The 72,089-nt window shown below is 37.8% G+C and overlaps 1 protein-coding gene and 1 long non-coding RNA gene across 2 annotated transcripts in view; both read right to left on the reverse strand.

The window, feature by feature from the left end:
- The window catches only part of LOC127559249 (uncharacterized), a 10,777-nt gene extending 6,225 nt beyond the window's left edge, over positions 1-4,552 (reverse strand). The window contains exon 1 of the long non-coding RNA XR_007953092.1: positions 4,357-4,552. This is a non-coding gene — a long non-coding RNA (uncharacterized LOC127559249). The remainder of the gene's footprint in view (positions 1-4,356) is intronic.
- An 8,672-nt stretch (positions 4,553-13,224) lies between these two features.
- Positions 13,225-45,417, reverse strand: ATP1A1 (ATPase Na+/K+ transporting subunit alpha 1). The gene is made up of 23 exons (XM_051992927.1): positions 45,276-45,417; positions 33,142-33,246; positions 32,284-32,343; positions 30,469-30,672; positions 29,233-29,346; positions 28,582-28,716; positions 27,938-28,055; positions 26,836-27,104; positions 26,363-26,561; positions 25,434-25,543; positions 23,831-23,965; positions 23,102-23,294; positions 21,688-21,863; positions 21,016-21,152; positions 19,194-19,344; positions 18,469-18,637; positions 18,164-18,318; positions 17,556-17,679; positions 15,987-16,132; positions 15,743-15,873; positions 15,138-15,239; positions 14,160-14,251; positions 13,225-13,560 (listed from the first exon to the last, which is right to left on the reverse strand). The coding sequence occupies exons 1-23, from the start codon at positions 45,285-45,287 to the stop codon at positions 13,532-13,534; spliced, it is 3,066 nt and encodes a 1,021-aa protein (XP_051848887.1). The 5' UTR covers positions 45,288-45,417; the 3' UTR covers positions 13,225-13,531.
- Positions 45,418-72,089: the final 26,672 nt, after the last annotated feature.

Here is a 72,089-nt window from a genome sequence, read left to right on the forward strand (position 1 = left end):
TTAAAAATATATTACATTTAAAATATTTTCCCCTATTACATGTTAAAATAATTTTTAGCCTTTTTCAAAATGTTTTGAGTCCCAATTTTTATCCTTCTCTCCTCCCTGAGGTGATAAGCAATCTTGTATAGTTTATATATGTACAACAAATGATATTCTTGTAAAGTTTTTGGCACATATTGTTGCTGAATCATTTCAGTCATGTCCAATCTTTCATGACCACATCTGGGGAGATTTTCTTGGCAAAGTTACTGGAATAATTACTATTTCCTTCATTTGACAGAAGAAGAACTGAGACAGGGAATGGGAACAGCAGATGGAGGAAGTCCTTGAGTAAGGAGAACCTGAGTTTAAATCCCACCTCAGAAATTTATTAGTTGTGGGCAAATTCTGTTCTATCAACTGTAACTCCTAGCTTCCTCTACTTGGCACGTGCTTAATAAATACTTGTTTCTTTCCATCATTCCCCATGTTTGTAATAAGCTCCTGCCCTACCTCAGTCTACTGACATTTCCCTCCCTTCCTAAAATACCAATTTTTTCCCCTTACCAAATTTTTCATAGCTCCATTTCCCCACTTTCCATTTTAAGAGAAGAAAAGGTGGATATTTCAAAATTGGATGAGTTTATCCTGCTGGTACCCTTTCTTCCCTTCCCACGAGGAGCCAAGGAGGATGTGTTTTTGTTCAATTACCAAGAGAATGGTCTATAAAGTTAACCTGCCTCCATCTGCTGTTCCCATTTCCTGTCTTCCTTTGGTTCTCCTGTCTATCTCCTCTTGGTGAAGCCTTCCACTGCTACTTCAGCCCACACCCATTACTCCCTTCTCCAGTCTCACAACCCTTTTTCGTGATGACATAATTTCCAATTGTAGAGCATCTTGTCTTATCTTTTCTTGTTCACAAAAGCTTTCTTAAGTGCTATTCTTCCTTTCCCAATGAGACTACAAACTTCTTTCTGTGTCTGATTCTTTAGAATTCAATAAGCAATATTTAGCACTTTTTTTGTATAATGAGGCATCATGGCATAGGAGTAGAAAGCTGATCTCATTGCCAGAAAGATTGAGTGTAACTCAAGGCTTGCTTACTACCTCTGATATATGGGTTGTATGACTTTGGGTAAGTCATTAATTTCTTACTGATCTAGGCAACTCCCTAAGGCTAAGTTGGGAGATAGTCGTTTGCATTAGTAGACTTTATTTTCTTCCACAGATTTCACTTACTTGTGAAATTATGGTTCCAGTCTCTATCTCTATCCTATTATACACAAGGCATTTTGCTAGGTTCTAGAGATACAGATGAAATAAAAAACAGTTCCTGTCCTCAAGGAACTTGCAATTTATTGGAGGAAGGACTGACTAAGGAATATATACAATCAATTTAAATATAAAGCAATACCTAAGAAATGGTAAAAGAAATATAGGAAACCCTATAAGAAATTTGAGAAGGAGGAAATCCTCTTCAATTGATGTGGGAAAAGGGGTTATTTTTATTGTTGTTCATTCTTCATTCATGAAGACCAATGACATAATGAGAGTGATGTTTTAACTTGCACATGAATGGGATTTAAGTGAGACAGAGCTGTGCCAAGTTTTCAGCCTCACTCTCTTCCAGAGACATCAGAATCCAGTGGCAAAGCAAAAGTCAAGATGTCTTAGAAGTTCAGCTAAATGTCAAAGTGAGCACCAGACCTCAAGTCGAGGGGAACTGAGTTCAAATCTAGTCTCAGATACTTATTAGCTATATAGCTTGGGGTAAGCCACTTAAATCTGATTGTGTCCAAAAATGAAAAAACCCCAAAAGAAAAAGATGACTTGAAGAAATACATAATAGAGGGCAGAGAAGTGGATGTATCAAAGATGGTTTCACCAAGGTGGTAGAATCTGACATGGGATTTTAAAGAAGAAGTAATTAAATATTCATCCTTCTTCCTAGCATCCTGGAACCTCTTCATCTACTCACTGATTTCATTTCTCACCTCACTTTTTACCTCTTTCAACCCTCAGAGCAAATTCTCTCTTCCCTAACTGCTCATGATATGATGGAGCACACAATCGTTTGAGGAGGCTGAGAGATTTCAACAAAGTGGGATTTACCAGGTAGGTGATTATTACTAACCATTACATTTCTTGGATACTTAGTTTTCTCATACATGAAATGGGTGTATTGATAACATTTGTACTATCTACCTCACAGTTTGGGTGCAGAGAAAATATGTTTAAAACCATAAAGTGCAACATAAATGTAACTTCTTATTATTGCATAGGTAAATGCCTGTGATATCGCTATGTAACACTATATCTGGATATCGCTATGTAACATTATATCTCTGTGTGTACCTATATATACACATTATATAATGTGTTTTTACACACAGACACATACATGAATGGGTATATGTATAAGACTAAAAAATAATCCAGTATTAAATAAGTGTGCTTGTTTACAAATTTGTAGAAGCTTTCTGTGGATTTAAAAGCAAAACAAAACAAAACTAGCTTGATTTAAGATGTAAAAACAAAAAAAAAAAAATACAAAACTGAGTCTAAAAAAAATCAGTGAAATTAATTAAATTTTATCCTTTAAGATTTATAATTTATATAGAATGGTCTATAAATCTATTTCTTTTTTATTTTCTTTTGAAGAAAGTGGAATTTCCTAACATTAAAGACATGTACACTTATAAAAAAAAAGAAAAAGTTTTAAAATGGCCATCATTATGTTCTCTGCATGTCACACTACATATGATTGCCTACCCCCTAGTCCAGGCTGTTAAATAAAATAAATATATATCCATATAGATAGACTGTTATTTGTGTGTATGTGTATGTAGGTATGTATTTGTGTCTTTGTACATAGCTATTGAGATGAATCTCTATGTGGATATGTTGTTATCTGTGTAGTGGATAGGGAGTTCTTCCTCCATCCAAGCCCAACACTCTGGCTGTTCCTTCTCAGACAAGTTATTCTCTGAACAAAGTTTCTTCGTCAACCTACTTTACTATTTGTTTTGAGATATTCTGTAACTAAGAAAGTGCCTGTATAATGGTTTGTTCAGTTATTTTCAGTGCTATGTGACTGACTCATTGTGGGGTTTCTGACAAAGATTTTAAAGTGATTTGCCATTTCCTTTTCCAGCTCATTTTACAGTTAAGGAAACTGAGACAAATAGGGTTAAGTGATTTGCCCAGGGTCACACAGCTAGTGAGTATCTAAGGCCAGATTTAAACTCATTTCTTCCTGACTTTAGGCTCACCACTCTATTCACTGTCTCATCCAGCTGTATAATGTAAACTATTGTTGATTGCATTGATATTTGGATATTAAATATCAAGAAACTTCCTAATTTTATATATTATTCACTATTATTTTATTATTTATCATTATTATGTGTTTGAACTATAATAAAACTACCCAGTCCACTCTCCCATGCCTTCTCTATTTTGACTATCAAAGTATCTCTTCAGATGATCCAAATGACCCTCTCTCTCTCTCTCTCTCTCTCTCTCTCTCTCTCTCTCATACAGTGAGGTTTTTTGTGTCATCCTCTCCCATGGTTGGCTCCCCAGACCTACAGAAGGTGGAGATTGCTGTGTTTCATCATTTGCAAAATGTCACAATCACAGAATGCCTGAGCTAGAAGGGCCTGGGAGCAGGGAATATAGAATGTCAGTGCTGGAAGGGACTTAGCAGATCGTGCTGTCCATCTGACAGGTGAGTCACCCTTGGAGTCAGCTCTGATAAGTGAGCTTTTATTTTATCTGTCTGACAAATGAAATATGCCTTTGCATACTCCTTTCCCCTTTAAGTATGGTCTTAACCCATTAGGGCAAGGACTGTCTCCCTCACTTTTATCTGAATCCCCAGTTCTTGACATGATGTCTGACACGTAGTAAGCTTTCTCTGTGTTTGTGTCTCTCTTTCCTCTCTCCTCCTCTCCCCTATCCTCCCTTCTCTTCTCTTCCCCTCCTTTGTCTTCCCTTATCCTCCCCTCCCCCCTCTCATTCTCTGGCTCTCTCTTTTTTCTCATTCTCCCCTCCTCTTCCCTTCCCCTCCCTTGTCTTCTCTTATCCTCCCCTCCCCTCTCTCGTTCTCTGGCTCTCTCTTTTTTCTCATTCTCCCCTCCCTTAACTTCTCTTATCTTCCCCTCCCCTCTCTCATTCTCTGGCTCTCTCTTTTTTCTCATTCTCCCCTCCTCTTCCCTTCCCCTCCCTTGTCTTCTCTTATCCTCCCCTCCCCTCTCTCATTCTCTGGCTCTCTCTTTTTCTCTTTCTCTGTCTCTCTATATTTCTATCTCTCTGTCTCTGTCTCTGTTTCTGCCTCTGTCTCTCTCTCCCACTATACATTTTTGTACTTACAGTTCATTTCAGGTCAAGGTAGTCCGCTGCCATTGATAGTCTACCGGGAGACATATTTTCAACTCTGTTTTCCAGACCTATTCAAGGAGGGGGAGATCTTCTCTGAAAACAGTGAAGACCTTTAATGAGCCAGTCAGGGCATCCTTATTAGGAATACACTGACCTTGACCATGACTGTCCCCAAGTTGCCCCATTTTGGGGAGAGAGAATCCCTGCTCTCCCCAGATATGCACCAGACTCAGGGTTTCTGGTATGAATTTCCACCCTAGGGAGATTAACAGGAGGAATGCAGTAACAGCAGCTTCATGAAACCAGATCTCCCCCTTGGACGGAGCAGCTGTGTTGAAGTCAGTGGCATCTGAAGTATGGGTTGTTGGTATGAGAAGTATCTCCTAGATTAATTCCCCGTCACCGAGCTCACCTGTCAGATGGACAGCAAGATCTGCAAAGTCCCTTCCAGCTCTGACATTCTATATTCCCTGCTCCCAGGCCCTTCTAGCTCAGGCATTCTGTGATTGTGACACTATGCAAAGGATGAAACACAGCAATTGCCACCTTCTCTAGGTCCTTGGAGCCAACCATGGGAGAGAATGACACAGAAAAAAAACCTCATGGTATGAGAGAGAGAAAGAGAGGGTCATTTGGATATGGGCCCTGGAAAAAAATATTTTGCAGGCTATCCATCCAGAAGCAAAGGAGCATGGGTATTTCAGAAACCTTGTTATATGAAAGTATAAATTAAGAGAAGATTTGAATATTCACATAACAAAATGCAAGCTAGCCTGATGCAGTAGAAAGCCAAATGGTTTATTGCAAGAGATAGCTTCCTGGATAGGGAAAAGAGAGGGATATACTTGGAAATAAATGTCAATAAAAACAAAATAGAGAGAGGAGAGGAGAAATGAAGGTATCTGGGACATGGAGTCTCACAATTTTTTTTTAGGCAATTAGGGTTAAGTGACTTGCTCAGGGTCACACAGCTAAAAAGTATTAAGTATCTGAGGTCAGATCTGGTCCTCCTGACTTTAGGGCTGGTGCTCTATCCACTGTACCATCTAGTTGCCCTTTCCTCAAAAGTCTTAGTACAATTTTAACCATGAAAGTCACTTCTGTACACAATCTGTACTAAGACTTTTAAGGAAAGGGGCAGCTAGATGGTATTATATATATCTATGTTTGTCTACATATATACATATAGGTATGTGTGCATATACATATATACAAATACATACACACATATATACTGTTTAAATGTTCACATGACAGTGTGTTAGCCAAAAAAAAAAAAAAAAATGGAGTAAGTGTATTATGGGCAATTAATTATTTTTTCTTATCTTTAAAAAATTCTTAACAGCGATCAAAAATGGATTTTTAAAATCTACTTAACAATATTAGTAAAGCAAGACTTCCTACTTTTGAAAAAAGATCTTTTATTTATTTTGTGGGAATTGAGTCAAAGCAGATGCAAAAAAATTCAGATGAAGAAAGATTAAATGGACCCACACAAAGTCAATTGGACTAGGAGTCCTGTTGGCTTGTGTTCAGTTGTCTTGACAGCTAATTTCTGTGATCTTGGACAAGTCATCCATCAGGAACAATGCTAGGTCACATTCAGGTAGCACGTTAGGGTTTACAAACCTGACGGTGGGTAGTGCAAAGAGCTGTTCCCATTTTATAGATGAGAACACCGAGGATCACATAACTAGAGTTCTCACCCAAGACTACGTAGCTAGTGAGCTGGTAGAGTAACATTAGCTCACATTTTGAGCTGCTTTCATTTTTCTTGAACTCTAAAATAAGCAGGCCAGACTAATTGATCTCTAAGCACTGACCTTCAAAGATTCTATGGGAAATAATTTCATTTATTCAGAAAAACAATTATTGTTTAAATCAAATTGCACCTTCCTTCAAACTGGCCTGTAGAAAGCCATTTAGGGCATGTATTAGCATGAACCCAATTACATAAACTAAGGATTAAAGTACCTAAGCTTTCTTGCTTCCTAATTATTGAGCTGGGGCGGGAACAAGCTGCAGCACCTGGGGGCAAAGCCATTTGCCTAACCTTTCAGCAAGCATGTGCTTCATTTCCAAGAAACTTTCCATGATCTTGTGTCTAACATTCCTGGGGATACTTTGTCCTTTTTAAGGCAGAGCGCCCGGGGGGGCAGATTATTGTTTTTATTTCTTGGCCCATAAAACCAGTTTTCTGCTGTGGCTGCACAGGTACACAAAACATTCCCCTTGGAGCAGAGAGCCTCTTGGGATCTTTGCATCCGGATTGAATGTGTGATAGTAGGGCTGGGACTCGGTGTGTGATAGTGAAAAGTGGCCTCTGCACCTGGAACTAGCAGATCTAGTTTCAAAATCTTTTTTAGAAACTGGCCCCGGGTCACTCTATCTGCCAAAGCCTCTGTTTCCCCAAATGCTCCCAACAGGATAATAAAGCCTCACAGGCTTGTTGTAAGGAAGGAGTTTTGTAAACTTTAAAATGCATTGGAATATAAATCGTCTTCCTTTGTAAGTGATGAAGCCAGAGAAAGCAAAGTTACTCCGTTGGAGTTGGGGGGAAAAGGAGAATAATAAGAATGATCATAATAATTGGTTATTTAAGCATTTATGTATTGAGCACTGGGCTAAGTCCTGGGGACACAAAAAAGGGAGGGTGGTGGAAACAGTTCCTCCCTTCAAGGAATTTCATAGTCTCATGAGAGAAGCGACCTAAAAGCCTAAAAACCACTTGCAATACTCAGTGATGATTTTTATTACTTTTACTCAACCCCACTAAAGTTCATGTCTATGTGAACTTTAGGTTTGCTTTACAAAGTGCTAGGAAAGGCCTAACCTTTGGGCTCAGACATTTATTAGTTGTGTGATCCTGGACAAGTCACTTAAACTCGGACTACCTCAGTTTCCTTTTTTTTTGTAAAATGAGGATAAATGATGTTGTGATGAAGAGAGCCATCTACCCCCAGAGAGAGGACAGTGGGAAACTGAGTGTGGATCTCAACATAGCATTTTCACTCTTTCTGTTGTTGTTTGCTTGCATTTTATTTTTTCTCTTTTGATTTGATTTTTCTTGTGCAGCATAATTATTGTATAAATATCTATGCATATATTGGATTTAACATATATTTTTACCATGCTTAAAATATATTGGATTACTTGCTATCTAGGGGAGAGAGTTGGGAGAAGGAGAAAATTGGAACACAAGGTTTTGCAAGGGTTAATGTTGAAAAATTATCCATGCATATCTTTTGAAAAATTAAAAAGCTTTAATAAAAAAATAAAATAAAATGAGGATAGTACCTACCTCCTAAGGTTGTTGTGAGGATCAAATGATACAATAGGTGTAAATAATAGTTATTATTATCATTTTCTTGGGTGAACTTTGTAATAGCCCTATGAGGTAGGTGGTACATCATACAAAGAATTTCAAAGTGGAAAGCAACCTCAGAAACCATTTAGCACAATCAGATAAGAATGACCTCTACAATCATTTATTATAGTACCTAATGTAAAGCAGACATTATGCTAAACACTTTACAGATATTATTCATTTCTTCCTCATAATTCTGAGGGATAGGTGCTGTTATAATCCTCATTTTATGAGTAACTGAGGTAAACTTACCCAAAGTCACACAGCTAGTATTTGAAGTCATATTTGAACTCTCTGATTCTAGAATTGGTGTTTTATTCACTGTGCCGACCAGCTGTCTTTATAAGAAATGGTCCTTGAAGACTTGCAGTGATGGATACAGCAAGTAACCCCCTCTACTTCGGGATGATTCTATTCATCAAGAAGCATCACCAAGCATCAGGCCTGAGTCTCTGTGCCTATAACTTTTATCTATTTTTTTTAAAATAGTGTTTTGGTTTTTTTCCAATTATATATAAAGACACCTTTCAACATTTATTTTTTAAATAAAATTTAAATTTTTTTTTCTTCCTTCCCCATCCTTCCTCCCCAAGACGGCAAGCAATCTGAAATAGGTTTATACATGTGCAATCAAGCAGAACATATTTCTACATTAGTCATGTTGTGAAAGAACAAACCAAAAGGGGAAAAAAAACCATGAAAAAAGATAAAGTTAAATTAGTATGCTTCCATCTGCATTCAGACTCTATCAGTTCTTTCTCTGAATGTGTTATTCATTGTTTTTAGTTCTGACTTTTGGAAGCAAGTTAAACAAAGCTAATCCTTTTTGCACATTTCAGTCCTCTAATGAATCATGATGATGATGATAATGGTGATGATGGAAATGATGATGACGATTATTATTTATATAATACTTTGAAGATTGCACTTTATACATTAACTCATCTCATTATTTAAATTACTTTAAAATGACTATAATGAAAGGATGAATGAAAAAGTCTTTATTAAGGGCCAGCTATGTTCAATGCAAAACAAGTCAGCCTCACTGAATCAGTAAGATCAAAAAGGAAAAGAAAATGAGAAAGAAAACACAACTTATTTCTACTTTGTAGTTGTCTTCTTTTGCCTTTACTTGTATAGGTCTCTCTAGTTGGACTATAAACTTCTTGGAGGTAGGGATACTTTGGCTTTTGTCTTTGCATCCCCAACATTTAATACAGTATTTAGCACATAATAAGTACTTAATAGGTAGATGGTATAGTGGGTAAAGTGTTAGACCTGAGGTCAGAAAGAATTCACATTGTGCCTCAAGAAACCTATTAGTTATATGGTCTTGGACAAATTACAGCTTCAGTGTCTTAATTTGTAAATGTGGATAATAAGAGCCCCTATATCACAGAAGTGTTGTGAAGAAGCAGTGAATATATTTAAGTTATTTTCCAAATCCTAAAGTTTTATGTTAGCTGTTCTCATTGCTTCATTTTATTCCTCTTCAAAGCCTGGGGATGGGATATGGAGGGAGAGAGCAGAGTCCCTGAAGAGGAGGAGAAAAAGGCACCCCCCGTACTTTCTCCTTTCTTACCCTTTGCCACACAGGTGGAAATCCCTGTCATTCAGATCAACCCACCTTCAGTGGCTAAAACACTGTCTTAAGCAGTGGAGACCCAGTCCTTGCCCTCATGAAGTCCAGGAAGGGCTGATACATGCCCACAAAGAACTATAATTCTTTGGAGAAAAAAATACATACCTATATGTATCTACATTCACAATACATGTACATATAAATATAATACACGTGTGTTTATGTGCACACAGAAAGGTTTTATATTTGTGTGTAACATCTACCCATGGGAATACATATGCTTATATACATTCAGAGACACGTTTTATGTGTGTGTATATATGAAATCTTGTGTCATGAAATCTGGGGGAACAGAAATGTAAAGGTGAATATACTTTGAGGAAAGTGTTGAGGGAAATCCAAGCTTTCTGGAAGACTTAACATTTGAGTAGGATTTTGAACAGGCTCTGGGTCAAGCAACCACTGTGTTTTTATGGGGTGTCCAGTGAGTATTGTGCCATGGAGCTGGAGTGTGGAATACATAAAGAGCAGCACTAGAGAGTGCTACGAACCATCAGGCTTGAGTTTCCCTCAGGAGGCTATAGGAAAGCAAAGAGATTTTACCCCCAAAGTCACATGAATCAGCTCTGAGTGAAAGGTTATTCTGATAAGGCTGTGGTGGGTGGATTGGAGTTAGAAGGTAATGAAGGACAGAAAACATCCTAGCTGGTCCAGGTTGGTATGTCAAGGTAAAGTCCATAAAGGTGATGTGAGTGGAGGCAGCAAACTGAAGATTGGATCCATCATAAGGCATCTTAGAGGTCTCAGACTGAGAATGTCCTGGCAAATGATTGTTTCAGAATAAGATCTTTCTTGCTTATGACTATTTTTGAAGCCATCATGGACAAAGGCTGCATTAATCCAGTCACTGACAGAAGAAAAAAAGCTAGACATCAGTCCCATTCTGGGGAAACAGTGCAAATGGATACAATGGGGAGTAGATATTCAAATTCTACCTCCAACATACTAGCTGTGACTTTGGACAAGTCACTTCTGGTTTTTTCTTCTTCATTTTTTTTTTTAATCTGTAAAATAAGAATTCTTTTGCACATGTTCAAATATACTGGATCACTTATCAACTGGGGGAGGGGATGGAGGGAGGGAAAAAATTGCAGGAGTCAATGATGAAAATGAATTCATGTCTACTTTGAAAGTTAAAAGCTTTAATTTAAAAAAAAAAAGAAGAAACTACAGTTATGAAGATTAAATGAGGTGATATTTGTAAAGCACATAGCTCAGTGACTAGTCCACAGTAGGTACTTTAAAAATGTTTAATCCCGCCCTTAATTCCTCATAGAGCCTTAAAACAGGGTGGTTTGTTTTTTAAACCAGGCTTATGATTTCATTGCTACAGGGCACGCCTAAGACTTTAAGGCTCAAATCAAAATAAATCAACATATTTGTTAAAACAACTACTATCTGTCAAATGTCGATGTGCTTAAAGTGCTTTGCAAACTTTAAAATTCTCTTTATCGTTATCTAGGTGTAATGATACAAAGCATTGGACAGTGTTGAGATATAGGATGAGAAAACTATTCTAGATCAGTGGTTCTCAAAATGTAATCTGGGGTCGCCAGGAAGTCTACGAAGCCAAAGCTATTTCAGCTTTATAAGAATACTTTTATTTCTAATATGGTAAATACCTACATAAACAAATCTCTTTGGCAAGGGTTGGGGGACGAGTTCTCGATTTTGAAGGGTAAATGTCAGAGTCTAGAGTGAACCATGTGGTCCTGGGACACAGGCCATGTCATTCACTTCTTTTTCAACGTCTGTTCAATAGGGGCTAGAGTACATATTACTATGGTCCTTTTCATGAATCCAAGAATTCTAACGTTTCCACCACCTTAAGAGAAATTAATCTGTCTTTACAAAACTCATTTCTTCTATAAAATCTCCGTGACAAGAAGCAAATGATTTTCTAAATCCAAGTTTCCAAGTGTCTCCAAAAAAGACAGCTTCAAAATTAAGGATTGGGCCAGCTTTATTATCTTACTTTATTGGGTCATTGATTTAGTCCTTGCCCCAGACCTAATTATGATCACTTTCTGGACATCAAGTCATCCTTAAGATTTTTTCAAAGTCCAAACCAAAATGACTTCTTCCCCACATCCCCACCACAATCCTTTTTCCCCTTTTGTCCGATAATGGCCCTCCCACAAAACCCACAAAATCTTGGAGTCGTCTCATTTCTCCCTCCTTTACCCTTTCATCAATCACTATAAATCAATATCCTGGTCAGTTCAAAATTTCCTCATATCCATCTCCAATGCAATATAACGAGGATGAGAACTGTTTTAGCCAAGAGAGCTAAATTTGTTTTCTCCATTTCAGTGATACAAGGAAATCCCCTCCCTAGGGATACCAGCTTTGTAACTTGACTTGTCCAAGATGACATAGCTAGTATCTGCCAGAAGCAGGACTTTGGATCCAAGACTAGCCCTTTGGTCAAATGCTTTCATAATCTACATGTAGGCAAAACATACACAATACACAGCTCTACTCCCAATTATCTCGGTACTTGAGCTCAAGCAGTTCCCTCCACCCGTAATCAGTCCTCCCATCTTTTCCATAATGGAATCTCCTATTTTCTCAGTAGACACTTGCCCTGGTACATTATTTTTCCCCAACCCCAGTCTTCCCACTTTGTTTTAGGTGGTGCAGTAGATAGGAACGCTGGGTCTTGAATCAGGAAAACCAGATTTCAAATCCAGCCACCGATCCTATGACTTTGGGCAAGTTTAACCAAGTTTTTTCAAATGTAAAATAGGACTTTGCTCCCAGGGTTTTTGTGAAGATCAGTTGAGACAGTGCTTTAGTTACTATGTGCCAGGTACTGTGCTTTTTATGGTATTAACTACCTAGACATCTACCCATGGGTATACATATGCTTATATGTATATTTATCTTTAACGAATATATATATAATTACATACATATACATATTTGTTAGCTCCTTGAAGGTAAAGATTTATCTTGCTTTAATTTTCATCCACATAATCCTAAATAAATGCTCTCTGTTCAACTGGAAGTGATCTCTTTTTGCTTTGTAAAGACATTTTACATTCCGTGTACTTCTCATGCCCTTAACCTATTTTGTGTTATTTCTGCCCATGCCTTAAGCTCTTGGGCCGGATGGTCACAGCACCTGTCCTAGGAATGGGTTTCTTTTTCTAGGTAGTTAAAGCTTAGTTTCATCCGATTTCTTATATAAAGCCTGGTTATTTTTCAGGAGAAATTCTTACCAATTCCTAGGGAATGACTCAGAATGGGTCCCACCTACCTGCTAGGAGTCGGAAATCATAATGTTGACTCTATTTTACTGGAAAAATGGATGACCATTTTCTTAACAGGCTTTTACTGAGAGGCCCTTAGTCCAAAGGGATTGGGTGTTGAGCAAACAGAGGTTTCTTAATGATTTCAGCATGTTTCTATCAGAAGTTACTTATATAACCTGGTCAAATGTATTTATTGCTAAACAAATAAAATCAGTACCTGGCTTAACAAAGTTTTAAGTTTATTAGTTTGATTGATCTGCTTAAAAACAATCCAATTATTAGAGACTGGAAACCATGCAACTCTTTGTCTTTAATATCAAGTCTATAGGAACTGACAAGAAATGAAATCAATAATGTGGTCAATATGGCAGATTTGGAGACTTCTGCAAATTTCCTTTTGGAATGTATGAGCTGCATTGCTCATTGCTACAGGACTAAATTGGATTTAAAGGAAGAAAAGAACTCTTAGAAATGACATCTGAAAATGGGGTTAAGTAAAACCATCTATCCAAGACAAAGTAAGCCAGCTCCAAATCTGAAGTATATTTGTTTCTCCCCATGCCCCATTTCCCTAAATAAAGACACAGTGATAATTCAGTTATAATCCATCTTTATTGTAAAAATCCAGATATAAAATGTATTCTTTCAGTCTCTCCGGTTTTTCCTTTTTTACAAAAACAAAAAGGCACATAAAAACCTTCCCATAGACGGATGTATACAGGCAGCCCTCCCCCCTCCCCCCCATATCTACATGCTTCATTCCGGGACGTGTTGCTTTCCCCACATGCTTCGGTTCTTTCCTACCAGGGTAAAATTCTGAATTCCAAGACTGAATTACACAAAGAGGTGGTGATGGATGCAGAATATGTGGAATGGCCCACGACGTGCAGTAAAGGGAGACTAGTAGTAGGTTTCTTTCTCCACCCAGCCTAGAAAAGGAGGTGGGGACAAAAGGGAAAATAATGGTTATTTGTGAATCTTTTAAGTGAAAACAAACCAAAAAGAGAACTGATGAGGATTATCAGCATGACTGAATGAGTACAATCAATCTTAATCTCATTATTCTATTTGAAAGTAATGAAGTCCGGGCGGGGCAGCTGGGTGGTATAGTGGATAGAAACCAGCCCTAAAGTCAAGAGGGATCTAGTTCAAATCTGGTCTCAGACCCCCTAGCTGTTTGATTTTGGGCAAGTCCCTTAACCCCAACTGCATCCAAAAACAAAAAATCCACAGAAAACTCTGAAATTAGGATATGGGCCGAGTAGTTAATTATGAATTTTGACAACTAACAAATTCTGCCTTAGAGTTACTGGCACTTCAAAGCCAGTAAATGGGATTGGGATTCTTAACATTTCTATGGATGAAAAAAGCGCTTAAAAAGTCAGTTGTGTTCAGACACCCCTATGAACACTGGTTGGGACGATTCCCACTAATTACTCCCAAAGGTTCTCAGTTCAGAGCTTTAAAGGCAAACCCAAGAGGGGACCACCTGTCTCCCACTTCCCAATCATAACAGAAAGGTCCTTACCACCAGGGCTCCTTCTGATGATGAGCTTTCTGACTTCGTCATATACGAAGATAAGGAGAGAGTAAGGGAAGGCACAGAACCACCACGTTGGTCTAGAAATAGAAGTAAATCAAATAAGTCAAGCATGCTGGTGGGGGAGAGAGGAAGTGAGGAGAAAAGTCATGTGTCTGGGTAAAGCAATGATGAAATCCTTCCTCCCAAGGACATCCTAACCACACTCTTGGATACACATAACAACAAAAAACAAAGAGTCATTTTGAGAAACGGTCAACTAGAAAAGCTAACGGAAATAAACTCAAGCCACATGCCTCGGGCCTAAAAGGATTTCATTAAAGAAAATCAGGTCATGGGGTTTATTTAGTTAGCCCTTTTTTGGGATTTCATTCTTTTTGGGGCGTTTATCCTTTATGGTGGGAGGAGATTTGGGCATATTCTCTTATTATTTTGTGATTTCATTGAAAAAAATTTTCCTGGAAACTGAACAATTATTTGCCTTATCTGCTGAACTTCTGAACCTTGGACCTATGGCCGGCCCGGTCATCCCCAGTCACAGCAGCCCTGAAGGACAGAGTGCTGAATGACAGTATTTTCTTTTATTTGAATGACTAGTGTATAGCCCAATGCTTGGCACACAGAAGGCACTTAAATGTTTAATGAATGAATGATAATGGGCTCTAAGGTAAAACCTGGAAATGCTAAAATCTTCAAGAGACATTTGATATGAGAAGTGAGGGGAGGGCGAATCCTCCTGCTCATTAGTTGGGAGACTGCTCCTGAAGCTTTAACTGGCCCCAGCAGCAACCCCTGCTCTGCATCTATTTTGAAAAATAAATGCTGGGGTTTAGGTGATTCCACTCTAGCCACTGGGTTGGTAAACCTCCCCCGCCCTGATAGAACTAAATTCTGAAAGCAATAGTCAAAAGGGTTCCATCTCAAAAAGGACATTTTGGTAGGTATCAACTGAGTCTAGTAGCTTACTTGAGGGGATACATCCTTAGGGCAACTCCCATTCCAGGACAGTATGAAAGGAAGGCAGCAAGGGCAGTTTCTTCAAAGAGGCCAAATATTAAGATCTTGTTCCTAGAGAAAGGGAAAAAAAAAATTGGGGGTGTTGAGGCAATGAAAATACCTCTAACTCGAAATATACAGCTTTCTCTCAACTATTCCAGATCCCTTCCCTGACTTGTTTCTGCAGTCCAGGACCTTAAAAAGTGACTTTAAAATCCCCCTCCCCCCAATACCTCATTTTAAAGATAAGGAGGTACGATGGAAGGGAGAATAATTAATTATTAGACAGCCAGTGACTGTCAGGAGAATGCTCAGGGGCAGTGGCCCAGATCACTTCCGATCTTGTGTCAAGGTGACTAAAATTGGATTGTGCTCCAGAACAAAGGGCAGATACTGGATACTTGATACTCCCTTAAACCTTTAAACTATTCTGTTTGAGGTGGGATATATTTCAAAGACAGCCCAGTTGTCACGAAAGAATGAATGTCCCCCAGGGGATGACTCAGTCCCACCAAAAGGCTGTGTTCTGAGGAGATCCTTAGTACCAGAGCTCCCCTTTTGCATGTATCACTTACTTCATTCCCTGCTGGAAGACTGAATTCCTTCTGGTTTTACAAATGATCAAATCGGCCCACTGCACTACCACAATACTGACAAAGAAGGCTGTATGGCAAGTGAACTCCACTATTTTCCTCTGTTCATAGGTCTAAAGGAGAGGGAGATAAAAACACATTGAAATTTGTTTTCTTCACTCCTTTCCTAAGCCACTTTCCCCTTCATCTTCCTCTAGTCTTCCAGGAGTCATGGAAAAGGTCTTACCCACTGCTGACCATAGCTGTCTTCAACATCATTCACCCATCGGTCATCCCATTGCACTCGGATACCTAACAGGCCTGAGGGTAAGAAGCCATTCTCGGCCAGAATCACAAAATATGTGAAGAAGCCTCCAAGAGCTTGGATCATACCTGAGAAAAGAGAAAACATGCTCTTTATTCTTCCCCAAATAGTCAGCACTTTTATACATAGGACATTAACTTGTATTATCTCTACAGTAGCTCTGAGGTTTGATGGGTAGGAGTTTATTATTTCAAGAGATAAGGAAATAAGGGTTCTTTTCTTAATCCCATTAACTAACAGGCTACAATTTGTGACCCACTGTTCTTTTTACTCTTACCAAATTGCCATTCTCCAAATAAATCTATTTTCAGATGATGACACAATGAGCACCTGACTTGCCCACTAATATGCAACTCTTCAGGACTTATCCAAAGAGCATGTTAAGTTATGATGAGAACTCCTCATCCCCCAAGGAAGGTGGAAATAGTTCATTCCTGGGCGATTTCTCAGGAACAAAGTTGTTCTCTGTAGGCAGCATGGTATGTGACTCACTTTGCCCTTAAGCTGATCTTTCCAGAGCTCAAGCACCTCTTCAACACTCCATACCTCCCTTAATTCCAGGTTTTTTAATTGGCTATCCTCCATAGTGGGGGTGGGGAATGCTTGCCCTCTTCACGTGGGTGTCTGGGGTTTTCTAGCTTTCTTCAAAGCCTTTTTAATATTAATGTCATCCCTCCGTTTCCAAATGTGTATTACTGTATATTACTCATTTGTACAGTTATTTGCATGTCATTTCTTAAGAATAGACTGCCTTTTGCCTTCCTTTTTTCTCCCTACTGCTTAATACATTTTAATTTAACATTCTATTAAGAGTCCATGAGTTGTCACCAGACATACTATTTTCCCATCTTTTTCCTTGGGAGAAGGCTGTACACTACCTGTGCATTCTTCTACTGAACCAAATATTCTAATGATACAAATCTCAGATACCCTAATCTTCAGTGTTACAAAAGAGAGAGAAACAGAGATAAGGGGAAGAGAGCCAGGGGAAAGACAGAAGTGGATAAGAGGGACAGAAACAGAAAGACAGTCAGATACTGAAATCTCTGCCCTTCAGTTCTTACTAGTTCAGGAAAAGAGATGATCATTTCTCACAGCCTGACCATCCGAATTCTCCAGGTTTACAAACTAATCTCTAGCATTTAGTACTAAGATTTCAATTCAGACTAAGGATTATTTGTTTCTTTGAATTCTTTCATGTACCTCCATAAGATTAGATTGTCCTCAATTGCCAGCAAAGCAGGATTTTACTCAAGGAAATACTAATTGGAGTATAAAACCAAAAATTCCTCCAAAAGTGACAATGAACAGAATAATCTCAATCCTTTCTGAGATAAGGAAGAGATGCTATAAGGCTTTATTAATAATTAGATTTTAAAAGCTTTTTTAGCCTATGTAGGACTAAATACTAGGTTCTCCAAACTAGTCTATCTCCTTCCCTCTAAAAACCAGGTGCTTTCCATTCGGTACCACAGTGTGATTACTGCTTACCAATTTGTCCATAGGCCATGCTAATCAGCCGCTCATTCACCAGTTTGTCTGTTTTGGGATTTCTGGGTTGTCTCTTCATGATGTCACTCTCAGCTTGCTCGTATGCCAGGGAAATAGCCGGCACCTTGGTAGAAGGGCAGAAGATGTTCATGATTAGGGCTGTGACCAGCATGGGGCAAGGCAAAGGGTGTTTCTTGAGCTTTAAGTTTTGTTTTAAAAATGAGATGACATTGTGGGCCTGGTTATCAGATATATAGTTTGCAAGGGGGGGCAGACATCCTGCTAGCTGATGGTGTCAAAAGATAAGACAGCAAGGAAAAGCCTTCACAATACAAAGTGTTCATTCTTGGGGACGGAGATATTCAAAAGATGTACTCAACTAAAATTAGAAATGAAGAGATGACCCTGAAGGTCCTTTCCAACAAGGATTCTATGAAAAATCAGGAGCAAGCCAGCTTATGTAACTTAAGCACATTCTTTTCCCTATGGAGGAACTAGGATTAATTTGGACATTTCTAAGGACAAGAGCAGAGCATCCCATGATGTAATATCTACCAGGGAACAAAATGTTTGCTGTGTACTCTCTGGAAGGTGTCTCCCGAACTTACCATGTCAGTGCCCAAGTCGATGCAGAGAATGGTGACAGTGCCCAAAGGCAGAGGGATATTTGCAATGATGAAGATGAGGAAGGGGGTGATTTCTGGAATGTTACTGGTCAGAGTGTATGCAATGGATTTTTTCAGGTTATCAAAGATTAGACGACCTAGGGAAAGCAAGATCATTCATTATAAAGCTGTATTAATGGGTCCTCCCCACCAAAAGGGTTGGAGATGGGTATAAAACAAGCATCAAAATTAAGCATCTTTGTGAACAGGGAAGATTTCCAGCAGATCTGGAAAAGAGTGTCTTGTACCTTCTTCGACTCCAGTGACAATAGAAGCAAAGTTATCATCTAGGAGGATCATGTCAGCAGCCTGCTTGGACACATCAGAGCCAGAAATACCCATAGCGACGCCAATGTCTGCTTTCTTAAGGGCAGGAGAATCGTTCACACCATCCCCAGTTACAGCTACGATAGCACCCTGCTCAGAGAAAAGGAGGTGGAGAAGGAAAACAACAATCAAGGAGATGCTTCGAGCCTCTGGGGGCTACCAAAGCTGATCAATGATTCCCCCAGCATTCTCGATGAGCCAATGTGAGGCTTTATTTCTGCTTTACAAACATGGCATGGGGTTCACTTTCATATTAAATTTCCAAGGGGAGATATTCTGCTGAGCAAAAGGAATTCCAGTCCAGGGATCCTTCCTGAGCTTAGGACTGGAAAGACTGCTTTCTTTCTCTACTTCTCCCTTCTCAGTGATTTTGAAATCAATAAAAGCCAGGGTCAGATCCTGGTGCTAGAAGGGATCTCGGGGCATCTTCTGGACTTTTATTTTACCCCTAGGCTAAGAAAAGACATAGTCAGCCCCTGCTTACTGCTAGCAGAGACTCATGGTCCCTTAAGAAACCTGCTACAGATTCCACAGAGGAACCAGGCTGCTGCTGTGGGCAGACTTCCACAGGTGGCAAAGCCCCATGGTGAACTACTAGCAAACCACAGGGAGTTGCCCGCTTCCTCCCTCCCTCCTGCTCTCTGACCTGTCTCTGGCAACCTTCCACAATAATGAGCTTCTGCTGAGGAGACGTTCTGGCAAAGACAATCTCCGTGTGGTGCTTCAGGATGTCATCCAGCTGCTCAGAAGTCATGTCCTTCAGATCACTGCCATGTACCACACAGGCTTTGGCGTCTCTAGAATTTCAAATTCGATTCGAAGAGAATTATTCAATTCAAGAAAAATAGAAATAGAAATTCAAAGAAACAAGGCACCTGCTCCCTGCCTTACTCTCTCCATTTGTGAAATGGGGGTATCTATACACATACAAATATATTCACAAAACACATATGCTTATAAAGTATTATATAAATAACAAACATATAATATATATTCATAATAAATAAGTACAAATGCATATATATAAAACACTATATAAAATATTTGCTATATGTATACACACACTATCATATTTATGTACATAACAAAATGAATGCATATGTGTGTTGGAAATATGCACAAATTTGGGATATAACACATATATGGATAAGTGTTTTGCACGCTTCAAAGTAGTATAGAAAAATAACTTGTTATTACTAATTATTAGTTCATCTGGGTAGCATTCATTCCCTAGCCTCTCCCTCCTGATTTGTAAAGGCAAAAGCAATTTCATCATCTCATTTTCCACAGCTATTATACAGAGGGGATCATCACAGCTGACCTTTAGCTCTGGGGGAGTTTCCTGGTTGGGAACAAACTTATCACAGGATGCTAGCTACCAAAGAAGGAAGAAGGCCATCTCTTCTCCTTCCAGGGTTTTTACTCCAACGCTTAGGAAGTTTCTTAGCCAAGTCACTTATTTTTAAAGGCTTGGAGGTAGTTCCATGGGGAATAAATGTTTTGGGAGTTTTAAATTTAGGTTTTCAATAATATTGATTTGGGGCAAGTCACTTATACCTCCCTAATATCCCCGACTTCATGCTCTTTTCTCACAAACTAAAATTTTCCTGTAGTGATTGAATTCAGGAACTAAGAATTCTAATCAGATCCCATTTTCTATTTGCCTAACAAAAAGGGGTTTAGACAAGTGATTCTCTTGCTGGATATCTCAAAGAAGTTTCCTTGTTTAGCTACTGGAGTATTTTTGTCCTTCCAACTGAAGTAATTCCTTCTATCAATGCAGGCCAGAAACTGCTCGTTAGTCAGTGGCAGGGGCTGCTATCCTGACAACCAAAAGATAAGAACCTTGTCCAGTTATCAGGAAAAGGAGTAGATAGTGTAATATGGTTTCTTGTTCTGAAGCCAGCTTTAATCATCTGGCTAACCACCACACTGGCTAACAGGCTACCTGAATATTTCAGGGGAAAAAACAAACTTTAAGGGCTTAAGTAAGTGCAGAAAGTTTAATTAATATAACAGATATTTATAATATTATTATAAATAAAAGTTATACTTTACAAGGGAGTTTTCCTGGGTTCTAACAAACTCATGAATTGACTTAGTTTTCATTCACCTACAAATGCCCTTTGCCTACCCCAAAGAATTAGGGAACACCACCCATGAGGACATCCTGCCAGCTGGGGTAATGTTTAATCTTTTGGGAGAATGGTGGGTTTGTTCTCTTGGAATGCTGGGGAAGAGTATGTGGCCATCATTCTGAGCTGCAAACTATTAGTTTCTAGCTTGTTCACACCTGACTTTCTAAACTGCTAATAGTTTATTAATGCTGCACATTCAGAAAAGAACTAATTCCTGACATTGTTCAATTATCCTGCACAAAGGCTTGGAACCAAGGAAAAGAAAGCAGAGATTTCTGGGTCTGATTTCACAAAATAGTCACCCCACCAAAAAAAGGCTTCTGGTGTTACCTGGCATTCACTTGGCTCACAGGAATGTTGAGACGAGCTGCAATGTCTTCCACGGTCTCATTGCCTTCTGAGATGATACCCACACCTTTTGCAATAGCTTTAGCTGTGATTGGATGGTCCCCAGTGACCATGATTACCTGGTAAGGGGAAAAAAACATTTCTTGTACTTTCCATGCAAACAAATGAGAGAAAAAAATGGCCCAAAAGACCAATGATAGTTATGCATCTGGAGGATTCATTCTCCACTCTCTCCTATCAACCATGCAAAGATATTTATAGTGGATGATTTCTTAGACTGGCTGATGGGAGAGAGGTCTATCACCAAAATGTGCAATGAAGTAATGGCCATGTTGTAGCACATGACAGAAAAGAATGGAAATATTAATATAAAGTAAATGGGAAGGAGATACAGAATGCTGAAATTGGACACTTACACTGACTATATCATTATGTAAAAGTGTATATCTGCCTGCATTAAACAGAAGAAAATTCTGAAAATTTTGTTTTTGTTCCTTTCTCTATTCTTCCAAGAATGAGGAAAAAATGCTGCAAAAATGATGTACCTGCTACTGTTTACTGCAAAATAGCCAAAGTTTTGTAAATAAATTAACAATAGTACACAAAGATAGCGATTTTTCTCCCCACTGGATAATGAGAGGTGTGGGAAAATACCTTAATGCCAGCACTTCTGCACTTGCCCACAGCATCAGGGACAGCAGCCCGGGGAGGATCAATCATGGAGATGAGCCCAACAAAGCAGAGGTTATCCACAGGGAAGTTCACTTCATCCGTATCAAACTGGAACCCTTCAGGGAACTGTTCATCAGGGAGGAGGAGATGACAAAAGCCTATATGGGAAAACAAGGCTATCTTAGAATCACCCAGGAATACAAAATCATGCAATCAGGCAAGGGATCTTAAGTAACAATCTACAACAGGCAACTTTCTTCAAACACCAGCTTTTTTAGCCAGGAAGAATGTTCAACTGAGTCAGAGGTTCAGGGCTCAAATCCAGACGGACATTTTTATTTGGAGCTTCAATTTTCTTCCATGAAAAGGACTAGTTAAGCTCCAAAATCCACTCCTAGCTCTAAATTTATGGATGCTATGATAAGACTAGATGTCAAAAGGATGACAATCTCCAAAAATAGTTAAGAATCCCCAGGGTGGCGATTTTTACACTTTTTTGAATCATGGGTTTCTATGTTATGACAGTTCGGTGAAATGTGTGCCCCAACTCCTTTTTCTTTTTTTCTTCAAAATCATGCTTTTTAAGTAAATACTGCAAAAGACATAGGATTAAAAAAGGGAGAGCTAGCCAGGTGGGACAATGGACATTATGTCCATTCTCAGAGCTCTCTAACACTGGGCAAACCATTCCAATTGCCACTATTCCATTCCCCCCTCAAAAAAAAAAAAAAAGAGAAACGAAATAAGTAACAATGATTCCTTATGACTTCTCATCTAAATTCATAAGCCCTAGGGCTATCTATTAAACTATAGGTTAAGAACCTTCAACTCTACTGCTCCTGATCAAGATATCTGGAATCCTGAGCTTTGTGCCCAAGCCATTTTTCTAGTCGATATACCCAAGATTCTTGGCTACAGAAATGGGGACATGGCTGCACTGTCCACCCTACTCACCTGCCTCAGAGAATTGACCTGATTTATGGTTTGTTCAGACATTTGTATTTTCTGATTATGCATTCATGGGGAAGCAAAGGACTATTAGAAGAGAACTTCCAGGACAAACTCTTCAGTGGGAGGACTACAGAATTCCAAGAAAGGAATGTTTAGAGACAAGTTTTTTATCTATATCAGGAAAGAATTTTGATGGATTTAAAATGACAGCTTGTGGAATTTATTTTGGAAAAAAAGGAAGACCCATTTATTGGGCCAGAAGACACCGCAACATGTACAAATACCGATCAGAGGCTGAAATAAAGCAATATTAGGACTTTCCCACTGACTGCCATGGTTGAAAGTGCCCAAGGACACCATCACTGTACTAGAGGCTGGAGAGAAGTCTCTCTTCCTCCCTTTACGATTTTTACATGTGAGAAGGAACCCTGTTCCATCCCTTTACCTAGCACTCTTTCTCCAAGGCCTCCCAACTCTAGGTAGGCATTCTGAAAGGCATCTTTCAATTCCTCATCCAGCTGCTGTTCTTTTCCATGGATCAAAATGGAGCTGCATCGGTCCAGGATTCTCTCAGGAGCGCCCTTCATCACTAAGAGATGTCGAGGTTCAGAGGTGTTTGGATTCTTGTGGATGGAGAGCTGAAAGAGAGTGCAATGGCCAAGTTAAATTAGATGCTTGTATGTTTTGATTCTGGCTGTGTGTCAGGTAAGTCACCTAACCTCACAGTTCAAAAGGTGATGCAGAAGATGCTGACCGGAGTTAACATAAGGTTAAGGAATCTGGGAGTGCCCTAGAGATAGCATCTCTTAGGGGAAAGTACAATCAAGGATACATTATTAAAGTGGGGAGTGGCTGAGTACTACAATAGTACAGATCAGAGGCTGAATTTGGTTAATTTTAAAATTGACTCAGATGAGCAAGGGGGAAAACCAACTAAAAGAGGCTTATAAAAGTAAACTTAAAAATTGAACTTTAAACAATCATTTCCTCTATTAAAATTCAAAGCCACATAGCTTAGAAGCATCTTACATTTTGGTACAGGGTAAACTTGAATGCTCAAGAATACATAATGACACGATTGTAATTTATTTTTTAAAGGGCATTTTACTCCTACTGAATAGAAATGCTCTCCCCTGCCCCCACTAGCAATTCACACAAAGAAACCTCATTTAACCTGGTACTTGTTGGTAGAGTTGAATGGGATCTCTACAATTTTGGCATATCTATCTCTCATTTCCTTGACAGAACCACAGCATAATTCAATGCATTTCAAGAGGGCCGATTCAGAAGCATCTCCAGCAACTGCCCGCTGCAAACAAAAGACATTATCTGTTAATGACATGAAAAGATTTTAGCATTGAGCAGACAGCCTTGAGACATATTACCGATTATGTTTCCGTGTAGAGGGAGAAAATGAATTAGCTGAAAGAAAAGGGGTATAGCTGGGCAGGAAATGGGGAAAACATCTCTGTTTCAGCAGTTTCCTTAAGTCAGTAACTACAGGGGTCTCATAGTTGTAGTCTTATCTGAATTGTTCTGTTCAAAAGCTGCAGGAAAGCTATAAGGGTTATGTGCCATTGCCCCTTCAGAGAACAAATTCTCTTCTTCACTCTGTTCTTGACTCAATTCTTTTTCTAGCTACAGAATGGAGATGTCCCACAGGGGAAAGAGCTGCCGCCCTATAACTTTAATTCATATGGCCTTTTAAAATAAGTGCTCTGAATGTCAGGCAAGCAATCAAAAGAGTTCAAGGGCAGACTGAAGGACCTTGTAATTGAAGCATTATCTTAATCATGCAAATTTGTCCAGGCTTAAAGGCTCCAAGCCAAAAGAACCAAAAAAAAAAAAAAAAAAACATAACTAAAAGGCTCCATGGCCATGTCAATGTTTTAATTCAAGTCTAAGATTTCAAATTATTAACAAAGACATTGGGCCATACTTATAGGACCATGTTGAAAACTTTCTAATTTGACTGATAGGTTCTGAGAAGAGTCAGAATTTTGAAACAATGGAATCATTTAATTAAAGAAATCTCTAAAAATAGCCAATTTGTGCCATTTTCACTGTAAAGAAAGTAGAATCCAAGGTTTATCCCAAGATCTACAGCCTCAACATTAATTGATAAGGGATGTCATAAAAGTCAAAGGTCCCTCCCAAATAAAAATACTACTAGCTTATTATGCTGGATAACACTAACAATACTGTGCTAAGTGCTTTACAGTTATCTCACTCATAGTTGGACTAGAAATTGACCCCAAACCTTCAATTTTAAGATTCCTTCCACTAAAATCGCGTTTTCTTTCCATTACACCAGACATCAATAGGTAGGAAGATAGAAAGATGATTTGAGACCCATTTTTGAGTTCTTCCTATGATTGTTTTAGGCCACCCTCTAAGGTTCAGTAAAGGGTGTTTTTTCACCACAATCTTTTATCCCTATTAGTAATTTGAATATATAATTTTATGTACTTAAATCACATGAACTATATATACTAATGTCCGCTTTCTTTGAAATATAGTGCTCCTATATAGTGGCACTGAGATCACCTCCTTTCCTGAAGCATTTTACTTTTGTTTAACATAGGAAAAATAAAATCAAATACAAACAGACCTGTCCTCCAATTAAAGAACTATTTGAAATTTTTAAGCAGTGCCAACATTTACACAGCTAAAGAACAGTATTTTTTTTTTTTTTTTAGCCACTCTACCCCCCCCAACTCACTCAAAATGGGTTTCCCAAACTTGAAGCTTTAAAATACTGGGGACTCACAGCATACCTTCAGAATAGGTAGGTTTTCCTGATTAGCCTGAAACACAGCACGGTTACACAGTCCTGCAATTCTGGACAAAGCAAGCCAAGTAGCTGAAGTCTTATCAAAAGAGACACCTGAGGGAGGGAAACAGATATTGCTTGTGTCAAAATTAATTTCATTTGAATGAGGTTTCAAAAAAAAAATCTCCTTTCTTCAGTGGATGACATGTAGAAGGCTGCCTATATTCACTTTTCAGCTGTGTTTTCCTTTTGTTATAAAGGAGAGTTATTTGTTGGTTGGGGTTGAGTGGGCTATGAGTGGGTTTGTATACTTAGGATACTCAGAAATTAATAGTTGTATAAAGCAAAAGGCAGAAATAAATACAAGATACTTGCCAGGCCCATCTGGAATACTCTGAATTTCCAAATGACTTGTGACACTAGTCCAATTTCAGGCAATTCTACAGAAAGTACTTGGGCCAATGAAATACAGGTTTGCCCCCAACCAATTAAAAAGCTAAGGTCTTAAAGCAATATGAGCTTTTTACCCCCGTGGAACACGAGTATCCAAACAATTTGGTGTTGGCTGTAGGCAACTTTAAGAGCACATATAGAATTTTACAACCACACTCATATACCCATTTGTGTCTGATGGTTAATGGCAAGTATAAGGGGGAAAATTTACATGCAGTTGCACAAATAATTGTCTTTTGATATGCCATGTTTTACTCTATAAATTAAAAACAAAATTTAAGACATAATATAAGTCTATGCAGACGATATTTGGATCTATAGAGACATGTTTATTTATATATATGTATATACTTTATATAAAAGTAACAATATATGTATACAGATTTGAATGGATATTTTTCTATTTTTTATATTTACAGAGATGTACATCTCCAAGTTGAACATGGTCTTTAAACCTTGCTAGGGCATTGTTTTTCTTACCACTCTGGTTTTCTGTAGTATCAGCTTCGTGGATTTGATTGTCAAACCACATGTGAGCTACAGTCATCCGATTCTGAGTCAGGGTTCCAGTTTTATCAGAGCAGATGGTAGATGTGGAACCCAGTGTTTCCACAGCTTCCAAGTTCTTTACCAGGCAGTTCTTTCGTGCCATTCTCTTGGCAGTCAGAGTCAGACATACCTAGGAGACATTTCAACGAAGACAATTCTGACTTAATTAAGTTGCCCAAGGTCTGGCAAGACTAACCATCAACTAGCCAATAAAATTTTATTAAGAAACCAAAATCCCATCTTTTTTTGGAGGGAAGGGCAGATCATCTCCTCCTCCTATGCATTAAGCTTTTATCTTATTTAGGAATAATGACTGCCCCCAATGCATCAGAGGAAAAGTATTCTTTAATCTTGATTTTTTTTTTTTGCACATAAAGGTCCCCATCCCTCTCAATCCCTCTTACCGTGACAGTGGCAAGCAAGCCCTCTGGCACATTGGCAACAATGATACCAATCAGGAAAATGACTGCTTCCAACCAAGTGTATTCAAGAATCAGAGACAGGATAAAGAAGGTAACTCCCAGGAACACGGCCACACCGGTGATAAGGTGGATGAAATGCTCAATTTCTGCTGCAATGGGAGTTTGGCCACCTTCTAGCCCAGATGCAAGTGTAGCAATTCTTCCCATTACAGTGCGATCCCCAGTGTATACAACGATGCCTCGGGCAGTGCCTTAGAGAAGAAACATTATACCTTCTGATCAATAAAGGTGTACTCATGTTGTTTTAATGTGTTGCAGGGCAAACACACCTCATGGATTCACATGTTCTTTTTCCTTAGCTATTTGCCTGAAAAAGTTTGTGGCCTTTGCTGAGGAGTGGTTGGTCTATGGATCAAGGAGCTTCCCTTTCCATAGTTAACATTTGGTTCTGGGGTTCTTATTTTGTTGTGTTTTGGACCCCCTTCCAGCAGCCTGGAGACCTTTTTCAGAATTGTTTTGTTGCCATATCCAATTGAAAGACAAGCAAAATTTCCATTAGGTTTGTGAAACTAAAGCTGTCATTTCCCCCTTCATCCAAATGTTTAGAACCCCTGAAATAAGATTCATGATTCCATTCCAGATGAGATCTAGATCACCTTTTTTTTTTTGCTCTTAGGATCTTTTGACTGCTTACAAAGAATCCCCAAAGGATCTGTATTTATAACTAGAGCTTCATGTTCATATTACTGGTACACTTCTGAGAATAAGTATAAGGTAAAAAATGCCTATTATTACTATTATGAAAACAGTCCTGATTTCCTGAAAGGATATGAGGTCAACTTTGAGAATTGCTGACTAGGTAATTAAAACTAGAATCCAACTGGAAGAGGGTAGGGAAGTGAATTGAGGAAAGAAAACTAGCCACTGGGCACAACACTCTAAAGTGCATTAATTGAATTAGGAACAGGGGCTTGTAATCCTAAACCAGTTTCATACAATTGTCAAGATAATTGTCACACTGTGCTTGAATATGCATTGTATTATATTTATATCAATAATATAAAAATTGACAAAAATGGTCTACCTTCCACACAGTTGGTAGAGAAAAAAGCAATGTTTCTTGTTTCCAGTGGGTTTTCATTAGTGAAATCAGGAGACCTGGTTTGCGGTTCAGATTCACCAGTGAGTGAAGAATTGTCTACCTGTATGAATGAAAGAATTTAAATCATGATCTTGATGCAACAATAAGAAATATGGACCTTACATTCTTATAGTCTTATTAGCAATGATCATTTTTGAATTTGGTGTGAAATTCAATGAGCTCCAATGTAAATTTTGTTATGTGAAGGCAGTCAGGGTGTGAAAATCTACAGACATCTTGCCAAAAGAGTCTGCCTCAATACAGCTTATGTGGAATTGTGGGTTTTACGGAAACAAAATTTTCAGTCAATAAGACTCAAAAGATTTTGCCAAAATTTTGGTCTCTTCAGATGTTCATTGTTCTCTCTAATGACATCCTATGTAAAGACAGTCTATTTATCAGAATAGGAATTCAAGATTAGCTACTCCTTAAGCCTTCTACTATAGTAGGCAGGCATTTGGTATTGGGGATGGTTGTGAGTGGGGGCAAATGAGTGCCCTATTATTAATCCTCCTATCATCTGCTTAATCAACAGAAATATGGACATGGTTGGGGGATGAGGAAGAAGGAAAACAAACTCAACTTACTTTACATCCATTTGCAGAAATGATTCGCAGATCTGCTGGGATTCGGTCACCTCCTTTCACTTCTACTAGATCCCCAACTACAACCTCTTCAGCATTTATGCTCATTTTTTCACCATTTCGAATCACAAGGGCTTGCTTTGAGAGGAAATAATTTGTACCATTAGGTATAGGAAAAACCCACTGGTTTAAAAAAAATTACTGAATCAAACAGTGTCTTCTGTAATTTCATACCATTAGGAGAGCTTCACTGATTAGTTCTCTAATTTTTAGTTTGTATGTATTTTCCCCCTCCAAAAAGAGTTAAATAATCTCTATAGCACTTTCTATGAGTTCTCAAAAGTGCTTTCCTCACAATAATGCTATTAGTTCTCTAATCTTTAGTTTGTATGTATTTTCCCCCTCCAAAAAGAGTTAAAATAATCTCTATAGCACTTTCTAAGAGTTCTCTAAAGTGCTTTTCTCACAATAATCCTATTGGTGGGTGAGCAGGCTTGTGTATCACTTTCCACTGTTAAAGAAGAACAAACTTAGTTTAAAAGAATCCCCGACTATCTCAGAATCAGGGATGCTTCAATACTTGGAGAACCAGATTGCCAAGCTAGTGAACATTCCTGAGGCTGTGAGAAAGGGACCATAAAAAGCATGAGTTACCTGAGGCACCATGTTTTTGAAGGACTCCATGATCTTTGAACTCTTTGCTTCTTGGTAGTAGGAGAAGCAGCCAGTGATGATAACTACAGCGGACAGTACCACACCAAGATAGAGCTGGAAAGGAATGAGCTAAGTTAGTGAAGGTTGCTCAGTGACCAAGTATGTGGTAGCCTTCTGTTCAACTTACTGACAGTTACAAGGTGAAAGATGAAACTGTTAGTTAGTGGACAAAACATGAACTAGGGGAGTCTTAAATTTCAGTTTTGAGAAAAAGGACCTGCTGGTTGTTTTTTTCATTTAGCTGAAAGCTTTGATTTACTCTCTAAATAAAGCTACATGGTCCTTAAATGATCAAATTAGTAAGAATGAGAACTACTTGCCTAGAGATTGCATCATTATCTTCCTACCATGTTTTGGGAAGTCACAAATGAGAAGTGGATTGGTGCAATGGACTCAGAACTAGATTTAAATCCCACTTCTGTAATGTCTGTGACTTTTAGTAAAAGGCAATTTCTCTGAGTCTCAATTTCATCAAGTTTGGGGAACTGGACTAGATGATCAGTTTTTATAGCGTTCTATCTCAGGAGCCCCTTTATAGTTCAGTTTCTTTGATCCCTTAAAAAGAGGGTTTATTTTTTTAAATAAAGTTCTATCTATTCTTATGAGCCCCTTCATGGCTCAGTTTTTTTTCTCTGATTTGTTAAAAAGGTCTGCCTCCCAACAATATTCAGGGCTTGGGAAGAATGACTGACTGAAGCTAAGTGAGATGCGGGCTACTATTAAGAGAGGCTTGATTCAGCAGAGCTTTTCGACCTGATCAGTGGAATAGCATCAACACCGTTGGGGAGCAGGGCCTGCCTCGCATGGGCAGGGATGCCTGGTTCCAAAGTCATAGTAAGCAGAATGGCTGGTTCACAATGGCAAAGTACAGGGTGAAGTGGAACTTTTGTCCGAGTGCTTTGCAGGATGGGGACGGAAGGGAGTATGAAGACAGTGATTAGAGGTAGAAGGCGAGAAGGAAAAGCTGAGGGGTCTGGCAGAGAGAGAATGAGAGAGAAAGAGAGCCCTGTAAAAAGAAAGACAGACAAGTTACTGACACTAGCTTTTCACAGAGATATATGTATCACTAACAGTGCTTGAAAATGAGAAGGGAAAGGGAAGGCAGGGAATAACGAAACAGACACTGTGCCTTACATGTACCGGGGGTCACCCAGCCAGGGAATGAGGGGGACTCACATTATCGTTCTGAGGCTCGTCTTCAGTGGCAGCTTGGATGCCATAGGCCAAGAAGCAAAGAACGGCTCCGATCCACAGCAACATGGAGAAGCCCCCAAAGAGCTGCCGACAAAATTTGACCCATTCGGGAGTGGTGGGAGGTGGCGTGAGGGCATTTGGGCCATCTCGGGCCAGAATCTCTGCAGCACGAGCGCTTGTCAGACCCTGAGGGGAATAATGGAGATACATGTTTTTTAAACTGACCCAAGTTCGTATCCAGCTTCTGACTGACTCCAGGCAACTCCTCAATTGTAAAAGGACCCGGAGTCTCCGAAAATTCCTTAAGTTCAGGAAAAATACTAGGGGAAGGAAACTCCCATCAACACTCAAGCTTTCAAATGACCTCAGGACCATACCCTGATCACCCACGACTATCCAGTAGGGCTCATCCTTGTCTGCAGTGTCACTGAGGGGCCACCCAGTAGTAACAGTGATAGGCCCTCAGAGCACAGAAAGAACCCTCTCCCATTTGTTCTAGTCCGATTTTAAATCTATTCAACTTCCTGCAGATTCTGGTCGAGGAATCTCATAGAGTTGCCCATCTGCAAAAGGCTGCTGAGAAAAATGCAGTCCTGTTCCAGGTCTGCCAGCAAGGACTCTCCAAAAGCAAATTCCAGTGGACTAATACTGTCTACTACCTGAGGTGCAGAACGGGACATTTTAGTTACATTTGTATAAAACCAATTAGAATTAGAAAAAAAATTTTTTTTTGCTAATTCACTTTTTTTTGGGATGGGGTGGGGTGGAGTCAATTAGGGTTAAGTGACTTAACCTCACGGTCACACAGTTGCCAAGTATCAAGTATTTTTGAGTCTGGATTTGAACTTGAGAGCTAGTGCTCAATCTACTATACAATCTAGCTGACCTGATTTGTTAATTTAAAAAAATAGGGAGATTGCCAACAGATGTGAAAACAGATGGGGACACTATTGTTAGTTTTGCTTTATTATTTTACACGGTTACAAGAGATCTTATAGGAATAAGGAAAACCTATAATACAGAAAAAAAACCCACAATTACTTCTCTTCCTGCTTTGCTATAAGCACCTAAGAAAAACCTCCATATCAAACTTAAGTAATCTTTCAAAAAGGTTTGTTTCATCAAGCTTTTATTATCTAATTACTGTTATAACTAAATATCTGGAGTCAATTGACTTTTTAAAGGTCACTTAAATCTATTGTTTATGAAAGAATGGGAGATATGCCCTTGTCCTAATTCCCTAGAGTTTATAAACACAACTTAAAAACACTAACTTAAGGCTTCCCCTCCCCCCCCCATTCATTGCAGCCTCACTACTTATCATGCTTAAGATTATATGATAATCTTGTTTTATATATATGTATCAAGCTTATCTGCTGCTATAGGGCAGGGACTGATTCAGTCCGCATCCCTAGAACTCGGGATAATCAGTCAAATTTGACTATTAGAGGTTCTCAATTGTGCCATACCATCTGCCTAAGGATAATGGAGCAGACTTATCTCCAATCATTTTCATCTTTTCCAAGACTGAAAGGCCATGTAAGATGTCTACCTTTCAGAATTTGTATGGTCACAGGCATAATTTTGAGCTTTGGGATTATTTTTATACTTTGGGGCTAATATGGATCTTTAAGAAAAATATTGCTGACTTAGTAAGCCAAATAAACCAAATACACAGACTTCAGTTAAAATCTTTTCCATTTCAAATCTTAAAAAACTTGAAAGATAAAGAGAGCATACCCTGTGAAATAAATAGAATATCCAATAGAGCTCTGATTCTTAAATAACTGTACCTACCCGGCTCAAGTCTGTTCCATATTTCCGGTGAAGCTCATCAAGGCTAAGTTTATGGTCTTCCTGAAAAAAAAAACAAGTAAATCCCGGGATAAATACAGGGTGAAAATCACAACTCGAAGTACACATTAGCTCAGTCAGTTAGCTCAGCCAGCAAACTTTCCTGATCCAATTAAAAACTAAAGCTTCATCATTTTCAATAGGGAAAAAGTTTTTGTGTTGTCAAGCCAACCTCTGTAACTTGCCTTGCCAACTTTTAAGGTCTATTTTGCCACTGATTAAAGCGAGTACTATGAATTACAATCAAAGCGTGTCTTTCTCAAATGATTTGTTAGTAACAAACTTGGATCACACAGGTGCCTCAGAAGGTGTCCCCTACACAAGGATCACAGGGTTCTTTATAATAAAATTAACCAAGCTTGAGAACCCCAGACCTTTCCAACTTGTAAAATAGTACCCTGGATGGACCAGCTCTAATTGTTCATTTAGGTCCCCAAGAGAAATGACAACTTGCTGTGCTGACCAAAGTTGCCATTTTTATAACAATACCCTTTCTGCTCTAATTTTAAAACTCTTTAAGAGTATGACCTCTAAATTGAATGTTCTGAGGTCCCTTTCCAAGTTTTAAAACCCTGCAATTCAATTGTAATCATAGAAACTACCAATTGGTATGGATCCCAGAAGCCATCTTGTTCAAATCATCTATGATTTTCCTTCTACAACATCCGCTGACAAATAAATCCAGTCACTCATTCACTAAGAATGTAAGAAATAATCTAATTCTATGAATTGGGAGATATTTTAAAGGGAAATTTTGAAAAGATGAGTGTGTACAATAACCTCCTTCAAAAAAAACCTTACCATTGATACTTCTTTCTTAAGTTCATCCATGTCCTTCTCCTTCTTGGCCTTTTTTTTATCTCCATGCTCCGACACCGCGGCGGGCTCATATTTATCACGTCCAACCTATTGTGAGTTAAGGGAGAGGGAGACAATTCTTTAAAATTGATATTCTGACCAATGCCAAAAGGCATCTCAAACAAAAGACCTGAAAATGAAGTTCTGTAGATTTTTAAAACAGGCCCAGAAAGGCCTACATGGTGTAGTATAAAAAGGCTGAAAAAAAAAAAAAAAGTCAAGGGATCAAAATTATAATCTTAACACAAAAATACTGAGTCTCAATTTACTTTGCTTCAGTTTGTTCATCTGTCAAACACAAGAGTGGATTACAGAGTCTTGCTTAAAAGTTCTATGATTATCATCTGGTGTCCTGTTGATTACATCTAGTTTTCTTGTAATGATCCCTTCCTAAGGATTCATCTTGGGAGACTTGGCAGAGGTCTTCCCTGAAGGAAAACAGATGAGCTTATTTATAGGACCACTTTGCAGTTTTCAGTGGATGGAGCTGAGGAAAGAAAGAGATGAGGGTGGAAACATCCTTAATTCCCAGCCTCACTCTTCAATCTAAAGACCAGGACAAGATACACGGTACTTACTTTCCTATTTTGAGAATTGTAGCTATACCCATAAAAGAAATCACAAGTACCAAAGTAAAATCTTTTTTTAACATTCACATGAGAACAAAGTTGTTTTAAAATCCACTGAAGACACTTTTTTTGGTTAAAAAAAAATCAAATCTTTTTCCCCCTTAGGAAAAAGTTTGGAAGGTAGAGAGTGGGGGATGGGGGAGAGCTTCCCTGCCAACCTGGAGAATGAAAATAAAACCTACAAAAAAGAACACATTCATTGCAAATGTTTTGACACAAGCAGGATGTAGAAAAGTGTGTGCATTGTCACACAATTCACAAGATCCACCTACGCCATTTAAAAACTGCAACAATTTTTAGAAGATGCTGATTTTATAGTTTAAATTTAGAATATTCCTCCCCACTTTCCCAACCCCCCAATGCTTAAGTCTTTTCAGAGATGCCAGAACCTTTGGGCTCCACTCAAATTGGAACAGCCCCCCAGGTCAAATGAACATTAGAAGCTGTTTTAGCTTAGGAAGGTCCCTGTCATTGCTCATTTATGAGCATTACGATCATGAGATCATTTAAATAGTTATAAATGAAACAGTTTAAAATAATTTAAATATTTTACATTTAGTTAATAGCTAAATTTATAAATACATTTAGTAAGTGAATGTATTTAAATTTTAAATAAAAAAACAACAAAAAAATCAAAAATAAAACTAAAAGAAATCTATTCCATCTTCACTTATACAAAACTATGTTAAGTATGTGAAGAATATGAAATGGGGCAGCTAGTTGGTGCAGTGGATAGAACACCAGCCCTAAAGTCAGGAGGACCCGAGTACAAATCTGGTCTCTTAACACTTCCTAGCTGTGTGACCCTGGGCAAGTCACTTAACCCCAATTGCTTCAGCAAAAAAATAAAAACAAAAAACCCCCCAAAAAACAAAGAATATGAAGTCACAGGCCTAAATTTTGTGATTTGTGAAGAATTTTATCTATTAAGCAGGAGTATATGTTTAATCCCAGAATGGGGAGCCACTGAGAGAGGGAAGAGGTGACCAACTGGATATGGAAGATGATTTGATGGAAAGCATGAAGATAAGCATACCAATTAGGCATGGCAGGATATAGGTACTATATTACAGAATGGACAAAACTTGACAGCTGATTGGATGTGGGGAAAAGAAGGAGGAAGGAATCCTTCATTAGATGGTCTATGGTCTATCAAATATACACAAATTTTATTTGGAAATGGCCATTTCCCAAACAATATTGGCTTCCTCTTAATGAGAAATGAATTCTGATAACAGAGCAATCATTAAATTATATTGCTCATGAAGTAATCATTAAATTATATTACATGTGAAACAAATATTTGATGACTACAGGTAGTTTCGATTTAAAGACTAGTCTTGAAAAACATGGTCAAATTTGAACTTGGAGAGAAAAAGCCCTCTTTAGATAACCTAAATCAATAGTCGACAATAATCTCACTTCTATCCCTCCCAAAAATCCTCTAAGAGAACCAAATCCAAGGAGAAAAAAGGCCTTGACCTATACACAAAATAAAGGCAAGTTTACATCCAGAGGCCTTTATGTTTTAAAGGTCAATAGTTGGGAGTGAAAGTAAGATAGAAGGCTTCTTCCAAAGAAGAGAACAATTCTCTAGCTGAGTCTCTATCTTATCTGCAAGTATGAAATGAGTCTAAAGATAGAGGAAACATTCTTGACATTCTTTCCTACAATAGAGCACCATGGAACTAGGAAATAAGGACTTGCGTGGAAGGAATTAGTGGGGTCTTTGAGAAGGCCACCTGGGGCTCACTGCTTCCAATCACCTGTTTGAAATAAAAAAGACAATTCAAATGCCTTTTAAAAATCTCCAAAAGTCTAAGTTCTGGTATGCCAATTAATTTTGATCATCTGTTTAATTGCCAGACCCACCCCCATCTCTGCTGCTAAATTAGGTTGGAAAAAAGCTATGGATCACAGGACTAGGACATACGAAATAAGAGCCATCAGAATGCTGAAAATCTAGGGTTTATGTTTTGGTGGTATTTCTATGTCCAGTGTCTCAAACTATAAATAACTATGTGGTTCAGTGGATAGACTGCTACTTTGACAACAGGAAGATCCAAAATCAAATCCTGCCTCAGCCTGTGCAAGTTATTTAAAATCTGCATCTCAATTTTCTCCTCTGAAAATACAAGTATACCCACCCTCACAAGTTTTCTGTGAGCAAATGAGATGCAAAGTACATGTGAAGTACTTTGTAAATCTAAAAGTAATTAAAAAACGTGACTTGTATCGATACTGATCAAATAATATATTTAACATACACACACACACACACACACATATATATATATACTGATCAAATAATATATTTAACATACACACACATATATATATATATATATATTTCATCTTCAAGATGAGCAAATGGACTTGCCTAAGAATCTAACTTCAAAACCAGTGCTATGAGATTTCTTGGATTTTTAGATTCATTTACAAAATAAGTGACTCTCCAAGAATAGCATATCAGTGAGAAAAATGAGCTCTGATTTGGTATCCAGAAGGCTGTCCTAGTATTTTTCCCTTTCTTTGGCCATCTTTGCATATTTTTTAAAAAGTGCTTTACATAAAACTGTTTTAAGAAAAAGACAGAGATGATTTAGAAGCAATGGACAACTTTTTCACAATTATAATTTCTATCCTTTTTAAATTCAGGTGTTTTATTTAAATTGGATCAAATTCAGAAGAGCTGGAGAATCTGGCTTGAAGATATATGAACAAAATGGAACTTCCAAGTTATAAGGAGGTCAATATTCCTGCATCTCAGACCTACTAGTGTGCTGGTGTTAGATTGAGTGAACATCTCCTAGACCATCTTCTCTCATTTATAGCAGAGGATAAGAGGCAAAGGGATTTGACCTCTGGACAAGTCAGCATCTCGAAGTTGTGAAGGGAAGCTAATTTTAAAATATATCCTGCCCTTTAAGGAACTTATATCTTATTAGTGGATATAAAACCCTTATTGTCTTAGTTGTTTGTCTAACATTTCCAGCTGAGAAGGGATGGAGGCAAGGAAGAAAGGAATCACAGAAGTCTGCTTCCCCATTATGCTATGAGAACTTGGTAGTCTAAAGTCCCTCTGGACCTTTGTACAGTACAGCACCCCTCCACCACAACTTTAGATGGAGGTAAGGGGTGGTGAGTGGGTAGAGTATCTGCAGCATTCAGAGGAAGACATCTAGTATTGAATCAAAAAATTGACTTTTCAATCAAAGGTCAGTAGTCATTTCTTACTCAATCTCTGCCTTAGTTCTCTTATATAAAGGAGGAGTGGTTTTTTTTTCTAGTTTCTGAAGAATGTATATTCTCATTTATTATAAGGGGCTGTAGATTGAGCTGAACTTAATCTTTGAAGATTATCAAAAGACTTAGTTAGGTGACCTGTCCAATTTAAATGACAGCTCTAGAATATGAAACTAAGTTGTTTTGAAGATGTTGCAACAGTAAATCAAGAAAGAAATACGAATACTGTACAAGACTTAACCAGGATCTGAAGGCCAAGAAAATAGCTGGAGGGGAAGGAGGAAGGAGAGGAAAGGCTTGATTTTTTTAACCTATAAAAGCCTAGAGAAAATGTTATAGTTTGTACAAATGTGAATCACTCTAGAATTCTTCCTATTCTAAGTCTCCTTTAGCAAAATCCATAAATTGCACTTGGTACAACGTTTTTCTCCTCTATAAATGGGTTCCCAGGACATGCAAGTCTCCTGTTCCTTTCCAATCCAAAAGAAAGGGCTGGGGGAGTTTGGAAGAGCATAATCTGGCAAACTGGAGAGTAAACTCCCTTTGTTTCATATCCATACACTATCTCTAGACCTGGGTGCCAGCCAGTCACACAGCAGGAGACAGAGAACAGGAGCTGCCCCAGGGAAGAGAGTAAGCCTTTACCAGCTGGTCCCTCACCCTAAACAAACAAGGCACAAACAATAAAAACGGTTTCTTTAAATTCTTAATAGAATCTAATCCCTTTTTTTGTAGGTTTTAAATTTTTTTCCCTTAAATTTTCCTTTCCAAGATTCAGGTTAATACCCCTAGAGGTCAATGGACTGGAGAACAGTTATTAAAAAAAAACTTAAATATAAGGCACTCTGTTAGAAGGTGTATAGGGTAGCTCTGAAAGAAAGTTTTTGATATTAAGGCGCTAAATCATTGTACAACATAGGCAAATCAAGCTATTTTCTTAGAAAATCTAAATTATGCACATATTCCTGAGCACTGCTTCATTTTCCAAATACTGAAATAGTGAGGTTTATCGAAAGACTGCTCATCGCACACTATTTGGGATAGAGGGTTAAATCCATAGGATTCCAGCCTTCTCTTGGAGGTTCAATATGTCCTTCTCCCAGCCTTTCTTGCAATCTCTTCAAGCTATCTTCTGCCAAGCCAAATCTTCTGGCTGATGCCCAAGATAGCTGTTGCTACTCTTTACACAAGACAATGATTCTATGCCTTTCAAAAACAAGCGACCAGTTTTAGATCCTGAAGAAACATGAAGACCATCTAATCTAACTCCCCTTACTTTTTAAATGAAGAAAAATAGGGCCCAAAAAGACTAAGTGATGTCTAAAGCCATATATGATAGTAAGTATTCATCAAATTGAGGTTTAGTAAACTTATAACTAAGCAAGCTTTTTTTAAAAAATTAATATAAGAACTTGTGCTGTTCTGAATCCTAAAGCCATGTCAATACCATGAACCATTATACTAGACATATACCAAGCTCAAAATCCAAAGGTTCCATAAATCTCAAATGTTCATAGCAACACTTTGCATGGGAACAAGGAGATGCAAAGCCCCCTCCATCAATAGAGAAATAAACAGATAAATTATAGTACATGTAATAGATTATGAATTCATTATAGAGGTGGAGGACCAATCTCCCCATTTCCCCAAGGTCTTTTTTAATCTTTAGTAGTTCATTAGGTAGGGAAAGTGAGAAATACTGTATTTTTAAAATGAATGGGATGTGATATAAGAGCAAAGAGAACAGTAAAATAATAATAATAATAATAATAAAATAAATAAATAAAAGCTTTAAATTATCATATATTTCTTGGCACCTAACCAGAAATACTGGGGTGGAGTGGGAAATGCATAAAAGGTAGTCTCAATGAAAGTACACAAAAAAACACAGCCATCTTCTGCCCTTAGACTTATGGGAAAATCCAACACTCTGCAAACATCCTAATGATCAAAAAGTTAACACACTCAGAAGAAAAAAAAGAAAAAGAGAAAAAAAAAAAAAAAGGAGGGGGCCAAAGTCCAAAACAAAGGGTTTGTCCCAAGATTTAAATTTGTAATCGCTAACAGAAATTAACCAGATAACTTTTTTTTAAATGGATTGCAAACAACTCCATTTCATTTTGTGCTTGAAACTAGGAAACCAGGTGAGGGAATCACTATAGGTTCTAGTTCTATTGGATTCTAGTTCTGACTCTAAATAGGCTGGTGATGTGGAAGTCAGTTGTACTAATGATCTTCTAGATTCCATCTGAGGCTAATATTGTACAAATCTAGGCCAGTGCCTTAGGATCAAAACATAAAATGAACCAAAGAGGGAGGGGGTAGGATGTTCTGGTATATTCCAGGTTCTATTAGTTACCCATTCCCAAATATATCACAATAAATCAAAGGAATGCAAAGACTTATTTTCCAGAATCTTGAAGAAATTCAGTACAATTAATTAGGTGAGTCATATGGCAAAGAACATTTTCTCTATGACTTCAGCCAAAGCATATACTTCCTCTCATCCAGTCAATTCAAAGCAACAAGAGAAAGTCCAAACTTGCCTTAGTTCTCCTTCCTCTTACTCCAGAAAGGAAAAAAATGGTGTGAGAACAGAAGGCCGTTTCCTGAAATTAGAAACCTAAGCCATTTTTAGAATCGACACCTGGGAATCTATTAAAGCTTGCCATATGTGTCTTATACGTATGTAAGAGTGTGTGTGCATATATATACACATATACACATGTGTATATGCATACATACAGCTGAAGCATAGATATTTTGGATCTTAAGGAGGTGGACTCAAATTTTTCCATAAAGATTGGAGCATAGCACATACAAATGAATTCACAATTTAGCAGTCCAAATCTAGATAGGCAATGGAAAGAAATGATTTCTTTTTACTGATTATTATTTCTCCTTGTCCAAGGATAGGTTCTGTACAAGTTACTGTCACACTACTGCAGAAGATATAGGAAAAACAGGCTGGCTTATCCAATTTGGAAAGCTATTAAAATACTTATTTTAAATAAAAGGGGAATTTTATAGATATGTTTGCAGAGGACTCAACCTATGACAGATATGCATTTTAAAATCAAGAATGTGCTAAATCTGAAGAGTACAAGATATTACGAATATCAACAAAAATCCAGTTGCCCAGTGAGAAAGATGCATGGGATTTGAGAATCACGAGATTGGAGTTCAAATCTTATTCCAGACTTACTAATTCTGAGGCTGGGGAAAACCACTCATTTTCCCTGTGTCTTAGTTTTCCTCATCCAAAGTTTTTTTTTTTTGGGAGGGGGGAAGTAAAATAGAAGCACCCCTACCTTAGGAGATTGCTTTCAGGACCAAATAAGTATGCAAAAATATTCTGCACATTTTTAAATTCTATGTAAATGCTTGCTATTAAGTAGACAATAAGTACTGTTATTGTCCTTTTGGCTAAGCAATTGGGGTTAAGTGACTTGTGTAGGATCACAAAGCTATGAAGTGTCAAGTATCTGAGGTCATATTTGAATTCAGGTTCTCCTAACTTCAGGGCTGGTTCTGTCCCTGCTGCTCCCAGTTATTGTCCTTTTCAAATGACTTGCCCAAGATCACAAAGTCTAGTGACCGAAATTTAAACCTAGGTCTTCTAAAGTAAAACATTTCTCTGTATTCTTGGATGTTCACTCTCTGCAGTAATTAGAAACCCAAAATTATCAGCAGGTTTAGTTTTATTCTCCTTGTTGCCATTATGCCATCCTCACAGCATAAAATTTTAATTAAAAAATGAAAGCCTTTCTGACTCTTAACTGGTCGTAAACCAACATTTCCATTCATTTTCCTCTCCCAAAGTCTTTTTAAATCCATTCTTCCCTACATTTTTTCTTCCCCCCAATGTGGATTAGTTTCCATGGATTATAGCTGGAACCTTAGTGAGATATGAATGTAGCCAAATAAACTTACAATTGAGAATTTACTGGTCAAACAAGTTTCCAGGCTTTTTTTTTTTTTTTTTTTTTTTTTTTTTAATTCTAAAGGGCAGGGGCTGAGGAAGAAGCAATGATGGCTGCCAATTTGAGGACATTTTTATATTTAATCTTTAAAATTATTAAACTTGCCACCTGAAGATTCTGCCATGATTAGCATCAACCCTGGGACCACAAGGAGGAAGTCTTTCTATGGGGAAGGGGTAACATTAATTAGCTAACTCCAGATTTTTTTATCTCACTCATCTATCTATAACCTAGAGGAAATGTACCATTTTAAATAGAGGGCCAGTCACCTTAGTGCTACCAAGTTACTGGCAAGAAATACTACAAAATAGCAAACAGTAAGTAATCCAGAGCAGTTACACCCTTTCAGAAAGGTACACTGAGAACCCAGGAGGCCATGGAGCTGTTACAGTGTAACACTCAGAACAATCACCAGGCAAGGGTGTGATGCAATCTAGAACTCAACTCTCCTCCACCCCTGAGGTCAGAATGACTAGTTCCTGCCATAATTCAGCTCGAAAGTAGCCAGGCCCCGGCAAACTTTCCACTCCAAGACTCCATTTACAATTTTTAGAGTCTAAAGTACTAGGTTTTTATTAACAGCCAGAGGCTATTTAGTCACACTTTCAAGTGGAGCTCCAAAAGGGCAGCTGATAATGTTATAATACAACCAGGATTTCTGCTGACTGCTTGTGCAATCTTCATAGAGATTTTAAAAATCACTCCTCCTCTGGGTAGAATACTTTTCCAGTTAATTATCCAAGTTAATATTCAAACACACAGTCAAGGATTACAAGGAAATTCTAACCAAGACCAAGGTATAGAGAAACTTCCTAAAGGCCTCAATGAAAAATTAAGACTTTATTTAAAAAAAAAAAAAATCAGTTTCTAAAGACAATCATAAACAACCCTTATGGAGAATTTTTTTTTTCAATTGGAGAAAAAATGCAAGGGAGGGAGTAAGAGCTGGAAAATACTTTAGAGGTCATTTAGTTCAACCCCCTCATTTTACAGATAAGGAAATTGAGGCCCATAGTTTTTAATGTGCCCAAGGTCACACAGGTAACAAGAGAGCTAGGATTTGAACCTCAAGTTCTGACTCCAAATCTAGTCCCCCCCCCCATTACTCTAACCCTAGAGCCCAAAAAACTTGATGGAATTTAGTTTTAATTTCTCTAGGGAAACTGATCCAGTCCTTTAATGGGTAAACCTATAGCAAAATGAAGTTTTTTCAGAAATGGTACATTATAGATCCATGTAAGAACCATCATCTATATGCCTTACCCTTAAAAAGTAGGGTGTAGGGAAAAAGAACTAGGAAGGCATAACTAAGTCAACAATGACCTTAAAAAAATTAGCTGCCAGCCTAGGCTTCCGGGTAAACCAATTATCAACAGGCCTTTTAGTCAACCCCTCCACCCACATTTTAATCCCCATATGGAAAAATCCCAAAGCTTCTTCATGAAAGTTTTCTGAACATTTGGATTATCACATTAAATCACCGGGGTGAGGAATGGGGAGGGAAAAGTTGGGGGAAGGAGAAGACACAAAAAAACCTTTTATGTTATCTCACCCATCAAGAACCACCACATACCAAAAAGGAAAAAAAAAAAGCAAGTCCAAACAACTCATTCAACTTAGCAGAGTACCAAAAACATTCATTAAAATTCAGCAGTCTAGGATCTGATTATCTTCCCATGTATAAGAATTTAGGATATTTAACATTTACTAGGAGAATCAAGCAATGAGAGCTACCCCATAAAAACATTAAAATTCAGCAATTTAGGGTGTGATTATCTTCCCATTTAAGAGTGTAGGGTAGTTGCCATTTACTAGGAGAATCAAGCAATGAGAAACTCCCCATAAGACACCTGGAAGCTAATTTTCCAGCTATACTTTTGAAAGATCTTTTGCTCAGATCTAAGCCTGAGGAAAATGTTTCAGAAAGAACATTGAACATGACTTTATAACAGTTTCCTCAATATTCTTCCCAAGTCTAAATATATAACTTTTCCAAAGACAAACTGTCATTTGGAGATTAATAATTCTCCAGGTCTGCACTTTTTAAAATGTCAAACAAAATCTAGATTACTTAACTTTGGGGATAGTCATTTATAATGTGCATAAAAGCTTCCAAGGAAGTACAAAGGGCCAAGGTTTTTTTTTTTTTAAATATTGGAATTTTTTTGTCTTCTTGATATGACTAGGATGTTGTAAAACTCCTTGAGGCCAGGCTTCTACCTGACCCATTTTTTAATCTCCCCCAGGGCTAGCATGGTGCCCAGGAAATTGATGAAGTTGTTAAAGGTTTGCTGAATTGAGGTAAGAATTAGAAATCATATATGGCAAGAGGGAAAGAGATTTCACAAACTTGAATATTTTATCTAAGGTTACAAGACATAGTTGATGCAGTCTATCCCTGTTGTACTTGGCCCTAAAACCAGAGGACAGATTGGTGCATTTTAGTCTTCTTCCTAGGATGTCTTTTCCCAATCTTGTCTTTTTTACTGCAGCTTCCCCATGCTTCAAATGTACTCACCCTCCTCACCCCTGCATCCTTTAAGGTCCCAGATCCTGCATCAGTCCTACTCCCCTCCCCCAACACTGGGAGTGCCTTCCCTCAGAGATTACCTGGCATTTACACTGTATCTTGCAGGCATATACTTGTTTGCATATTGTCTTTCTCCTTAGAATTGGAGCTTTGTGGGCAAGAATCAGACCGTCTTTCTTTGTATTCCCAGTTCTTAAAGGCAAAATACTGGCACGTAGTAGGCACTACCTAGATGCTTAATGAATAGCCCATCCATTCCAGGCACACCACTGGCTTCAAACTCTGGCAGAAACGGCATTTTTCTGAAGGAATTCAGCCCTAATCTCCCCAATTCCTCTCCTCTAATCTACAAACCCTTAACAGTGAATAGCCACTTTTGTACTCGCGAGGATAGTGAAGTCATATCACCATAGGTCACAGTTAGGTAGGAGTAAACTCCCAGAGGGCAGGGACTGGGATTTATATTATTATTATTATTTTTTTAAACTTAATCCTCTTCCCTCTCCAGGGCCCTTCCCTGCCGCAGAGGAAACCCGGTTCCACGTGATTAGGGGGACTGTTCTTGGGTAGTCAGAAATGGGCACGGAAAAGTAAGCTACCCACCAGGATGCAAGGAAGGGAGGAGGATACACATCCAGCCTCACAGAAGCTGAGACAAAAAAGCAAGCCCATCAGCGTGCCAGCCCCATCCTTCTCAGGGCTGCACCTTAAAGACATGGTGCCAACGGGCAGGTCCTGAGTTAGCAGTAAAAGCACCCCGTTAAGTCTCTCAATAAGTATACCTTCCAGGCCACTTTTGGGCGGTGCAGAAGGCACACCCCAAGTGGCAAAAAAACTCGAGGTTGGGACCCGGGGGTGGGGGAGCCTCAGCAGGAAGGGAAAACCCAGAGGTCGGGTTTTTCCCTCAGGGAGTTGGGGGGAGGGGGAGGCCTTTCGGGCAGTTCGTTAGCTCAAGGGGAAAGAGACGGGACTCTCTCCGTAGCAGCCTTCCCTCCTCCCGCTCCATCCAAGCAGCCACCGGGAGGGGGTCGCGCGCAAAGGCGCGGCGGAGAGGGAAAAGCCAGCTCCGGCCGGCGAGTCAGGCGTCCCCGGGGTGGGCGGGCGGAGAGGAAGGGAGTTCTCGCCCTCCAGGCGCACCGAGAGGGAAGGGGCGGAGGGAGGGAGGCGGGAGGTGAGGGCGGGGAAACGGGTCATTCAGGGATGGAGGGAGCTGGCAACCGGTTCCTTCCCTGGGACCGCCCTTGGCCGTCTCGCTCGGGGGGCCCCCCTCCCAGCCTCCGGGCCGCCACCAGTCCTAGCCCCGCGACCGTCACTTTCCCCTCCTCTCCGCCCCAGAGCCCCTAGAGGAAAGTGCCCTGCCCTCAAGCTCGCACTGCCCCCAACCTGCGCTCCCCTTTTAACTCCTCTCCCCAGCTCCATTTCCAAAGGCGTCTCCATTCAAGAGCTACCGCTTTCCCCTTCTGTCCAATGTCAGGTTCTCATCTTCCTCTTCCTCTTGTCCCCCTCCTCCTCCCCCTTTCCTTCTCCCACCCCTCCCCCTTTGCCGCAGTCTCCCTCTCCCTCTCCACTTCCTTCTCCTCCTCCTGCGCGCTAGCTCTGCGTAGCGCTCGCTCCCCCCTCTTCCTCCTTGTCTTCCCCCCGCGGCTCGGCTTTCTGCTCCGAGCCGGTGGAAAAAGGAACGCAACTTACCCCCTTCCCCATGGCTGCGGTGGTCTGGTGCCCGCTGCGCCGGGACCTGTCGCCTTCTGAATCAAACAGGTAAAGGGATCCACTCCCGGCGCCGGGCCGAGAGGAGCTGGAGCCGGGGCTGGGGCTGGGGCCGGGGCTGGCTCAAGGGGCGAGCGGGGCGCGGGCCGCTCCCGCTCCGGCTGCCTGCTGCTGCCGCCGCCGCTGCCTCTGCTGCAGTTGCCACGTGTCCGCCTCCTCCTCCGCGCCCCAGTCCCCACTGCAGCTAAAGCTGGCGCCTACTCCTCACTTCCTAAAATATGCAACCTGCCTCCTTGCCCCGCCCACGGCCCCGGCACGTCACAGTTACCGGAGCAACTCGACACCCGGGCTCCCTTCCCCGTCTCCTCCTCTAGGCGCCGCGGCTCCGCCCCGGGCTCCTCCTCCTCGGGCGCGGGGCCGCCCCTGCCTGGGTCCCCGGGGGCCCGGGCCCCCTCCCTCCCGGCCCCGGGAGCCGCGGGGTGGCTGTGGATGCGGGGATGCGGAGGTTGGAGCTGGCCGCTTCGTGCGGAAGCGGCGCAGTCACCCCCAAAGGGCCGGGGCGGGAGCCGATCTCTCTGGGTTAGATTTCAATGGGGAGAAATCCATTTCTCTTCCCCTCCCTCTACTCTCCCTCCGCCCGCTCCCGAGTGGCCCGGTGTGACGGGCGTACGTACGAGAAAATAGCCGCAGTGGGTCCAGTGAAGCACTTAGAAATGAGGTGCTTTCTCCAGGAGCTATCGGAGCCACCCACACCTCCAGCGTCCTCAGAGCTGGCATGGAAATCTCCCACGAGCAGGCTGCTTTTTATGGGGAGATCCGTCCTGCTCTTCCCGAAGTTCTAGCTTCACCCCTGCCTCCAAGCTGTGTATGACCTTGGAGAAGTCAGCTATCTGGGCCTCAGTCTCCAAATCTGTAAAATGAGGGGAGGGTGCGTGTGTGGGACTTAATTTGCTCGAAGGATTTTACCAGCTTTGAATCTTGTGGTCTGTTGCCTCTGAGCCTCAGTGCCTTATTTTGTTAAAAGGAAAAGGGTGGAGAGGGAGGTATTGGATTAGGTGATTTCTAAAGGTCTCTCGTCTCTTCTGAATGCTTATAATTTCATGAATCGCATTTGGAGGCTGGGGTAAGTCTGCTGAATGGCTACTTCCCACCGGGACCTGAAGGAGCAGGAACGAGGAAGAAGGGCATTCTGCAGCTCCTTCTCCATCCTCTGTCACAGCCCCTATCAACTTTCTGACTGTCAACTCCCACTGCTAAGGTCAAGTACCGAATGCTTCCTCCTATGGTAACCTAGTTAGACCTGTCTTCCCTAGGCAATGCAGGACCCACTTCCTCTCACTCTGCTTCTACCCAGTGCCCTCCCCCATCAACACCACCATTCCTCCAGGGCCCGGGCTCGTCTGTGTTAGGAGAAAAGGGATCTGACAAATTCATTCACAATAATTCACACCCTAGTTTGTTCGGGGGACATTTTCATTTTAAAAAAGGAATGCTTATAAAAAAGGACAGCATCTTCACTATTAGTTCTGGCTCTGGCAGGACCGAGTGCCTGTGTGACCTTGAACAAGGTCAAATCCTTTCGGGCCTAGTTTCTTCATCTGTAAAATGGGAACGTGGGGAGAACTGTCAAGGAGATTTTTTAGCTTTCTTCTAGTTTTAATATTGAACACATTTCAGGCAGTATGGGAGGCTGAGGATGTGAGTGAAGGTTCTCTCCTTTTTTTGGCAAGAGGGGGAGGGAATCAGGGAGGAAAATCCTTTTTGTGTACCCTATGAACTGTACCATATAGAATGTAACCTGTACTCTGATGATCTGACAAACTGGTAGGCAGAAAAGGTGGCAACCTATTCCATCTCAATTGGTACTGACTGCTGTAAAAGCAGCCTCTGCAAAGCCCAAAGGCACAGAGCCAATTTGATAGTTCCCTCTAATTCTGAGGTTCTATTTGTTAGCAAAGGCTGTGGTGGCTAAAATAGTAAATGCTAGAATGCTAGGACAGCTGAAATGATTATTTTAAAACTGTTTTAGCAAGCCTACTAATTTCTATGGAACATATGAATATAAGGGGATAGAAATCCTATGGAGGGTTGTTGTGAATTCTCAAATGGAAAGGGAGAAATTAACTTGCTAAGGATTATCTTCTTAGAATGAAAGAATGTTAATGCAGAAAAGAACTTTAGGATTCATCCTGTACAACCCTCTTAATTTACAAATGGCCCAGAGAGGTTAAGTAAGTCAGTAAGATTACACAGTAAGCTATTAACATGGTATAGGGAGAGTGTTGCTGGTTCTATTATTAGGCTAAATTCTTATTTCTACTTAGTAGCCCACTGTGATTCATATTTGTTTACTGTTTTGCTCTTGTGAATGAATGTACATTTCAGAAATGGAAAGCAGGATTATCATCTCTTTGTCCTCTGCTATACTTATTCCCACCAGTTTCCATCCAACCCAGAAAGTTGAGTGCAAGTTTTTTAGTTTTGTTTCCTTAGTCGAGGCCTTTTGAGCAGATCTCCTCTAACTGCCAATTCACTGAAGGGTATTAGCAGTGTTATTAGGGATCCTTAAGACTTCACAAAGTATGGCATTTATACGTAATGATATTGCACACACAATAATCAAATCTTTCAAATTTGCATCAGGTATTTGGTGTGTTGAGAACAATGTTAAAAGATTGATAATTTAGCATGTTGATGAATCAGCCTGTGATCTGAATAAATAAAGTAAAAAGGCAAAGCAGGGTGAGTAAGAGTCTCAACAGGGAGAAATCCTTTCTTTGCCCATTAACTCCTTTTTTCTTCATAAAAGGCATAGATTCTAGACAAATGGCACTTGAATTGCAGGACCATGAAGAGAAAAGGAGGATACCCAGATTACCTGGAGATTGGTTATTTGAAGATCAGTCAATCAAGAAACACTCATTAAATGCCAGACTGCTAGATGCTGATGGTTCAAATATAATAGTGAAGTAATCTTTGTCCTCCTAGAAAGCAAGGCCATCCTTGTATTCCTCCCTAATTTATTCTCTATCCACAGGCCTTTTCAATGGGTCTATGTTTTGATTAAGCCTTCACTCAGCAACATCTGACACTATTCACCACACTCTTTTGGATGCTGTTTCTTCTGAGTTTTCATGATACTTTGTTCTTTCTTGGTTCTCTTTCAACCTATCTCACTGCATCTTCATGCACTCCTTTGCCAACCCTACCAAGCCATGAGTGTACCCCAAGGTTCCCACCTGACTTCTCTTTCTGCACTCTTCCTTATTGACCTCATCAGCTCCCCTGGGTCCAACTCTCAGATCTATATCTAGTCTCCTCAGATGACTTTTGAGTTCTATTCTCTCCTATGAACTCCAGCCCTTCATTAGGAACTGTCTAATTGAAATTTAGAAGTGGGCTTCCTATAAGTTTGTCACCATATATAATACAAAATTCATTCCCCCCAAAAAAATCTACGCCTCCTCTAAACTTCCCTCTTTCTATCAAGTATCATTATCTTTCTAAATCATTCAGTTTTTCAAATTTGTAGTCATCTCCCACTCTTCACTCTTCCCTACCCCCATGTCCAATCAAATTGCTGAATCTTGCCAATTTGACCCCTACAATGTCTCTTGCATCCATCTTCTTCTCTTCACTTATATAGTACCACTTAGATCAGGTCTCCCCATTTCTTGGTTAAGCTATTCTTCCAATTTGGCTTCTTATCTGAAGTCTTTCCCTTCTCTATCTTGTCCTCTGCTTCCAAAGTGATATTCTTAAAGTGCATATTTGTTCATGTTAGTCCTCTGCTCAGAAAGGTTATTGTTGCCTCTATCAAATCACATGCAAACTCATCTGGCACATAAAATCTCCACCAACTGATTCCAATCTACTTTTCCAGTCTTATTATGACTCCCCTTCACATATTTTTCAGTCCATTTAAACTGTCTTGATATTTCCCCCGACATGCTATCCATTTCCTTTCTCTGTGCCTTTGTACTACCTGTCCCCCATGCCTGGAATACTCTGTTTGTAAGACTACCTAAAAACATCCTTCAAAATTTAGTTCAAATACTTCCTCCTATAAATGGCTTTTCTTATCCCCACACCCTTTCCCAACTAATAGTGCCTCCTAATTTACCTTATATTCTTTGTAATATACATGTTGTTTACCCCTATAGCATGTAAGCTGCTTGAGAACAGAGGCTTTCATTTTTGTCTTTGTCTCCCCAAAACCTGGCACCATGTCTGACACATAGTAGTTGCTTAATGAGCAACTTAATAAGCAACTTTGATTAAGAGTTTCCATTCTTCTAGGGGGATATAACAAGTTCACAAATTAGTAAATGCAGGCTATATAGAAATTAATGCAAAGTGTTTTCAGAGGAAAGGATACTAAGAACTAGGAGAATAAGAAAAAGGGGCCCTTTCTGAAATTTTGCTTGGATACCCTGGAATTCCAGCTATATCCTTTCCACATCATCTGATGTGGAAATATCAAGCAAGCTGGCCACAAACATTGAGCAAGTGCCTTATGTGTATAGACATTCATTTGGTGTTAGGTGGAAAAACAAAAACAAAAAAATGGTGCATGTTCTCAAAGAGTCTTTGTTCTAAAAGGAGAGGCTTGTACATATTTAAATATATACAAAATATGTGCCAAGAAAATAAAGACAGTTCTTGAGGGAAGAAGGCACATCTCAAGTTAGAGGTTACTTTTGAACTGAATTTTGAAAGAACTTAAAGATTCTAAAGGACAGAAAACAGAAAGAAGTGTATTCAGGGAGTTGAGGATACACTTATGCAAAAGCACAAAAACAGGAGTGGAAGATCATGTGGAAAGAGTAGCATGACAACATAGAGTGTGAAGGGGAGTCACATACCCAAAATCCTGAATGGTAGATGGGAAATAAGTTATCAAAGGCATTGAATGCCAAACAGAGAAGATTGCTTCTGATAGTAGAAGCAAAAGGGAACCTTTCTGAGAAGGATGGGGGGATGGAGGGGTGGGGGGGTGAGGAATAACCTTTCCTTTAGGTATGTCACTGGAACAGCATAAAGGACTGAGCCTGGAGTCTGAAGACAGCTTCCTGAGTTCCAATCACTTCCTAATTATGTGACTCTGGGCAAGTCATTTAGCCCTGTTTGCCTCAGTTTCCTCATCTGTAAAATGAGCTGGATAGAAATGGAAAACCACTCCAGTATCTTTACTAAGAAAATCCCAAAGAGGCACAAAGAGTTGGATATGATTGAACAAGTTTTGGCAAGTAGAATGGGAAAAGGAAAAAACTTAAAACAAGAAAACCAATTTGGAGATCACTTTAACAGTGGAGGTGAGAAGTAGTGAGTGCCTGATTTAGGATGATGGCTATCTTTGTAGAAAGAAGCAGATTGTGCTAAGAGGTAGAATTCATGAGATTTGGTAATTGATTGAATGTGGGGAGAAAGGACTAGTGATTAGTGAAGGATGATTCTGGGTTGGCAAATGAGGATCTTGGAAAGATGGTGATTAAATAGAAATTGAGAAATTTAGAAGTTGGATGAGTTTGGGAGAAAGAGAATGAGTTTTGCTTTGGCTATACTGAGGTTAGATGCCTGTGGGATATTCACTCTAAAATGTAGCCAGATGGTCATGAGCTAAGAAGAGAGACTGGTACTGGATCTATAGAACTGGGAGTCATCAGTAGAAGGTGATCATTGAATCCATGAGAGCTGAGCTTCCCTCAAGAAAAAAGTAGAACAGTCACATTGAGCCAATCAAAGAATTTTAGAACAAGAAGAGACCTTAGAGGTCACATAATTTAAGCACTGAATTTTGTAGGGATAGGAAGGCAAAGTAGTTTGCCTAAAATCACAGAGCTAGACTCTAATCAATACGATGATTTGAGATAATTCTAAAGGACTCATGATGAAAAATGCTATTTAATTCTGCATGATGATCACTGAATGCAAAGTGAAGCATACTTTATAAATTTTCTTTTCAACATGGTTAACATGGAAATCTATTTTACTTGACTTCACATATATAAAGGATATGATATTCATTGCCTTTTCAATCAGTGTGGGGGTAAGAGGGAGAAAATTTGGAATTTAAAATAAAAATTCCTGCAAATCTTATAAACAAACAAATATTGATGATAATGTTGATTAAAAACAACAACAAAGATGACATGGTTGGCTTAAGGTAGAGTCCAGATATGAATCCAAAGATCATTAATCTAATCCATCTCTACAACTTCTAAACAAGTGGTCATTCCCCTTTCCTTGAAAACTTCCAAAAGGGAGAAGATATTACCTTTCAAGGCAAGCTCATTCTACTTTTCAATAGCTCTGAAGAAGTTCAAGAGTTCTTCAGAGCTCTTCCTGTATATCAACCCTCTATTTGCCTTTTTGCAATTATGTAAGTTACCAAACTTTAGATACTCATTGACCTGATCTCTCTGCTCCCCTATTATCCCTTTTTTATCTGGCTTTTGATCTCATTGCTTGATTCAAACAAACCCTTTCACATTCAATATCCAACTTGATCCTAATTCAAGGAAGGGAATTCCTCTTGTCTCACTTGATGCTGTCACAGAATGTAATCATGATGTGTTAATGAGGTGTTAAACTGACTCTAGATATGTTTCTAAGCCCAGATCCCTTTATAAGCTGTGCATACTTCTCCACTGAGTCAAGAAGGGAATAATGTGATTGGCTGAAGAAATTATCCTGCCTTAGGAGTTTTTAAATAGCTAAACTTGTACTAATTTTAGAGTTCCTGAGTTAGAGTAGATGAGAGTTTGTAAGGCAGGCAGATACCTGTGGAAGAGAATCTTTTAGTAGAGTAGTGGAAAGAATTTTCTTTCTCTCTTCTAATCCATTAACTGGATAGCTTTGAAAGGTAGCTATTATACCAAAAGAACACACTACATGTTATAGGGAAAAGACACACAGACACACACACACCTTTGAAGAACATCCCTGGCAGTAGAGAAGAGAGCCAGATATACAGAGTATACCTGCAGATGAGCAGCATTGTAAAGACCTTTGTTAAAAGAGGAAGGACTTTGAGGTCATAAAATACAAGGAGTTATTTATTATCCTTGCTACATGTATAGAATATATCTATACCTCATAATTGTTATATTCTGAATTTGAGTTCATTCTTCCCACAGACATTGTGTATTTGTGGGGATACGTACCTCAGATTTTTTGAGGAAGGAAGAAGAAAAATTTTTTTTTAGCTTTATGTTTTTCTCATCTTAATAAATGCCTTTTCTAAAAACTAATTGAGTCTGCTGGCTTGTTAACTGAACTAATTGAATCTGCTGGTTGTTAATAGGAAACTAATCTGGACTAAAGTCTAGATCTCTTGATTCCTAGGTTCATATTCTATTCATAAACTTTCTCTGAGGAGAGGTAAGTTTTTGTTAAATAATAGTCTTTAAATTTAGGGAAAGTAGGATACAAATTGTTTGAATCTTTACAAACTGCTAATTCATTAGAGTTGATAGATTGTTGATCTGATCTTACAAGAAGATGTTTTGGGCCAGAACCTCAAACAAGGTACTAAGTAGATCTAATTGATGCAATGCTTGTGTTCACACCTTTACTCATTGGAGTTCACAAGTATGGGAAAGTCACAAAGTAAACTTTGTAACTTTGTGAATTCACATCTACCTTGAAGCTCTTATGGCCAGAAAGCACTATGGGAGAAACCCATAATCCCATTCTCTCAGAAGAGTCATATATAAGCCAGGGAAGATTGATTCATTAGAATATTTTGCACTTGGCTGGCTGGTGGCAGAAGAGTTTTCAGAGGAAGAAGCTACGAGTCGAGAATTGTGAAGATTGAGAAGCCTCTCTCAGAGGCAAGATGGATTCAACTTGGTGCTGACTCTGGAGGCTGAAGAAAGCAGAGGCAGAGGCTGAAGGACAAAACCTTTGGATTTGGAGACATTCGGAGGGAGCTCTTGGAACCAAGCAGAGAGAGAGGCCTCAACTAACCAAGCTACTTTGGAAGGAGAAAATAAACATTTGTATTTTTACCAGCTGACTGCGTTTGGGATAATTATTGATCTGAACTGATACTAAGGCTGCCTCCAAGAAAACCTCCCCCGAGAAACCTGCTCTTTCCCCCAGACAGAACTATTCTACTTATTTTAAAAAAAGAAGATCACCACACAAATCAATACTCAAACCAACTACTCCAGCATTTAAAAATATGCCTTTGTCAGTGATGGCTTTAAATGTTAATTGAGTTCTATACTAAGTTAGTCACACATGTGGAACACCAGAGAGCAAAAATTTAGAGACCCAAGGTTCAAGAGTAGAAAGTGCTATCAGTGCTACCAGATAGAATAGCAAAAACAAAAACCAACCAAACAAAAAAGCCCCATTTTAAAATATACATCCATTATTTATTATTGAAGATACCTGATGGGAATAACCTCCCTCCTAGGACCTAATCAAATGCCAACACTTCTTATTCCAAAGTTTCCCTTTCAGCCAATCTAAGAGATCATCATGCAGGGTGTTTGTTTTTAGTTCCATTGGAGATAGAATAAACTTTAATTTTGATACTATGTGCTCGTTTTTATGTTGATGGATTGCTGAAAATAAGAGCTAAATTGATCAAGGATTTACAATTTCACTGAGACTATATAATTTAGACTCATTTCTTAAACTGTGGGTTGCAACCTCATATAGGGGCCATGTAACTAAATGTGAGTATGTGAAATTATTATTTATTATCAGCATATTGATGATTTGGATACCTATTTTATATATCCATATACTCTAGATCATATAAAAATCTCTCAGGTAAAAAGGTCAGGAGTAGAAAATGTTTAAGAAGCCCTTATTTTAGACAATTCCTGTGGAGTCACCTATAGTTGAAAGCGATTTGCTCAGTTTTGTAGCTTAGATGGGTTGGTATGGTGGACTTTGAATCCACATCTTCCTAACCCCAAGTCTAGCATAAATTTTGGCTTTGATGTAACTATTATAACAATCTAAATATCAATTCTCATTCTCACTATTGAATTGGGTACTCAGTTTTTAGCTAGCCACATCTCCTTCAAAAGGTTTAGGGATACCTGAAGTGTTGGGATAATTCTTCAATACCTGTAGCTCATCCTCCCGCTGATTATTAGTTGAGCATCAATTTAACCAGCCTGCCTTAAGTAACTTTTAGAAAGTGGTATTTACTAGGGTGGTACAATAAGACTGGTTGGCACACAACACCCCCCCTCAAAAGTTGGTGACACAGATTTGCAGAGAATGGGGAAAGTGGGGTCAAGCTTAGAAAACATGTGGGATAAAGGGGAAGGGACAACTCACAACTCTTGATTTCTAGAAACTCTTTTCTCATTTTTGGGATGTTCAAGAAATTCCTCTTAGGCAAAGAATAGTTTCTGGGATCTTTGTAACTGAGTTCAGTTTGTTTTTGCTCTCCTTTTCCCCCATGACATTGCTTGGTTAAATTGGGAAGGGAGTGAAGGAAATCAGGCTAGAGACAAAGCCAGGACCATCCTGTTCCCCTTCTCCTCTCCTCCACAAAGTGGTTCCCTCTCAGAGATGGACTTAAAGCTATGCTTGTAACAATTTCTAGATTCCTCTCATTGTAGCTAACTTGATGCTTTAAAAAAAAAAAAGGTTTTTAAAAAATTTCTTTAAATAATAAAGTTTCTTCCAGTATCCCTTCTCCTTTATTTTCTCCACCAAGAGAGATATACTATACCACAAATAGGATTTTAAAGGCAAAATACTAGAAAAATAGAAGAAAAGGAAAAAGGAAAAATCAGCAAAACTCATCAAAACATTTATAAAGTCTGAAAATACACGCAATACACTACACTTATGAATCATGTATTTCTTCAATGGGAATCCAGAATGGCTTTTTAAATCTCTTCTTTCAAGTCAGAACAAAACATATTTCTATAATTTTGCAATATTCATGTTTGATGTTTTCTTTGTGATTGCTTTTTCCATTTACATTATTATAAGACATTGATTGCTTTGTTTTCTTTTTAAAAAATGTTTTTTTTCCATGTAAAAATTTATTTTCCCATTTTTACATTAAAAAACAATTTTTAACATTTAAAAAAAAATTGAGTTCCAATTCTTTCCTTTCCTCCTTCCTATTCCCCGCTCTCACCAATGAGAAGATAATTTGATTAGGGTTATAAAAGTATATAAATTGTTTTCTTGACTGCATGTATCAGTCTGTATCAATTTATCATATGTATTCATTTCTTATTATACAGTAAAATTACATTATATTCATGTGCCATAATTGATTTAGCTATGCTCCTGTCTGTGGACATGTACTGTATTCTAACTCTTTGTTATTATAAACAGATATGCTAAAAATATTCTAGCATATAAGGGGACTTTCTCCTTGTCTTTATGCCCCAAGGCTTCCTTGGATTATAAATAAAATAGTGGAATGGAAAGGTATGGAAATTTTAGTCATTTTACATGTGTAAATCCAAATCAATTTCCAGAATGGCATTTCTGATTTCTAACTCCACCAATAGCTCAATATGTACCAGCTACTAGATACTATATAGCTATCTTCCCATAGTCCGCATCTCCATGGACTCTTCCAATCTTTTGCCATTTTTGTCAGTTTGCTGCGTATGAATTGAAGCTTCAGGGTTGTTTTGATGTGCATTTCTCTAATTATTAGTGATTTGGAGCATTCTCTCATATGGTTGATAGTTTTCGATTCTTCTTTTGAACACTTTTGGTTCATCATCTTAAATCACTTATCTATTAGGGATTGGCTTTTAGCCTTACATTTATCTATTAATTATTTTCTTAGATCCTAAATTCTTATCAAAGATATTTGATATGAAGATTCCCCTCACCCCACCCCACCCTGCCTCTCCCTCACTCTTTTTACCCCCACCCCCATAGGACTATTTATTTTCTTGTCCTTAGCACAACAATTTCATGTGCGCAGAAGAAGGTTTTTGGCTTCATGTAAGCAAAGTTAATGTTTTTATTTTTTGTAATTGCCTCTGTTCATTGAATGGTTAAAAATACATCTCTTGCTCAAAGCAGAGAGAGCATATGATCTGTTTCTCCTTTCATTTTTGTTTATAGTATCATCTTTAATATTAAAATCATGTATCTATTTAGAATGTATTGTGAAATATGGTGTATAGTATAAGCCTAATTTGTGTCAGACAGCTTTCCAGGTTTTTTGTTTGTTTGTTTGCTTTTTTTTTTTTTCCAGCAGTTTTTAATCATATAGGGAGTTTGTTTCTAAGTAGTTTATGTTTTACAGTTATTGGGTTCCGGGTATTGAGTTCCATTGTTTTTGATTGTCTGTTGTCTAGTTTGTTTCATTGATCTGCTTTTCTATTATTTAAACAATACCAGATGGTTTTGGTTACTGCTGCTTTATAATATAGTATGAAGTTTCCTGCTTCCTCCCCACTTTTTAAAAATTTTCCTTGATATTATAGATCTTTTATTTTTCTAAGTGAATTTTATTATTTTATTTAACTCTACAAAATATCCCTTTGATAATTTGAAAAATATTAAGTGCTCTTGGATCGGCCGAGCGAACATAATAAAGATGACAATACTCCCTAAACTAATCTATTTATTTAGTGCTATACCAATCAGACTTCCAAGAAAATATTTTATTGATCTAGAAAAAATAACAACAAAATTCATATGGAACAATAAAAAGTCGAGAATCTCAAGGGAATTAATGAAAAAAAAAATCAAATGAAGGTGGCCTAGCTGTACCTGATCTAAAATTATATTATAAAGCAGCAGTCACCAAAACCATTTGGTATTGGCTAAGAAATAGATTAGTGGATCAGTGGAAAAGGCTAGGCTCACAAGACAGAATAGTCAATTATAGCAATCTAGTGTTTGACAAACCCAAAGCCCCTAACTTCTGGGAAAAGAATTCATTATTTGATAAAAACTGCTGGGATAATTGGAATTAGTATGGCAGAAATTAGGCATGGACCCACACTTAACACCATATACCAAGATAAGATCAAAATGGGTCTATGACCTAGGCATAAAGAACGAGATTATAAATAAATTAGAGGAACATAGAATAGTTTATCTCTCAGACTTGTGGAGAGAAAGAAATTTGTGACCAAAGATGAACTAGAGACCATTACTGATCACAGAATAGAAAATTCGATTACATCAAATTAAAAAGCCTTTGTACAAATAAAACTAATGCAAACAAGATTAGAAGGGAAGCAACAAACGGGAAAACATTTTCACAGTTAAAGGTTCTGATAAAGGCCTCATTTCCAAAATATATAGAGAACTGACTCAAATTTATAAGAAATCAAGCCATTCTCCAATTGATAAATGGTCAAAGGATATGAACAGACAATTTTCAGAGGATGAGATTGAAACTATTACCACTCATATAAAGAGTGTTCCAAATCATTATTGATCAGAGAAATGCAAATTAAGACAACTCTGAGATACCACTACACACCTGTCAGATTGGCTAAGATGACAGAAAAAATAATGATGAATGTTGGAGGGATGCGGGAAAACTGGGACACTAATGCATTGTTGGTGGAGTTGTGAACGAATCCAACCATTCTGGAGAGCAATCTGGAATTATGCCCAAAAAATTATCAAAATGTGCATACCCTTGATCCAGCAGTGTTTCTATTGGCTTATATCCCAAAGAAATACTAAAGAAGGGAAAGGACCTGTATGTGCCAAAATGTTTGTAGCAGCCCTGTTTGTAGTGGCTAGAAACTGGAAAATGAATGGATGCCCATCAATTGGAGAATGGCTGGGTAAATTGTGGTATATGAATGTTATGGAATATTATTGTTCTGTAAGAAATGACCAGCAGGATGAATACAGAGAGGCTTGGAGAGACCTACATGACCTGATGCTAAGTGAAATGAGCAGAACCAGGAGATCATTATACACTTCGACAACGATATTGTACGAGGACATATTTTGATGGAAGTGGATTTCTTTGACAAAGAGACCTGAGTTTCAATTGATAAATGACGGACAAAAGCAGCTACACCCAAAAAAGAACACTGGGAAACGAATGTGAACTATCTGCATTTTTGTTTTTCTTCCCGGATTATTTATACCTTCTGAATCCAATTCTCCCTACGCAACAAGAGAACTGTTCGGTTCTGCAAACATATATTGTATCTAGGATATACTGCAACATATCCAACATATAAAGGACTGCTTGCCATCTAGGGAGGGGGTGGAGGGAGGGAGGGGAAAAAAAAAATCGGAACAGAAATGAGTGTCAATATAATGTAATTATTAAATAAAAAATTTAAAAAATAAAAAATAAAAAAAAAATAAAAAAAAATAAAAAAAATTTATTTTCCCATTTTTACATTAAAAAACAATTTTTAACATTTAAAAAAAATTGAGTTCCAATTCTTTCCTTTCCTCCTTCCTATTCCCTGCTCTCACCAATGAGAAGATAATTTGATTAGGGTTATAAAAGTATATAAATTGTTTTCTTGACTGCATGTATCAGTCTGTATCAATTTATCATATGTATTCATTTCTTATTATACAGTAAAATTACATTATATTCATGTGCCATAATTGATTTAGCTATGCTCCTGTCTGTGGACAAGTACTGTATTCTAACTCTTTGTTATTATAAACAGATATGCTAAAAATATTCTAGCATATAAGGGGACTTTCTCCTTGTCTTTATGCCCCAAGGCTTCCTTGGATTATAAATAAAATAGTGGAATGGAAAGGTATGGAAATTTTAGTCATTTTACATGTGTAAATCCAAATCAATTTCCAGAATGGCATTTCTGATTTCTAACTCCACCAATAGCTCAATATGTACCAGCTACTAGATACTATATAGCTATCTTCCCATAGTCCCCATCTCCATGGACTCTTCCAATCTTTTGCCATTTTTGTCAGTTTGCTGCGTATGAATTGAAGCTTCAGGATTGTTTTGATGTGCATTTCTCTAATTATTAGTGATTTGGAGCATTCTCTCATATGGTTGATAGTTTTCGATTCTTCTTTTGAACACTTTTGGTTCATCATCTTAAATCACTTATCTATTAGGGATTGGCTTTTAGCCTTACATTTATCTATTAATTATTTTCTTAGATCCTAAATTCTTATCAAAGATATTTGATATGAAGATTCCCCTCACCCCACCCCACCCTGCCTCTCCCTCACTCTTTTTACCCCCACCCCCATAGGACTATTTATTTTCTTGTCCTTAGCACAACAATTTCATGTGCACAGAAGAAGGTTTTTGGCTTCATGTAAGCAAAGTTAATGTTTTTATTTTTTGTAATTGCCTCTGTTCATTGAATGGTTAAAAATACATCTCTTGCTCAAAGCAGAGAGAGCATATGATCTGTTTCTCCTTTCATTTTTGTTTATAGTATCATCTTTAATATTAAAATCATGTATCTATTTAGAATGTATTGTGAAATATGGTGTATAGTATAAGCCTAATTTGTGTCAGACAGCTTTCCAGGTTTTTTGTTTGTTTGTTTGCTTTTTTTTTTTTTCCAGCAGTTTTTAATCATATAGGGAGTTTGTTTCTAAGTAGTTTATGTTTTACAGTTATTGGGTTCCGGGGTATTGAGTTCCATTGTTTTTGATTGTCTGTTGTCTAGTTTGTTTCATTGATCTGCTTTTCTATTATTTAAACAATACCAGATGGTTTTGGTTACTGCTGCTTTATAATATAGTATGAAGTTTCCTGCTTCCTCCCCACTTTTTAAAAATTTTCCTTGATATTATAGATCTTTTATTTTTCTAAGTGAATTTTATTATTTTATTTAACTCTACAAAATATCCCTTTGATAATTTGATATAGCATTGAAACTGTAAATTAATTTGGTAGAATTATTATTATTATTGTATTGGCACAGTCCAGCAATGTGCTACGAATATTTCTCCTACTTGATTTCTTTATATTTTTGGTAAAATTTGATAGAATCATCCTGAAAATTCATCAGGATCAGGAGGTTCTCCCTTACCCCCAATATAGACCCTCTGGTAATTCCTTTATATCTAATTCTATTTCTTTTCATGATATCTATTTGGTCTTCTATTAGAGTGGATATTTTGTATTTTTTAAGGTATTCTCCATTTCTTTCATGTATTCAGTTTTAGTGGCATATATGACTTGATACATTTATATAAAATCCAGAGAGCATACCAACCCTTTCCCTTGAACTCCTCAAGTAATTGGAACAGACTTTCTTTACTTTAAACATTTTCCAGGATTTTCAACATTTATCCAAAGCCATGAACAATACCAATTGGTTGGATATCTTATCCATTTCAAGAGGAGGAGGCGCAAAGTAAAACATCCCACCTTTACATTAACAAATTTTCACATTTACCTTTAACTGTCTATAATCTTGTCCAGGTCACTTAATGTTTCTCTTTCTTCGTCTGCAAAGTGATACCATCTACTAGATAATCTCCAAGGTCCCTTTCAGTCCATAATGTTTATGTTTTTATAATCTTTTATCTTATTTCATTCATAGCATTCTTTTGAGATAGTATGGACTGTTGCTATTGTTTTTAGGAGGATTTGTGTTATTCTGATTTCTTTAATTAATAGATGAAAACATTGAAGCCCAATTAGGTTACTTGCTTCAAGTCAAACAGACCAGCTCTCCTTTTTTCAGGGAACTTTACAAGAACCCAGTACTTCTGACTTCAGTTCTCTAAATCTTTAGTCTTTCTACTAGGCCATACTACCTGCTGACAAGCTGGTTTTGGCTATGATCTATGAATGTAGTTATGAATGCTTCTCTTTATTTAGAAGTAATCCTGCTTTCTGTACCTTTCTTCATAGGTTTCATTCTCCCCCTACCTGCCATACTCAAGGTCATCTGTCTCTTCTCCTTAGGATTCTCTTTAGATTTTCCAAATTATCACAAATTTTAAAATATTTCCTTAGGCTCACCATCTTTTAAAATTAATGACTATTGAAAGATATCAAATCCAAGACTACTCTGAAGGACTTATGCTGAAAAAATGCTATCTATACCCAGAGAAAAAAAATCACAGATTGAAGCATACTTTTTTTTTTAACTTAATTTTTTTCTTAAGGTTTTTTTTTTTTTTTTTTTTTGCAAGGGGAGGGTAGGGTAGAGATCTATGTTTTATTTCACATCATGACTTTTATGGAAATGTTTTGTTGCCTTCTCAGTGGAGATGAGTTGAAGAAGAGAATCTGAAACTCAAAGTTTTAAAAACAAATGTAAAAAAAGTTTTACATGTAACTAGAGAAAATAAGAATATTAAATAAAAAGATATCAAAAGTTGGCATTGAAATTTGGAAAAAATCAACATATAACTTGAGATCTTTCATATATTAGACATGATAGCAGCACAAAAAGAGCATTTCAAGATTTGCAAAGTACTTTCTATAAATTATTGAAGACAGGCTTCACCTGATTTTGTTCACTCTCCACTCTCCACTTTAACCTCTGCTTCTGCTCTTCCTCAAATTATTAAGTTTCTGTGTTCACATTATTAAGAATTTGCATCACTTGTACATATGCGGTTTGACTTTTTCTGTTGTCTCATGTCCGTCTTCCTTTCTTTGTACCTTTTTTACTAGTTTATCCTATTTCACTGTCACTAATCCTTATTATACATACATTCATGACTTTAGTAAACAAATTATGATAGTGCTTGAGAATTGCCTTTGAAGCCAGGAAAACCTACACAATCTTAGTACAAAAAAGTCATTTTAAATTGTTAAAGTTTAAAAGTGCACTGACTTTTAGAATACCCTATATAATGGTTTTGTGACCTCTAATCATTTAATCTCTTACTGATTTAGTTGAGAAAATTTCCTTACCTAGGAGTTTCTAGTAATAATAATAGTCATAGTCATAGTACTGGTGATAGTAGTAGCAATAATAATAATAGTAATCATACTTGTAGTAATAGTGGTAGTGGTAGTGGTGGATAGTAGTAGTAATAGTCATAGTACCGTGGTAGTAGTAGTAGCAGTAGTAGTAGTAATAGTAGTGTGGTAGTAGTAATATAGCTGTAGTAATAATAGTTGTAATGGGGTGGTAGTACTAATAGTAGTGATAGTAATAGTAGTCATAGTAATAATGGTGTAATAGCAATATAATAGTAGTAGTAGCAGTAATAGTGATGGTGGTAGTAATAATAATAGTAGTGGTAACAATGGTGGTAGCAGTAGTATTATTGGTGGTAGTGATAGTAGTACTAGTAGTCATAGTAATGGTGGTGCTAATAGCAATAGAATAGTAGTAGTTGTAGTTGTTGTTATTATTGAAATAACAGTGGTGGTAGTAGTAGCAGTAATAGTAGTAGTAGTAGTAGTAGTAGTAGTAACAGCAGCAATAGCAACAACAGTCCTGACCCTAGAATCAGCCTTGAGTTTGAATCTAGCTTTAGACATTTACTATTTGTAGCACCCTGCCTAAGGCACTTACCTATAGTCTGTCTCAGTTTCCTCATCCGTAAAATGGGGCACTTACCTATTGGTGAACCTGTTGTTGTAAAGATTGAAAAAGACTAAAGTACTATATAAATACTAGTTAGCTAGCCAGCAGTAGTGGTAGTGCTAGTAGTGGTTGTGGTGGTGGTGGTAGTAACTTGTATTAAACCTACAACTCATTAATTAGTATGTTAGTATTACTACTAGTATTACTGCTTTGCATAAATTCTACTACTCATTAGTACTACTAATATGACCACAACCACACCTACCACTACTACTATTAGTCAGTTAACTAGCACTTTAAAATCTCTTTGGAATCCTTACAACAACTCTTAAAATAATAAGTAGGTGCTATTATTATCCACATTTTATAGATGAGGAAACTAAGACAAAAAAAGTTAAGGGATATAGCCAGTTTCACCCAGCTATTAAGAGTTTAAGGAAACTTATTGAGGAAACAGGACTAATTGGTTCTAGATCCAGGGCTTTATATACTGTGCCACTTAGAGCTGAGTTCTTTTTTCTTTTAAATAGTCCTCATCTAGGGGCAATTAAGTGGCACAATGGATAGAACATCAGCCCTGAAGTCAGAAGGACCTGAGTTCAAATCTAGCTTCAGACGTTCAACACTTCCTAGCTGTTTGAACCTGTTCAAGGCAGTCACTTAACCCCAATTGCCTCAACAAAATAAATAAATAAGTGAACAAATAAATATTCCTGGTCCCTGAAACTTTCTTTATAAATCTCATTCTCTATAGTCATAGAGTAAATTTTCTTTTCATTTTCTTTTTAGTGAATTTTTAAAAATAGATTTTAAAATTATCTTTAACTTTTATATTCTCTAGATTTTCCTCAACATCCTCCTCCTCCTTCTTCAGAGACCTATCCTATATGTACTGATTTCTGCAAAGGAGGGAATAAGAGAGAGGGATTAGGTATGTTTTTATATCTTTGCTTCAAGACCAAAATTCTTTTTTTTTTTTTTAATTTCACAACATTTAATTTCAATTATTTTATGATTATTGTTCTTTCCACTTAATTGGTATAATCATGGTATTTATTGTTCTCTTGTCTTTCTTTGCTTCACTCTACTTATTTCACTTCAGTTTATACAAGTCTTTCCATGAGGATTTGTATTCCTGTTCATCATTAATATCCCATTGCATTCATGTGCCACGATTTGTTAGCCATCTTCCAATAACTAAGCATCTACTTTGTTTCTGGTTGACAGAGGTGCAAGTATGCTATAAAAGCTGGAGTCACAGCTTCCTACCATAGTCTACTATCCAACAAGTTAATCTTCTTTTCCAATAACTCATTAAAATATTGAGACAAAATTTTTTATATGAAAGCAATATCCTTCTTTCTTTTTCAACTTAATTCCATGGTCTACACTGTAAAAAAATTGCCCAAATACCAACAATTCAATAATATGCTAGGAATAATTATGCATGCTTGCCTAACATTCAGCCAAGGAGAATTCCAGTTTTATTATTTATTATATTTTGTAGTAATCAAAATAATGAAAGTCCTCCCAATCTCTTCCTTTCTCTGAGTGCAATCATGGAAATAAATAATGATGGTCAGGGGACATCTCTTTATAAAAAAATAAATAAAATTTTAAAAAGAGCGATTTGCTTTTCTTGGATTAACAATTTCCGTGGAAAAACGATATTCCAGTAGCTGTGTGGTAGCTTGTCAACACTGAGAACAATTTTTCATGATTTATTTTGCCATGGAAAGGAAGGATTGTAGTGTTTTCACTTCCCACACTGTTAGGATCCACCTTAACAGGAGAGAGCATAAAAATCATCAAAGAGAGTTAGGTTCATTTACAAAAATCTAGAACTTTTTGCAATTGTAAAAGAAAGGACCAAAAAAAAAAAAAAAAAAAAAAAGGAAGAAGTAGAAGAAAAGAAAAAAAGTAGGTCAGATACAAAAATAGTAAGGAGCTCAATTCATTTTTAACAGCTTGGATTTTACCCTAGAGGCCATCATTTTGATTGGTGGGTGACCTACACATGCATATAGACTAAACTGAAGTCTAATCCATGAAAGAGGAAGATATTTTAAGTCCCCTGACTTTCCTCTATCCTTTTGAAGTCTTAGTTTCTTCTAAGCTATCAGTGACTTAACATTTTAAAATAGCTATCCTCTTTTTGAGAAAAAGGTCTTTTAGAATATAAACCAAGAGCTACTTGATTTAGAAATAGAATGAAATTAGCCCCCTTTGAAAAGGACCTATGTGTGCCAAAATGTTTGTGGCAGCCTTGTTTGTAGTGGCTAGAAGCTGGAAAATGAATGGATGCCCATTAATTGGAGAATGGCTGGGCAAATTGTGGTATATGAATATTATGGAATATTATTGTTCTGTAAGGAATGACTAGCAGGATGAATACAGAAAGGACTGGCGAGACTTACATGAACTGATGCTAAATGGAATGAGCAGAACCAGGAGATCATTATATACCTCAATAACGATACTGTTTGAGGATTCTGATGGAAGTGGATCTCTTCGGTAAAGAGAACTAATTCAGTTTCAATTGATCAAGGATGGACAGAAGCAGCTACACCCAAAGAAAGAACACTGGGAAATGAATATAAACTGCTTTCCGGGTTATTTATACCTTCTGAATTCAATTCTCCCTGTGCCACAAGAAAACTGTTCGGTTCTGCACACGTATATTGTATCTAGGATATACTGCAACCCATTCAACATGTAAAGGACTGCTTGCCATCTGGGGGAGGGGGTAGAGGGAGGGAGGGGAAAAATCGGAACAGAAGTGAATGCAAGGGATAATGCTGTAAAAAATTACCCTGGCATGGATTCTGTCAATAAAAAGTTATTTAAAAAAAAAGAAATTAGCCCCCTTTTTGTTCCTTTTTGGTAGACTCAAATCTCACTCAAATTTAGAGTGAAAAAGATGCTACACTCATTCAAGCAAAGCTGCCATCATCATTGGATTGTGATAAACCCAAAAGAAGAAAATTGATGAAAGAGAACTAGTTCAATCAAACCAGTATTCTGCAGGAAAACCTCTTTGTTCATAAATCATTTTCTGCCTTTTGAGTACAGTTATTTCCTCAGAATCTCAAGGCATAAGAATGAAAAATTGAGAGTTGAAAGGAATCTGGGAGGTCATATAGTCAAATTCCCTCATAGATAAACTTAGGTCCCAAAGAAATTAAGAAATTGCCAAAGGGCACTGACAGATCTGGGACACAGGAACGGTTGGCTTCCCAACTGGCATTTTGCCAGGTTATAATTTCCAAACCTAGTGCCACATATTTTTAGATGAGTTGGGATTAGATCTGTAACTGAAAACATGTCTTAGTTATAATTTACTTCCATAATGGTAGTGTCATTTAGGCTTTAGGATTTTCAAATAATTTTCATTCTAGCCAGTTTGTGATGTAATTGATATTCTGATCATTTCTGTCAAGTGATTTGCCCAAGACAATTAGCATCAGTACTGAGATTCAAATCCTGTTTCCATCTGATTTTTAGACCACAAATCTCCCAATCTATCACACACATATATATATTATGCCTTACTTAACTAGAATAATGACTTCCCTTCAAACTGCTAGTTATGATGATGAGTGAGGATTTTATATGTATTTTTCTTCATTTTAGTATTATAGTGAGCTGCTATCCCATGTATAGCTCCCAGAAGATAGCTCTGTTTTCCCTGTCTATCCATATTTAATCACCTTCATCTTCTAACCTTGCTGCCCAACTGGATTCTAAGTAATGCAAGTATTTGGTTGCCTCCTACTTCTTTCAAAGGAAGAAAGGGTAAGAGCACATTAAGGAATGGCAGTAAGACTAAAGAAATGTTGATCATTGTGTTTCCCTTTCTTCACTTTATAAAAGACAAAAGCAAGGGAAGGAATTAGATTACCTTAAATGGATAATTTAGGGTAAATTATCCAGGTAGTTCAATCTTATCTTTATCTCTTTTTTATTAATCCACTTTTTGGCATATTTTAAAAGTACTTTTGAGGGAAACGAATGGACATTCTGACTACATGGATGAAATGTTTCTTCTTTTTTTTTCTCACACTCTCTTTATAAAGCAGAAGCTTCAACTTTCCTCTAGTCCCTAGCCAAGCATCCATCAAGATTATCATTTTTTAAATGCAAGAGTATAATTGTAATATTCTTATGATGCAGCCAAGATTATTCTTGCCCCTAGAATAACCGAGGAGAAACCTGGAGAGGAAAATGACCCTGCAAACAGAGTGAATCAATGCTAATATATTCCAGTTCCTCTTTCTAAATTTTTCTTTTTATCAGTAAGAAACCCCAAATAAGGAAATACATAATTAAGATGCATGAGGGGTTATTTCCATTAAGTTGGTCTGGTTTTTAGAAAACACCATTGTATGTATCTATATTGAGGCAGGTCCTTCTTCTGTGGCTCGCTGGATTCTGAGGACTCTAAGAATATAGGTTTATTCTTTTTTCATTCCAGTTCACCGATAAAGAGACCAAGTTAGGTTATATTGAAAACAACTTCTTAAAGATTAGGTTTAAAGGTAGAATAGGCTGTGGTAAGAAATAGTGGGGACTTGATTTAAAGATAGCGCTCCATCCTGGGATGTTTTAGAGGGGATTCTCAGTCACAGAAGGTATTGGAGTAAGTGGCAATGGAAGACCCTTTAAGCTTTGAGATTTTATAGATTTACCTCACCAACTATCCATCTCCATCTCTCCACATAGCAAATGGCACCATGGATGTGTTCACTTTGTCACCTAGGCTTGGAACTCTCTCCTTCCTTATATCTTCTTCCTAGTTTGTTGGGCTTCCTTCAAGTCTCACTTAAAATTCTATCTTCTGCACGATTTTCTTCCCAGTCTTTCTTAATTTCAATGCCTTACTACTGAGATTATCCCATTTATCATGTTTATATCTCATTTATATATGGTTGTTTGCTTGTTGACTACCTATTACACTGTGAATTCCTTGGGAACAGGAACTGCTTTTTTATTTTTGTTTTTGTTTTTTGGTTTGTGGTTTGTGACCCCTAGCAATCACTTAATAGATGTTTGTTGATTTGACCACCACAGCCTTCCCTCTCTCTCCACATTTTTCTCTCTAAAAAAAAATCAAGGATTCATATTCCTACACTCATATATGTTCAATTGGAAGGAATCTTTAGGACCATGTAATTCAAAACTTTCATTTTATATATAGAGAAACTGAGGGCCAGAGAAACTAAGTGACATACAAATTTAGTGCCAGAGATGTCCTGGAGTCAGTTTATACCACTGAAGAGAGCCAATGGTTAAATGTTCAGTGGCAGTATTTATGTTTTGGAAATTGGTTGTTTGTTGATTGTCTGACTTAAGAAAGTGTTGGAGGATGTTATTAATACAGATTAAACTTAAACGTGAAGGATAGGTGCTTTTTTCCCCACCTTGGAGAGCTAGTTGTTAAATATCACCAAGATACCACACAACTAGTAATTGTCAAAGTCAAGATTTTAGTTAAGGTCCTCTGAGTTCATTCTCTTTTCACTTCTGTGCTGCCCAGAAGAATTTGGGGTGAAATACATTAATACATAAACTAAACTAAAACTATAGAAATCTCAGTATCAGAATAAGTGTAGAAATAAGTCTTCTCTGTTTCCAGAGCAAGAGGAAGGTGGTAAGGGTGATGGGGTGGTTAGTAACCTGGACAGACTTCAGGTGCCATTTCTACATAAAATTACAACATCCATTTTTATATTTTGTTTTTTCCTTTGCTGAACAGAGAAAAAAAAAAAGCTCAGGAGACTTTAATTTGATTTCTAATTACTGAGGGAGAATTGTTGCAGCTTCTCAAGCACAGACGCAAGATGGAGCTGAGTTTTGAGACAAACATACCTTTTCCTGGAAGAGCAGCTTATTCCCCAATCTGACTACAGGCTGCAGAGTATCAAAGTGGAAGAGGGAGAAGGATGAAGAGGGAAGGGTGGATTCTTTAGTGTTAGATGGAGGTGCTACTGAAAGAGGTTGAGGGAATAGTTTACTTTTTTGATAACTTTAATCTTATAAATTACATCTCAAGTTACTATATGAGCCTTCATTTTTTCTTTAACTTAAAAATATTCATATAATGAAAAAAAAAAGTCACCCTTAAACTTTTGAAATAAGAAACAGTCACCATCTGGATAATTAAATTCTGTTTGAAATAGGCCACCTGGTTCACATCAATAGCTTTTGGCACATATTGAAGTGTCAGCTAAGGTTCTGCATCGATTTCCCAATAGACCTTTACAATTCGTGACTTGTGGGGAAACCTTAATTTCTCCATACTAAGCCCATTTATATCATATTAGCTTAACAAATTAGCTTAATTTCACAGGTTATAAATAGTGAACAGCAGGCCACTTATGGTCAGACCTATCCGGCCATAATAACGTGCTTCCCTTAGAGTGATATCCTGGCATGGGGAAAATAGCAGTGAATCTTGAATTAAGAGATTACAGATCACATATTTAGAGCCCAAAGTGAACTCAATAGTTTTTATAGTCTGGAACATATATAGTCTGGAAAAGTAAAAATAAAGGGACTTTTCCAAGTTAAACAGAGAATAAGATCTGGGATTTAAATCTAGTTTGACTCCATGTCTTTCCTGAACTCCAGAAAATTCATTTCACTATAGGTTGTGTCTCAATTTTGCTTTAGATAGATAATGGTCTGCTAAGAATATGAGACAAGCAATAATTTTAATATGGCTTTATTTTGTTAGAGTAATGGTCATTTGAAGGCTTCTCCTGAGATTAGACTGACTCAGAACTTCTGATCTTTAGTTAATTCTCTTATCAGTTAGATGCTGGATTTTTAGCTACATACCAATGTTTCATTAGTGGTGATGTTCTCTTCTTTAAAATACAAAATAATATATATTATTATTATATTATGTGACATATAATATATAATATTAATATATATTATTAAAATAAAAAAATTAAATATATAAATAACCATTAAAATATAATGGTTTTCTGGGAGCAGGTTTCTTGGAGAGGTTTTCTGGAGGTAGCCTTAGTTTCAGTTCAGAGTAATAATCACTTCAAATACAGCCAGGAGTTAAAATCCAGTCCTTTATTATGTCCTTCAGAGTCCTGAGCTTCAGCCCCTAGCTCCCTCTGAATGTCTCCAGCCAGCACAAAAGTGGAATGACTCTGTCTCCGCCTCCGAAAGTGGGCTTTTTTGTCTGGCCCTGAGAGTTTCTTGATTATATGCTGTACACTGAGTACACACCAATCATTATATCACTGGGAAACAATTATTTGTTGTAGAATTAAATCAATTCTAAACTAGATTTAAACATAGTCTTCTCAGTTCCACTTAGTACCTTGTTTCAAGTTCTGGCTCATAACATCTTGTAGGATCAGATCAATCATACTGAACCATGCTAAATTAGATAATTATTGACTCTATCAATTCTAATGACTTAACACTTTGTAAGGATTCCAACAATTGGTCTTTTTTGTTATGCTTTAAATTCTGTATGTGTGTGTTTAAACAATGCAAAATGTGATGCTTTTAGAGAGCACACTTCAGTGACTGTTAGAGATAGTGTAAAAGCTATTGATATGAGAAAGTCAATCATATCAATAATCATTCAAGAACTAAATGAAAGTTACACTGAAATAATCACACTGACACAAAAGAAAATGTCATTAAAAAATAAAAAGCAATGGCAAAAAAGTGACAAACTAGTTTTGTGAACTAACTTATTTAATGTTTGGAAAATAGGCAAAACTCTCCAGAAGGATCTGTCAGCTGGAGGAGTTGTTATTGATTCTTCTACTGCAGTGTAGGCTTCTTGAAGCTAGAAAAATAGCAAAAACAAAGAAAAAAAAAAAAAACCAGCCTCCCTTCTCTCCTCATCTTCCCTTTCCTTCTTATTCCCTTCCTTCCTTTTTCTAAACAAAACTAGAGTGACATTTTCAGTTTTTTTTTTAACTTTTTTTCTACTTAACAAGCATTTTTTAGTGTTTTCTCGTTGAGATCCATGGAAAATCAAAAGAGATTGATCTAGCAACACACACAGAAAAAAGTATCTGTTGTCTAGATTATCACATGCATTTGGGTGGTTGGCCCATCGATTAAGTCTACTAGGATATATATGTTTGAAAAACACTGAAGATAGAAAATGAGTTGGACACAGCATTGAACGAGAGGAGGAGACATTAAAAAAACACGTGTTCATTCATTCCAAGCTAATTCTTGACTATAAAATCTAATTTTTTTGTTTGTTTAACAATATTTTTTTGATCATACAGAGAGAAGGCAACAAAAGTCGAGCAGCAAAAAATAGAAAGAGAAATCCCATTTAAAATAGCTGCATCCCCAAGAGAGAACTATGGAGACTGAATATGGATCAACGCATAGTATTTTCACCTTTGTGGTTTGTTTGCTTGTATTTTTTTCTTGTGGTGTTTTTCTTTCACTTTTCAAAATGATTTTTCTTGCACAGTATGATGGATATGGAAATGTGTTTAAAAGAACTGCATATGTTTAATCTATATTAGATTGCTTGCTGTCTATGGTAGAGATAGAAAAAAGGGAAGGAGAAAAATTTAGAACACAAGGTTTTGCAAAGTTGAATGTTGAAAACTATTTTTGCATGTATTTGAAAAAATAAAAAGCTATTAAAAAAGAAAAAACCCAATCTGATATGATTTTATCATGAAAGATAGGGAAACATTTAAAGCAAAGATATCTGTTCATAATCTATTGTAATGGTTGAGGTAAGAAGTAATAAGGTTGTGGATTATGATAGTGGTAATGTAAATACAAAAAGAAAGGACAGATTTGGAAGATTTTTGGATGTGGAAATTAAAGTTAAATTTCTTTCATGCAGCATAAAAATAAAGCAGCAAAACTTTTTTTTTTTTTAAGTGGTGATTTTCCCTTTCCTGGAGGTCTTTAAGCAGAGGCTGAGTGACAAAGATTTATTGGGTATGTTAGAATATACCCAAATGTTAGAATATAGGGTTCCTTTTGGGTATAGGTTGGACTACATGGCTACTGAAATTCTTCCCAACTCTCCAATTCTGTGACTCTATAATCCTGGAACAACATACTCTCAAAAGAAGCTTAATTATAGGAGATCCAGGTAGCAATGTAAAGATAAACACATATGTATATGCAAATAAGCTGCAGAATGTCACTGATAATAATATGCCAAAGAAATGGCATAAAAGACATTTTCAATATATGGAACATATGACCAGAAAAGGCGGAGAGCTATTCATTTAGTGAAAATAAGGAATAATGAATGAGCAGTTTAAGTATTGTACTAGCAACCATGGACCATTAAATGCCTCAGAGCAAGGCCTCCATGAATCTTTTGTAAAAT

This window comes from Antechinus flavipes, chromosome 4 (genome assembly GCF_016432865.1).
Source record: "Antechinus flavipes isolate AdamAnt ecotype Samford, QLD, Australia chromosome 4, AdamAnt_v2, whole genome shotgun sequence".
NCBI lineage: Eukaryota > Metazoa > Chordata > Mammalia > Dasyuromorphia > Dasyuridae > Antechinus > Antechinus flavipes.

Coding starts and splice junctions, on each gene's coding strand:
- ATP1A1 (XM_051992927.1), bottom strand. Junction 15,240..15,742: donor GTCTTCCAGCAGGGAATGAA/GTAAGTGATACA, acceptor CCCTTTCTCTAG/GAACAAGATCTTAATATTTG. Junction 13,561..14,159: donor CATCAGAAGGAGCCCTGGTG/GTAAGGACCTTT, acceptor CTCCTTTTCTAG/GCTGGGTGGAGAAAGAAACC.